The 53,544-nt window shown below is 39.2% G+C and overlaps 1 protein-coding gene across 1 annotated transcript; it reads left to right on the forward strand.

Moving 5' to 3' along the window:
* The first annotated feature begins 5,666 nt into the window (after positions 1-5,666).
* LOC139743017 (RNA polymerase-associated protein CTR9 homolog) lies at positions 5,667-43,422 on the forward strand. The gene is made up of 22 exons (XM_071653523.1): positions 5,667-5,738; positions 7,498-7,596; positions 11,776-12,015; positions 12,611-12,728; positions 13,068-13,157; positions 14,684-14,940; positions 15,830-15,937; positions 17,750-17,869; positions 19,160-19,366; positions 19,911-20,039; positions 20,684-20,867; positions 22,776-22,864; positions 29,051-29,236; positions 29,928-30,071; positions 31,684-31,776; positions 31,973-32,089; positions 34,197-34,414; positions 34,920-35,055; positions 37,072-37,215; positions 40,259-40,407; positions 41,628-41,861; positions 42,971-43,422. Exons 1-22 carry the CDS (start codon positions 5,682-5,684, stop codon positions 43,281-43,283), a joined length of 3,432 nt encoding a protein of 1,143 aa, XP_071509624.1. The 5' UTR covers positions 5,667-5,681; the 3' UTR covers positions 43,284-43,422.
* Positions 43,423-53,544: the final 10,122 nt, after the last annotated feature.

Below are 53,544 nucleotides of genomic sequence, written 5' to 3' on the forward strand. Positions count from 1 at the left end.
GGTCTGTCGTTGGATCCATGGCGTATTTGAGACTCTTTCTTCTTATAATTATATATATACATATATATGTATATATATTGTAATTGTTGTGCTTCGTATTTATATATGTTAAAATCCCTCACTAAATTTCCTATAATGTTTTTTTTTTTTTATTATTGAACGATTAAAATGGATTGAATTGAATTGAAGTGAATTGATTATATCATCCAGAAACAGTTGGGATTTGTGATTAGCACAACGGAATTTGCATGAAGTTCCTTGCGAAATATTCAAGTGCTTCAGGTATTTCTTAAAATGAAGCTCCTGTTTTAAAATTCGGTAGTGCAAACATTGGGGATTAACATTTTTTCTAACATCAATGCGTCACTCTTCCTTATACTAGTAAATGTAACTTAATCTGCCGCTAACTAAACTTTTGCGTCTGCTAGAGTGAGATTTGAGGCTTGATTTTCCCAACTTTCCGTGAGACCTAGGTTATCAATAATCTATACCAGTATTTGTTTTGTATTTTTGGGTGTTCATTTTCCGATATTTGTAATCGATTTAGGTCAGTTTCACATAGGATAACGTTGGGTCTTGGAGTTTGCATTAATTTTCGACGTGTCATTTTCCGAAATTTAGAATCGATTTATGTGGTTTTCTCATAGGATAGCGTTGTGCCTTGCAGTTCGCGTAAAGTTTGCTTTAATTAGTATTTCGGGTGTCATTTTCCGATATTTGTAATCGATATTACTTGGTTTTCGCATAGGATAGACCCTAGGACAGCGTTGTGTCTTGGAGCAGGGAGCTATGGGTGAGACCTTCCTGCTTGGAGTTTGCGTTGAGTTTGCATTAATTAGTAGTTCGGCCATCAATGATCGATCATTACAGTCCGTATTTCTATACGATTATAAAATCTATACGATTATAAAATCTCTTTTCAATTTCTGGAAGCAGAGAGATTTAACTTTGATGGGAAAGATTCAATTACTTAAAGTACATATTTATTCAAAAGTTATATATCGAGCTTCTCTCACTCCAGTCCCCAGGTGGGTTTTTGATTCATTAGATAAAGTAGTTTTTGATTTTATATGGAAAGGAAAAAGAGATAAAATTAGAAAAAAATGTAATGTTTTTAGATTATAAACACGACGGGTTAAAAATGATGAATTTTGTTGATATAGTTAAATCACAGCGAGTTATGTGGATTAAGAAACTTCTTAATAAAGATGAAAATATGAAATGGAAGCAATATCTTAATTTTGTTACGAGAGACATAGGAGGAGAATTTATATTTTTGTGTGATTATTTACCAGTGTTGTTGAAAGTGAAAACTCAACAATTTTATAGGGATTTATTAGAAGTGTGGGTAAATACGAGACAAATAAGAAGAAATGTAAGTAATAGTTTGTATATTGGTAATGTTATAATATTTAATAATAAATATATACGATTAAATAGAAACTGTATATATGAAAATATGCATAAAAGGGAGTTTCGATTAAAACATATATTAGCAAATAATGGTGAATTGAAATTTTTAGAGATTTAGGTTTAAGAGTAAAAGATGTTTTTTGTTAAGATGTATTTATGAAAATATACCGATGGTTTGGAGGAGAAATATGAGAGAAAAAGAAAAAGATATTTTGGAAACTGATTTTATTATAGGAGGGAAAACAATTGACATTAGCAATTTAAAATGTATTTGCAATTTCTTAAGGAAAAAGAAAGTGCAGAACCGATTTTTGATAGAATTAAACGAAATTATGGGTTTTCTGTTAAGGAGATCAAAAATATATTTTTAAGGCCAAGACAATGTACATTAAATAGCCGATTACGAGAGTTTCTATTTAAACTAGTGCATGGTATGCATTGTTTATAAAAATCATCATCTTTTCAGGTTCGGTTTTGCTGCGAGTAACTTATGCTCTTTTTGTGAAAAAGAAGAAGAAGAAACATACAAACATTTATTTTACACTTGTGAGCCTTTGAAATTAATCTGGGAATTGAATATGTAAGAAAATGATAAAGGATGTTGATTTAAAAATTGTACTTAGGAAGAAATTCTGTTCGGGAGGAAGGAGGGCAATAGGGAAAAACACCAATTGCTAAATCATATCTTAATTTTGGTTAAATATTTGATTTTTAAATGTAGAGAATATGGAAACCACCTACCTATAATGAAATAGAAAATAATATTTTAGAGGATAGATTTGAGGAAAAGAAATTAGCATCAATTTGAAAGTAAGTATGGAAGGACCCGGAGCCAGATGTCCACGGGGAAGGGGGAATGGAGGGGAAGGGTAGTTGGGAGGGGAGGAGGGGGAGGGGTGATTAAAGGGAATATCGATTCCATTTGTGTTCTTGGAAAGATTGATGATGTGTTAAGTATTCTTTTCTTTTCTTTTTATATGAATGTACTGTCATGCTGAAAGTATACAGCTCGATTTGATTTTAACGAAAGTAAGTAAGCAGTGTATGTTGTTTTCTTTTTCTGGTGCATTGTATATTCTTTGCGAATGTACTGTTTCTGCTGAAAGTACAGCTTGGTTTGATTTCATTAGTGTTATGCTAAATCATTGATTTTATAATACATGTGATTTGATTTGTTTTGAAATTGTTTTGAATATGGAATCAATAAAAGATTATGGAAAAACAAAAAGTATTTCTGCGCTTCATTCTGTTCTACATTTTCTGAATTTTGAAAGCAAACTGAAATCTAAACGACATCTGTTTGGTCAAAAAATATGAATTTGATGATTTTTCAATAACATGTTTTTTGGGGCTTTTTTCCAGTTATTGTTTACTGTTGAGGTGAGATGTTTTATAAACTGAAGTAAACGTGACGTTAATCATTCTTCGATAGGATGGATTTACTTGATCGATATCTGTTTCGAGAGGGCTAGAGTGGCCTGGGAAGAGCCAGGTCCAGGTGCTGTAATTCACCCTCATTTTCACCGCTAGAGGTTTGTATTAGTTTGCATTAATTAGTAATTTGCGTTAGTTTGCTTTAATTTTGCATTGAGTTTGCATTGAGTTTGCATTACATGTAGTTTACGTCAGTTTGCATCATTACTTTTGCATTAGTTTGCATTAGTTTTCGTCAATTAGTAGGACAGTTTTGTAGGAGCCAAAGCAAATTGGGCCTAGCGTAAAATAAGGTTGAGAAGCGAAACCTGAACTAGAGATTGTAATTTGTCATCACTGACAAATTAAGGTGATCCGATTTTTTTTTTATCAATGATTCGAGTCCTGATCGCAATAGGCATGACCATACAAGTTTCATCTCTGTTTAGAGACATTGGCCGTGTGATGTTTGCATTCTCATTTAGAAAAGGGAGTCATATCTGCCATCTTTGGTACCAAATTCTGTATACACTGAATAACGAAGATACAGCAATGAATACATATGACCTTTGACCCACCTTTGCACTCCCAAGATTGCATCTGATGAAATAGTGGTTATTTTGTGAAATGATTCTCGCGACATCGTCTATACGTGTGAAAAATATGGGAAAGATAGGACAGGTATTCACTAAGATACAAGATGAAACATTTATGACCTTTGACCCTAATTTACATACCCAAGATGTTGTCCGATCTAGTAGTTGTTATTTTATGAAATAATGTACGAGACATGAACTAAACATGTGCAAAATATGGGGGTGATAGGGCGTGTTTTTCTTGAGTTATTGCAAAGAAAGTTGCAGAAAGAAAGAAATATCTCAATACATAGAAGATAAGCTTTAATTTCAACCAATTTTTTATCGTCATCCCGACATCGTATGAAAAAACAAAGGAAACAAAACGATAGCGCAAAGTCTCAGTTACAACATATTAAAATCTGGGAGAAATTCACCGAAGGGTAAGTGAGCTAGTGCTGGATAAAGACAACCATGTCAATTTTCACATTAAAAAAAATCCCTCCCATAGAGATAACACGTCATAACCAAGACACAAAAAGAAGTACATATGACCTTTGACCAAAATTTGCACAGACAAGATGGCATCTGAGTAAAAAGTAGTTATTTTGTGAAATGATCCTTGTAACATGGTCTTTGCGTGTGCAAAATATGGCAAAGATAGGACATGCATTCACTAAGATACAGGATGAAACACTTATGACCTTTGACCCTCATTTACATACCCAAAATGGTGTCCGATCAAGTAGTCGTTATTTTATGAAATAATTTACGTGACATGAACTAAACATGTGCAAAATATGGAAGTGATAGAGGCCGTTTTTCTTGAGTTATTGCAAAGAAAGTTGCAGAAAGAAAGAAATATCTCAATACATAGAAGATAAGCCTGAATTTCAACCAAAATTGTTGACGTGATCCCGACAACGTATGAAAAAACGAAGGGCACACTTACGGTAGCGTAAAGTCTCAGCTACAACATATTTAAATCTGGGAGAAATTTACCGAAGGGTAAGTGAGCTAGTGCTCGATAAAGATAGTCATGTCAATTTTCATTTCCAAAAAAACTGCACTCCCATAGAGATAACACGTAAACTGGTCAAATTTGACAAGATTACTTTCAACCCATTTTTACGAGGTGATACCGTTATCCAGTCAAAATTTTGTAATTTTATGTTTGAAAGAACATTAAATAAGCTACAACATACTGAAATATGGGTGAAAATTGACAAAGGACTAGTGAGATACGCTCGAATAAACTTGAAATTTGATGACGTCATTTTGAAAATTTACTTTTTTTACTTTATTAAGAAATTTGATATCTTTTAATCATTTTGTCAACATTGCCACCCTATGAAATGACACGTACAACTCATCAGCTTTCAAAATATGTAAAGAAAATGGGGGGTCACCGTCCATCCTGACGAGTAAAATCGGATTTAAAATTGGTGGTTTTTTGGCATAGTTGCACTGTACATCGCCATTGACGTGCGCGCGGAATTTCAACTTTGACGGGCCCGTATGACGTCATATTGAGTTGGATTGAGTTGAAACTTGGTAGAAATATTCCTTGACATTTCAGACATCCGATCAAAGTGAAAAAAACGGGAAATTTCAATTGCATATGAGCTGTGCGTGCGTATATGCGCGCGCGCGTACGCGTCCGTCCGATTTTTTCAATTTTTCAAAAAATGCTCCAAATGGTCTGAAACGTGTGCAAAAAAAATTTGAGCTCGATTGGAGCATACAAATATTTTAACGCGCGCGTACGCGCACGTTTTAAGAGAAAATATGAATTTTGAGAACATGAGTAAAATGCGCATAACTTCAAATATATGTGACGTAAATTTCATTGAAAATTTTTATTCCATTAATGAGATATGATTGAGAATGTGTTTTCATATAATGACGTCATAGTGACGTCACGGTCAACTGATCACATTGATACATTAGATTTGTCGTCTTTGGGACATGATGCATACATGGTATGATTTTGAAATTGATAGGCAGCGGACTTTCTGAGCTAACCTCTGCACAACTTTTGCGGAGAAATAAAGAAAGAAAGAAGAAGAAAGAATCCGTACAGATACAGAAGGTGATCCGAAGGATACTCGGATCACCTAATAATACCAAGTTTGCTTTATTTATTTATTTATCGCGGGAGGGGGGAGTGACAGTCGTGTACACTGTGCAATTGCCATGCTTCATTGCATTGCGCGAAATGATCAGTGCAGTGCAACACAGCGCCATCTACGAAGGTCTGTAAGTCAGCGCGCAAGCAAGATGGTGCTATCAAGCGGCCCGAGGTTTGTGGAAATCCCTCTTCGGGATACTGATGAGGTAAGCTGTTGATAGTATTTATACTTACTTCTATTAAAAGTGTGATCTTGAGAGGAATTTGTGTGGAATTAGTTTGCAGTAGCGTTATTTTGTGACGTTGTGTGACCTGTGTGAATGTGTCATGCCACACAGGCTGTTGCAGTTGCGATTAATATTGTGTAGTCCCACATCATTGGGATTGGACATATAGGTCATACGCTTGTAAGTTGTAGTTGTAATGTAAGGTGTGTGTTTATTGTTGCATGTTTTGTAGGACTGCACTGCACTGTTAAGTGTTATGCACGTAGCCTAGCAAAGTCTAGTCTAACAGTAGATCTAACGTTAGTAGGTAGTGCAGCGACCTTCTTGTAACAGCAGTGTTGATAGCTTGTTAAAGAGTAACTGTTGATTGCACTCCATCACCACATCTGATCTAGTCTCAGTCTTCACTCAGCTCTTGAAAAGTCGTGCCATGCACGATTGGACGATGAGTCTTGGTAGCTAGCTCTAGTAGTAGTACACAAGTGGGCATTCATGCCCAACCAAGTACAGTACATCACTACACAAGTAGGCCTACAGGAACTTCTTATGGGAAAATGGGGGAGTTATGGGATTATGTAATGTTTGTGTTATAAATATAACATTTCTGTAAAAAAAAAAAAAATATATATGCCTAAGAACGTTAGGGATAAATTTTTGAATAAGAATACTAACGTTAGGTACCTACTTGGTGAAATTTGTATTATCATTGTGATTAGATTACACGAGTTGATATGGAAGGAAAATTGGCATTTGGAACATTATCGCCGTGCCAATTTATGCTGGCTCTGATGATGAGAAAATAGTCACCATGACAACACTGCACAACTGTATGATAATGGACATGAGATGGCGCTACACAACGCTGTACCCCAGGGTTACTACGGTACCCTGGGGTGTGGTGTGCTGAATCATTTACATATTTCACTACCTCTGCCTCTTCAAGCAAAGGGAAAAAAAATTGGGGGCCCCTTCTTGTTCTTGACAACTTTATTTTCTTATAATGGTTTTCACTCCATTCTTTATACCATCTTTTGATAAGATGAATTGAAACCTGTTGCAAAGTTATGATTGACTGAGAGAATTGCAGTTAATTCCAGTCATCTGCAATGCTAAGACAGAGTCTGAAATTTTCGGACTGCAACATGCAGCTACTGTAAAAGTCGAAATTTTCGCGGTGTTGAAATTTTCCGCAATCAAAGGCGAGCGCGAAAATAAAAGCATGCCAATATTTTTGTGTGCCGTATACTCCAGTAGTCGGCGTCTTGATTCCACAGAATTAAAAACAATCGAAACTCTTCTTACCCGGCCAAGCGCAAAAAATTAGTCTTGCGAAAATATCCACTTTTACAGTACTTTAGACTTCAGAATCTCATAGCTAAATATGAACATGTGCATATTGAAATGTATGCTTATTCTCTGAAAAATAAACTAGCTGTGTACAGTAGGTTCAATTGCGCTGGCTTGCACTGTACACATACTTACAGCGGACAGGGTAAGCCAGGGTTGCACACTTACCCATTTTTTCCACTGGTCCAACATGTCTGTCGAACCAGTAGGTACCCAGACATTTCATCTTTACTGGTCCGATAGCGATTTTTACTGGTCAGGGACCGTCGGACCAGTGCCAGTGTGCAGCGTTGGGTAGGCCTAAGCATATGCCAGCTGTAGTAGGAATGGCATCTGAAGTAAAGCAGCTGGAGTCAGTCCACATTTTTGCTCTTGTTTTTTCTTTTCCCAGGTGATTGAACTTGACCTTGAACAGCTGCCAGATGGTGAAGAAGTCCTGACCATCCTGAAGTCTGAGAACGCTCCCTTGAAGACATGGCTAGAATTAGGGGTATGGACAATTCTGACATTCTGTGACCAGCACATTTCTAGTACAGTGCACTCCTGGTTATAACAGACACGGTTACAACAAAATTATAATTTCTACAAAGTAAAATGTCAGGTCCCTTTAATTAACATCTATATCTCATTAGGCCAAGTAAAAAAAGAAAGTAGTTTCTCGTCCGGGTTTTTTGAGCAAGGCGATGAGGGAGGTCCTTACTATTTGATATCTTACTATTTTTTCGAGGATTGTCAAAATGAAAGTAATATGTGTTTATATGTGTGATATAAACCACTTATCATTTGAGTGATGCACAATCTAATACCAAATCTGCGTTTTTTAAACATAAAATATACACATTTATGCATCACTTGTTGAACCTATGAATCCAACCATTATCTCTGGAAATGCATCTACATAGCATTATTTTTGCCTTTCAACAGAACACAAACTTACTGAGTTAGATCTTTTCTGATATGAAAACTTACAGCTGTATTCGCTCAAGAATTTAAAATGCCGCAGACAGTACTGCCAATTGTCAACCCTGTGAAACAACCACCTGATTTCCTTTTTACTGAAAGACAGAATACGAATCAGTTGAATATTCTATTCACTATTTAAAGCCATTCGCTGTGCACACGTGCGCTTGAGATCGGTTCTCTCCATCACTCCACGATTTTTTTTTTCCAGCTCCAGAACGCATGCTATGCTGGCTGGCTGGTCTTCTCTCCTACAGGGAAACCCGTTATAACGAGTTCGGTTATAACGAGGAACCGCTTATAACGAGGTGATCGCGTCAGTCCCGTTTTCCTTTGCGTGTAATGGCAGAACGAATCAGTTATAACGTGTTCGGTTATAACGAGATTCCGGTTATAACGAGGACAATTTTGGTAAATCATGATAAAGAAAAACATAGGCAATTTGATCGGATATAACGAGGTTCCATTTCTTGACCAAATTGCCGCTTTCAAACACGCGACAAATGAAACATTGGAAACCGAAATCTCGCTATCCACGTCTTTTCCCGTTTTGCAGAGAACCGTTCCTTCCATGTTTTCTTCTTAATCACGCGATAAGACACAGGAACACCTTCCGATGTTCCTACTAATTATTAAACATAATCATTCGGTTTTCTTTTTCGCGAGAAACGCGTGCGTGATATGAGGTCAGACCACAGCGCAACGAGAAAAAAATAGATAACGCATTCAAAAACTTTTCATGTAGCGACAATAAAATTTGACCAAAAATGGACAATTGGAATGCGTGTGCAACTCATCATTATATCCTTTCCAATTTTAGTTCCGACTTCCAGTTCTTTTGCTGGTTTTGAGCAAATATGAGTTTGGATGATTAAAGCCGAAATAATAAAATCATCGCCCCGATCCCGCCGAGTGACAGTAGCGTTAAAATAGTTGAGTAACGCATGTTAACCTATACTTTATCGGTGTTCAGAAAAAGAAGCAAACGCATTTATTAGTTTGAACAGATCTGGATTTGTTCATTATCATTTAACAAATGATAATTTAGATATGAGTGTGTACGATCAAAGCAGAAATAGTTAGTGAAATCATCGCGATCCTGCCAGGTGACAGTAGAGTAAAAATAGTTGAATAACGCATGTTAACCTACTTAATCGGTGCTCGGAAAAAGAAACAAACGCATGTATTAGTTTGAATAGATCTGGATGTGTTCATTATCATTTAACGAATGATGATTTAAATATGAGTGTGTATGATTAAAGCCGAAATGATGAATGAAATCATCGCGATCTCGCCGGGTGACAGTAGCGTAAAAATTGTTGAATAACGCATGTTAACCTACTTAATCGGTGCTCGGAAATAGAAACAAACGCATCCAACAGTTCAAGAACGAATGTACAAAACGCGAAGAGATTTTCGGAAGAAAATAAAGAACGCATTTTTAATCCCTTCGAGCGCAACGATCATACATTGTATAAAATTACAGCCAAATGATTCGTGAAATTATCGAATACCCGCTGGGCACCAACAGCGTAAAATACCTCGCAAGTTAGCGGTAAACAATGCACATAGTTACTCTGAAATCATCGCGATCTCGCCAGGTGACAGTAGCGTAAAAAAAAGTTGAATGACGCATGTTAACCTAAATCAGAAAAAGAAACAAACACATTTATTAGTTTGAATAGATCTGGTACAGATTTGCGTGAACAGGATAACAACCTCCCACATTCAATCCTGTCACATATTTTCAAGAATGGTCATACAAAATGCGAAGAGATTTTCGGAAGAAAATAAAGAACGCATGTTTAATCCATTTGGGCGCAACGATCATACATTGTACATGTGTACAAGATTACAGCCTAAATGATTCATGAAATCATCGCATTCCCGGTGGGCACCAACAGCGTAAAAATACCTAGCAAGTTACGGTAAACAAGGCCTGTATGTTACTCTACAGTTTATATTTGCCCCATATTTGCGCTGGTGTTTAGAAAAAGCTTAACAAACAAGAATTACAATAAAGAATTAACTTATCGTTTCAGCCTCTATTTCTTCGTCTAATTCACAAAAAATCTCCCTTTACTCTCTCAATAATAATGCTCAATAATTGTGTAATAACAACGCAAAGGATATGTTTAAGTTTCATTGATGGGTATATGACGTCATGCTTATGTTTTTCTTTGTTTTTAATGAGTATGGTTATAACGAGGTACCGGTTATAACGAGGTAATATCGCCGGTCCCACGGATCTCGTTATAACGGGGTTTGTGGTTACATTGCGCAATCAATCTAGCAGCACATGAAGCGGGCAACAGCACGAGAGAAATGTACAGAAGGTGCTCAACGTCCTGTCTACATCACGACGTACCGAGTGCGCTGTACATCACAACAGCCCAGGCCCGCCCATCCAACTACAGTTCAACTGCTTTGTGGGTCATTCCTTCTTGCCAAGCTCGCAGTGTGAAATGCATGCGTTATTACATACGCACTACAGAAGCTACAGCTCTAACAGCTAAGTAGAGGACGCAAGGCGTAATTAGAAATCAGACATTACGATTGGTAGGTGAATTGTTGATTTTTTTTTCGGCGGCTGAAAAAATAGTAAATATCAAAAAAGTCGATGCGGCAACTGAAAATCGATGCGGGCGGGGAGCGGGCTGGGACGAAAATTATGAATTTCTTGGTATTTTCAGTGCCATTTTGAAAATAGTAAATAGTAAAAAAAAAAAAAAAAAGATGCGGCGGCCAAAATCGATGCGCGCGATGACGAGAAACTGGTTTCTTTTTTTACTTGGCCTTACATACTTTTACTGTTCAGCTGTAATGAAATTTCAATATACAAGTAAAGAAAGAAAACTGCTGGTCCCGATAACTTTGTTATAATGGGAGTGACATGTATATGCAGACCTCCCAACCATTCTTGATACTTTCCTTCGATAGTGAGTTTTATGTTTTCCTGGAAAGTGGGCAAGTTCATTTGCAGCACCCCTGTACAACATTTTACTGAGGCAAACTGCCTGATTTGTTATTAAGTTAGTAGCGAGCTTAAGGATCTGTTCATTTCGCAGAGATTTAGATGTTCTGTATTCAGTTGCATCAATTGTGCAATATATATTTGAATGGGATCTACTTTCAAAGTTCAGTGACTCAAAGGTGGTTATGAAAGGGCAAAAAAAAAAATGGAGATGTCGGCCTCTCCTAAGTGATGTATACCTCAAGTACCTTGGCATCCAATTCCTGGTTATTTGATTTTACATAGAAAAATTGCCTTTTTGTTTGTTTGTTTGCTTGATTGTTTTTTGTTTCTTTGAAGCAGTTCCAGGGCTGCCAACATTGGAAACTAGTTGAGAGTGAGACTCCCATAGGCCAATGCTATAATGTAGGAGTCAAAATGAGTGAGATCAATAGAAATGCATGCAAATGAAATAAAGTTTTAGAGTGAGAAGGGACCAAAATGAGTGAGTCTCACTCTCAATGAGTGAGAGTTGGCAGCCCTGCAGTTCAAGTTGACATTACTTTAGAAATGAAGTAAACGTTAAGAGGACATTAGTGATTAACTTGCACAAGTATAGGAGAAAACAGTGTATGCTAGTTTAATATCGATATTTTCCGTCTAACTTCTTACTGTGGTATCTCATGACTCATGTTTTTCATTCCTTGCCCTTACTTGCTCCTTCCTTCCCCCTCCCCCTCCCTCACTACTTACCAGCTGGAGTACTACAAACGAGGCAATGTCGAGGACTTTGTGAAGATCTTCGCCTCTTGGCAGGCCGACGCCAACCTGGACTACATCGGCAACGAGAAGGACCAGATGACCGCGCTGGACACTCTGGCCGCCTACTACGTCCAGCAGGCTAGGAAGGAGAAGAACAAGGACTCCAAGAAGGACTTGTTCACCCAGGCCACCCTCCTCTACACCATGGCCGACAGAATCGTGATGTATGACCAGGTGAGTGGGATTGCACTGAGGGCGAAAGAGATGCTACTGTAAAACCAAAAGCATTCGCAGTATATGAAACTTGTGAATTGGAGCCGACTGTCTTTTTTTTTTTTCTGGCGAGAAAACTTTTGTGAATCACCACTGGCATTCAATGCATTGTGTAGAAAAAAAAAAGTTTCACATGTATTTTACTTATGCAAATCTTGAGTCCTCGCGAAATTCGTGAAAGTTTCATGCACACAAAAATTTCTGGTCTAACAGTGTCTGAGGAAAACAAACAAACAAACAAAATTCTTCTGAAAGCACTTCTCGTAAAACTCATGTACTGTACACAGAATAGTCATTGGAAACCACCATTTTGTTTGATGTTGGTCACAAGTATGTGCTATATCTCCACAACCGTATCCCTGATTTTGGCAGATAGGGTCATAAAATGTGGGCAAGATGCAAAAGAAAAAAAAAGTCATGAAATATCAGCTTGAAGTCTTTTTGTGATGAAAAATTATCGTGGAGAATGTCGGGGATGCTGTTCTATGTTTTGTCCCTGTCTCTACATGTCTGTCTCCGTGGTTTACTCTCCTCAATGCTCTCTTTTGAACCTTAGAATCATCTGCTAGGGAGAGCCTGCTTCTTCCTGCTAGAAGGAGACAAGATGGACCAGGCCGACGCCCAGTTCAACTTTGTCCTTAACCAGTCCCCCAACAACATTCCAGCCCTCCTGGGTGAGTATGCCTTGGGTCATACATTTTAGGTCATTTTGAGTTCATTTTAGGTCAGAATTAGCTGTAGACATCTGAATATTTTCCTATTTTATTTTCAGTAACTGACTTCAACCAATGGATGGAAATGAGACTTGACGGGAGACTCGAAAGAAAACAGTCATGAAACGTCGCGGCGATAGCTTTTCACGATAGAGATACACTGTACATCGCGCGGAACGTCGAGGGGGGGGGGGGGCCTCGGAGGCCCCCTCCCCCCGGCCTAGTATGGGTTAAGCAGCGTTGCTGTAATATGAGAAGAATAAACTCCTGTTCTCTGTCTGTCTACTTGTTTTCACTCAGGTAAAGCCTGCATCTCCTTCAACAAGAAAGACTGGAGGGGAGCTCTGGCCTACTACAAGAAGGCCCTTCGCACAAACCCAAATTGCCCAGGTGAATTTACAATCTTAGACATCTGTACTTAAATCAGGGAAAGCAGATAAAGTACATCATGGCATCCAGTTTAAGACGTCTTTGTTTCATTTGATGCTTGTTTGTCCTGCTGAAATGCTGATAAACATTACACTTTTCCAGAGACAGCTAAATGATATATCAGTTACCTTTAAATATGTAGACTGAACTGTCAGAAATAGATTATTTTACCCCTTTTTGTGTGTTTTGTTGAAGGTATTGTAATCCTTCAACAACATTGCTGCTGTGCATTGTGCTTTTAAAACCCAGACTAGGAGAGAAACTTAAGACTACTGAAGCAAAATTCACCAAACAGGAATAGCCTCCACCCTCCCCCCCCCCCCCCACATTACCACAAAGTGACTTATAGCACACATATCCATAGAGGTACAGTTGTATATCAACAAACTGAAAAGATGTGCAGTAAATATGCCTTTTTATGCCTCCGCAACGAAGTGGCCGGAGGCATTATGTTTTCGGTTCGTCGTCGACCGTACGTCCGTCCGTTCCGTCCGTCGTCCGTCCGTACCCGTCTGTCCGTACGTCCGTCCGTCCGTCCGTCCCGTTTTGTTTTTGTCAATATCTCAAGAACCGTGTGGTGGTTTTACATCAAACTTGGTATGAGGGTATATCCTTGGGGGATGATACTTTGTGTGGATTTTAGGGTCACAGGGTCAAAGGTCAAAGGTCACAGGTTATTTTGTGAAAAAAAAATTGAAATTTCATGTTTTTCTCCATATCTCGCAAATGGTTCAAGGTATCTTCATGGAACTTAGTATATATGCTTGTACCGATGGGCAGTGATTATCTAGGGAAGTTGGGGGTCATGGGTCAAAGGTCAGGGGGTCAAAGGTCAAGGTCAACTCCTCAAAATATCACTACTTTCCTTAAAATGCAATATGCCTGAAGGTTTAAAAAAAAAAAAAAACTTGATGTACATTTGTATGGCATGTATTACCCAATGTATATTTTTGGGGAAGTTTCTTGCCAAAAGGTCAAAAGGTCAAAGGTCAAGTGAAAGTGCTAAATTGCACTTTTTCCTCCATATCTCGAAAGTAACTCGAGGTATCATCATGAAACTTACATATTCATGCATGTTCAACCTAACAGTGATTCTCTTGGGAACTGTGAGGTCAATGATGAAAGGCCAGGTTTAGATAATGCTATTTTCCCATTTGATACTGAAATTATACTTTTTCTCAATACCTTGAAAATTACTCAATGCATAAACTTATAAAAGGGTCAAAAGTCAAGTAAAAATCATCAGTTCCCCAAATACCTGCACTCTGACATTTTAATCATTCATCCAATTGAACCTAGTTCTAGGAAAGTGATCATTCAGCACATTTGTGTCAAACCTGTCATTTTAATATTTTGCCAATTGTGTGAAACTGTCATCACACATTGTCAAGACATTGTACTATAGACCAGAACCATGCACTATGGCGGAGGCATATCAGTAGCCGTAGCGATATATCTAGTTCTATCTTTTCCTCATGTTGTAACAGCTGCTGTTCGCCTGGGCATGGGCCACTGTTTCGTACGGCTGGGCAAGCCAGACAAGGCTCGGCTGGCATTCGAGAGGGCGCTGCAGCTTGACCCACGATGCGTGGGGGCCATCGTGGGACTGGCCATCTTGGAGGCCAATGGCAAGGCTCCAGACTCCATCCGCAAAGGGGTCCAGCTCCTTAGCCGGGCCTACACCATCGACTCCTCCAACCCCATGGTCCTCAACCACCTCGCCAACCATTTCTTCTTCAAGAAGGTGAGCTGAAGTTCCTCTCTTTAAGCTCGTCAAGTGTTTGTAGGCTTCCATATGATCTCTTCCACCATACAGAGCTGCCAAATCTTCCAGTTCTGCAGGATGCTCCCTGACAACTTAAATAGATGTATCTCTTCCCGTCCTGATGAGAGCATATGAAGAGTTTGTTCGCAAAAACCGATAAGTCCGTTTTTGAAGAATTTAAAGTACAGTCCCTGTCATAAAGTACAAAATAATACCTTTTAAATGATATATTGGTCACTACATATAAAGGTACATTTTTGTGTAAGTTATGGTCAAAAGAAGCAAAAAATTTCTTATTATTCTCTTTATTTTTCTTGACCTTTAATCGCAAATATCTCCATTTGGCAAATATGGACTTAACGGTTTTTGCGAACAAACTCTTCATACAAACCCTTCCCTGATTTTGGAATTATCCTTTCGGATTATGATGCATGTCAGTCACACACAAAAGTATCTCCTGGGTTGCTTTTTGGACCTTTCCTAATACTGATATGTCAGTATTGGCTGCCCACTATCTTATGTCAACTAAGATGAACTTTCATTGAATTTTTTAGAATTATGTCAACTATTTTCTTCCGTATTCAGCACTTTGCATCAATTATCGTAAAACTGAAGTTGTTCTTTTATGTTTTGAGTATGAACAACAAGCCTGTTTTTAAGACTTCCCTGCAGCGTATTGCATTTACTGATATCTCTCTCTCCACATTTATATCAATCTCTTGTCTTCTTGTCTCCTTTTGTTTTTGCCTTTCATCTTTTCCCTTGCCATCCTGATTCATGACTGCCCACCATCTGTTCTGTTTTGTGATATCCCTCTGTCCCCTCCTGCTCACTGTCTATCTCACTCTCTTACCGTCAAACCTTGCAGGACTACACTAAGGTACAGCACTTGGCCCTCCACGCCCTCCATGGCACAGAGAATGAAGCAATTCAGGCTGAAAGCTGCTACCAGCTGGCCAGGTCCTTCCATGTCCAGGCAAGTAAAGAAGTTACTGTAAAGCAAGGAATGTTCACGTGCATTTTAATTTCGCAAATTTCGCGAGCGCCAAAATTCACGGAATTAAAATGCACGCGAAAGTTCTTGTTTACACTATATGCATTGAATGCCAGTGGCAGTTCGCGAAAATTTCATGCCGCAAAAAAGGCCTTCGGCTCCAATTCGCGAAAAATTCATACCGAGAATATAACATGTTTTACAGTACATGTTAATGCATGTATGTATGTATGCATGCATATGGGTAATTCCATGAAGTTGGGGCAGTGTCCATGTAGCATTGTGATATTTAAAAAATACATTTCAGCATAACTCAATAGTAATTATGCTATACATTTATTGTTTGTAGGCTTTACATTTGCATTGAGGCCACACATTTTCCTGGAAATTTTGTGCCATTCAGACTCAATTTTGATGAAGTTATTAAACAATATGTAACAGTGTCCTGTAGCATCGTGACGTGTCCATGTAGCATCGTGATATTTTAAAATGTGGTCCTAAGAGACAAATTTGGCAATTAGCTTGACCAAAATTTGATGCAATATGCACATTTACAAGATATGAATGAGATAGTTAGATATCTCAAATTTCCTGTACACAGTTTTAATTTTAAAAGAAAATTACAAAATGTATCATGATGCTATGCGGTGTCCTTTTTTGTGACATTTGGTAGACACCGTGTAGCATAGTGACACATTGTGTAATTTTCTTGTAAAAGTAAAACTGTGGAAAGGAGAGTTAAGATATTTAGCTATCTGACTAATCTAGTAATTATGCATATTATATCAAATTTTGGTCAAGCTAATTGCATTAATTTGTCTTTTAGGACCAGATTATAACTTTCACGATGCTACATGGACACGTCACGATGCTACATGGACACGTTACGATGCTACAGGACACCGTTACATATCGTTTTAATAACTTCATCAAAATTAGTCTGAATGGCACAACATTTCCAGGAAAATGTATGGTCTCAATACAAATGTAAAGCCTATAAACAATATATGTTTAGCATAATTAGTATTGAGTTATGCTAAAATGTCACACTTTGTGCCCCAACTTCACGGAATTACCCATATATGTATGTATGTTTGTACATGATGTATTTTGCAGTTTTCTTAGTTTTTGCAACTTTTGCGAGTTGAGTGATATTGGTGAATTTTATAACAACTCCTTAAAATATTTACTGCCTGTTTGTGCAACAGATGAAACAAAATCTGGTGTATTATTGCACGGCTGCTTTACTGCAGTAGCCTATGGGGAGTCAATACATTAGCCTGTGGGCTGCATGGAATAAGCTCCGATATTGCACATGCAAATCCAGCGGACAGAAATATGTTTTTTCATGTCCAGTTGATATGCCATATATAGGTAATAATATCAAATATTGCACTCTGATAAGCATATTGTTTCATGAAATGAGTCAGTTGAAAACCTGGATGGCTGAAACCTTGAATTTGCAAATATGTCTTTTGGTTATGCAGTTAAAGCACAATTAGATCATAGCTTCACTTAGGGATGTGGTTGAGATACATCTGTTAACAAAAGTAGCATTTTGTGATTTCATATTATGGCAGAATGCTAAAAGTGTCTGGCAATATAGTTTTGAAGAGATAAGATAGCAACGTTATAGCTATGCAACAACATTTCTTGAAGATATCATTAATTCAGTGTAGATATTCTTGTGCAAGTTTGTTTTTACCAACATCTGTCTCATAAACCATCTATAGTTTACAAGTTGAGCTCTATCAATTAAGCCCCAAGGTCTTCCCATTTCTCCTCCTGTCACAGGGTGACTACGACCAAGCCTTCCAGTACTACTACCAGGCAACAACGTATGCCACGCCCAACTTTGTCCTACCCCACTTTGGTCTGGGCCAGATGTACATCCACAGGAGGGACAGTGAGAATGTGAGTCACAAGAAATAGACTGACTGATATCAGTGCATTCAGTTTTAGTGGTTGCACATTGTTACAACTCTGCAAATGCTATCTTTGAGGACTATGAATTATCAATCATAATGTACAGTCTAGTTTAAGTCCCCTAGCTGCAGTGGTTGTGCCCCAAGGCAAAGCTTTTGTCCTCATTGCTAGTCCTTTGGAGGGGACTCCAAGCTGTCAGTCAGGTGGTTTCTTGCTAATAAGTATTTCTAATCAATTCTAATTAGTTCTAGTCATGCTGATGGGTTGATCTAACACCGAGGACACTGTGTCACCCAGGTCAAATAATAAGTCACTGATTACCCAAACATAATCACATGATATCATACTTACCGATGTCTTGGCTCAGTGAGTAGAGCGGCTGCCCTCACAATCGGGAGGTCGTGGGTTCAAACCCCGGCCGCGTCATACCAAAAGATGTTAAAAGATGGGAGTTGCTGCTGCCTTGTTTGCCGTTCAACAGTTGAAAAGGTTAGAGCAACGTCGATCTGGCGCTGCTCAGTGGCTGCCGGGCCCACGATCAATTGGGCAAAATGAATTTCCATTCTTGGACAATAAAATTTGGAGTTTTTGGAGTTTACTACAATGTTCTCACACTTATGTATCATTTTTTGGGATGTTCTCGTACGGAAGAACATCAAATGGCGAATGAAGGAAGCTGTGCTTAGTAAAGTAGGGGCACACACTGTTAGTTTAGACTGCGTACTAGATGAGTTGCAGGGACACTGAGGCTGTGTCTTTCGGCTTTTTGGTGATGCTGCATACATGGATACCATGGAAAATTCAAGTTGGAAGTAGGCCTTACTCTCAAATGACTTCAAGTACTGTGAAACTAGAAATATTCGCAGCATGAAACTTTTGTGAATCGAAGCCGACAGTCTTTTTTTGCGTGCATTTTACTTCTGCAAATCTTGGCTTCTCGCAAAATTAACCAGTTTTATGCACATGAAAATAGGTAGTTTTACATTAAATCATAGTATGTAGCACACTTTAAAGTCTTGTGCTGTCTGGAGTGTAAAGAATATTCTGAACTCAGGGTTTGATAATGATTCTTTCATGATGTGTAAGTCCTCTAACGTTGTCTTTGGTATCATGACCTCACTCAAAATGCATTTCACATCCTTCAGTAAGATCCTCCTGTATGTTCTCTCCCATAACAGTCATCATCTACACAATGACATCATGTTGTAGCTTCCATGAAGTCCATGAAGGTTACCCATATTCTAACATCAAACTCTTGTGGGTCTGTCTTATCTCTAGGCTGCCCAGTGCTTTGAGAAAGTCCTGAAAGCCCAGCCAGGAAACTACGAGACCATGAAGATCCTTGGGTCACTCTATGCCAGCTCCAAGGAGGAGGAGAAGCGGGAGATTGCCAAGGGTCACCTCCAGAAGGTCGTGGAGCAGTTCCCCGACGACGTGGAGGCGTGGATCGAGCTGGCGCAGATTCTTGAGATCACCGACGTCCAGGTCAGTAATGTCGGGTGGCGACAAAATTATCAATGTGATCATGCTCTTGCAGTTTTTTATCTTGCAAATTGACTTGTATGAACTGAATTGACTTTTGTTTTAAATCACCGCATGTACACTTTTTCTGGAAGCAGCTTGTTGTTTTTGTACACATGAGCTTAGAATTATTTCTGGGATATGGCATGTAATGTGTACATCTGTTGCATTAGTTTGAGAGACTTTGTTTCAATAAGATAGCAATGAGCAACAGATGATTATATAGCATATATACATGTTACTCCATATGGTGTGCAACATTCATATGAAAGTCCAGATTATTTAACTGTCAAGCAAAGAAAAATACCGTAGGAGACAATATTATTTTTTGCTTTTGTAAAGCGGTGGTTGCACTGTGTACATAGATTGCTGTGCTTTCCCATATTATGAAGTACTAATCCTAAGGAATCTTGGGAGACATCATCGCCCTGTTCTTGACTTTTTTATTTGGAGAAGTAGTCATACTTATTCACTGGTGTACCTTGTTGCTCCTCTCTCTCCCAACCAGGCGGCACTGTCAGCCTACGGCACAGCCACCAGGATCCTGAAGGACAAAGTGCAGGCTGATGTCCCGCCAGAGATCCTCAACAATGTGGGCGCCCTTCACTATCGCCTTGGCAACATACAGGAAGCTAAGGTGTGTCCAGTGGTCAAAGGTTAACTGATGATGCCCTCCGACATTCCTCACATTTTCTGTGAATCAAAAGTCAGAAGCGGCTTGAGAGCAAAGTATTGTGGTGGAATAAGGAATGGGGCTCTGATGGGGGGATGAGATGTTGTGAAAGAAAGCTGCCTCCTTCTGGTCCAAAATGACCCCACTGATTTCAACATGCAACGTGACCAGCATGCTATTCATTTTGTGACCTCAAGGTGACAATCTTTCTAATCTATTTGTGGGTTGTAATAGCCCACTTTGCAAATGTATTGACTGGTAAGACCAGTTTTCTAATACAAAGCTTCCAGCCAGCTGTCCAGTGCATGTTCATGCTTAATTAATGTCAACTGTTTGAATCCAGTTTGCGTGTATTTGATGTTGCTATTTCAGCCATGCAGTAGGCAAGCTTTTTGATTATTAGAAACGCCCTTTGTTATGATTGTCTGCACAAACTTAAAAAAAAAAAAAACCTTTCTGTTGAGGCAGAGTGGTGTGACATGCTTATATAGTATCATGTTTAACTGTAGCACCTTTAGATTGATGTTAAAGTTCTCATTCATTCCTCGTGTTCAAATAATGTGCTTCTGCACCACTGACACAAGATGCATGTTTGCTTCACATCATAGCGTTACTATGAGGCATCCCTGGAACACTCGCGGAGAGAGTCGCAGCATGACGAAATGTACTACAACGCCATCTCCGTGACTACGACCTACAACCTGGCCAGACTACATGAGATGATGTTTAACATGGAGCATGCCGCCAAGCTCTACAAGGATATTCTGAGGGAGCATCCCAATTATGTAGACTGTGAGTAGAGATACCAATTTGGGGACTCAGCCAGATTTGTGTCTTCTGCATCTAGGCTACATATTTTGAACTCATAATGAAAGTGATTTGGACGGAACCTGATTTTGTGTTTAATAATGTCTGCCTACTATGTTATAGTGCTCACGTGAGTGTCTTATCTAATACATTGTACTCTTTATATACCTGACGACTCAAGTTTCAATTTTTACACTAATATCAAAATTGTTAGTCAAGAAATAGACATGGTGGAGGAGGTCAGGTTTAGATATTTAGCTGTGAAAATGATAGGTAGAGTTCAAATGCAAAGTGAGTTTAGGGAACAGTTTGGTTGAGGTATTTGATGATAGAAACCAGCATTGGCCGTGTTCAGTGTGAGTGGAAGGTACAAAATAAACTCCTTTCCTAAGCCTGAACTCAGCCAAGCTGTTTCACTGGCATCAGAATATCTGCCAACCCGAAACTTAGCTTTAAAGTACTTCGAGTCAAAATCAGTGGGATCTAAGACAGGGGCAATTACATGAGGACAATATTTATGAAGCAAAATTAAAGGCACATGGTCCCAGTGGTTTAGTCCAATGTGTACGCGAGCGCACGTGGCAAGTTTCCTTTAGAGACCTACACTATCGACTCTTCTTTAGGGATTACGCTTTGGCCCATTTCCCCGAGTCCGAAGAAGTCCGATCCACTGTAGTCAGTGGTCCGATTACAGTTTGGCTCATGATTCGGCTGAGGGGGATGGCAACTTTAGCAAACTTCTTTTGTGATTTCATACTTAGAAGCACATAAGTATGCTTCCTGGCATCACTACAGACTGCATGACGCGCAGAGAAGACAATGAAGGCAATGTTACCTAGCAACACCTACACGCTTTACTCTTGATGATAGCTCAACTTTGGCAATCTTCGTATCATGCTAACAGTGATCGGCAGTATCATCCAACAGCGCCCTCTAACCCACCAGGACTATGCGCCTTTAACCCTAACCAGGCCGGGCTTTTTGGGGTGTTCTGTGGCCGAGGGGGGGTTGATTCAAACCCCCCCCCCCCCGAGATCTCGGCCGTTGATCGCGCAATCGCCATGAAAATTGGCGCATGCATTACCTGTGGCATAATGTACCACATTATACAAAACGAAATGGAAATTTTCATTATACTAATTAATTATGCTAATATATGCATAAAATCATACATTTTGCTCTAAATCAGAAAGTAAAGCTCCTAGAATCCTAATTTTTGGTGATAACATTCTTTGTAGCATTCCTAACAATGTACTTGAAAAAAAAATCCAGTATCAAACTTAATTTCTTCTGTATTTTATTGTTTTATGAATTTCTTATGTATTTTTTGTTTTTCGACCTTTTGTTTTATCATTTTTTTTCGCAAAATTTATGACAGAAACTTTTCCTTATGCTAAAATTAATTGATTTCAGCCTATGAAAGTGAAAATAATCATATCTTCATGACTAAGGTGAGAAAACTCCATTTGCGTAGACTTTACACACAAAATCACGTTTTTGAGCCATTTTCGGTCTGACAGGCATGTATTAAAGGTCGTGCAGCGTTGTATCGGTATGCGCGATTTTCGCGAAAATGGTGTCAAAAGATGCATGAGACTTGAAAGTGAAAAGTCAGCGAACGGCGCGGTCAAAAAATTTCGCTTGGCGGAATAGTCGCGAAAAATGTTGAGGGGGGGTTGATTCAAACCCCCCCCCCCCCCCCCCCCCCCCCCCCCCCCCGGCCTTTTTAGGATTAAAGGAGTGGGTAACTGCTCAACTCCCATCCCCTATTTGTTGACTGTGAGGGGCAAGCTCAAAAGTTCACTGCTGTTGTACATTCCATATAATTATTGCAGATACTGGCCTTCAAATGTTATCAAACCTGAGATTTTTCACTCCTTTCTCCTCATGCAGGCTACCTTCGACTTGGCTGCATGGCCAGAGAACGTGGTCAAATTTACGAAGCTTCTGATTGGTTCAAAGAGGCCCTGCAGATCAATCAGGTAAGAAATTAAAAGAATGAATGAGTGAATGAATGAACAGTTTATTGATCCTCAAACTTTGCAGCCGAATGGCTGAATTGCATCTGATTTACATAGATAAATATACAGTGAGACAAAATAAATTAATCAATGGACTGTACACAGCTTCGCATGTGATTAGTCAAGTTACCCTTTTTTGCTATAATTATTACCCACGCCGATGAAAATCGGCAGGGGGTTATGTAAAGGGTTCCGTATGTTTGTTTGTTTGTTTGTTTGTTTGTTTGTTTGTTTTTTTGTTTGTTTGTTTGTTTGTTTGTTTGTTTGTGTACAAGATAACAAGAGAACGGGTAAACGGATTTGCACGAAATGTTCAGGGAATGTTTGGATAATGACAGGAAAGAATCGATTAGATTTTGGTGATAATCGGTTGACCCTTGCAAATTCTGTGTGACCTTGAAGTTTTGACCCCATGGTATAGTGACCATTCCGAAAATTTCCCGTTTCTCACTTTGCGATTTTCCGCTACCATACGAACACATAAACGATCCGACTTCGCTGCTCAAATGTTCGTAAGAATTCCGAAATTTACGTTTAGGCCTATTTGAGGGACTATGTCCTTCTAGATTTATGAAAGTTCGTTCTCCGTCATCACAAACTGGCCCGTATTTTGATGATTTTTCAAATTAACATTGATTGTTTTTTTCGTTGGAGGAGCATTTTGCTCGGTCGCAGTCACACTGCACGATATGCGTGCTCAATGTCAATGCGTGTGCAAGGCCGCTGAAAATGCATCGCGCTCTACACTGTTGGTGCAAAATTGCACCGGGGACGTTGCGGCGCTCGTTGGTGGCCGAATACTGGTGCAGTAGACATTTGCATTCAACCCTTGCATTGAATAATTCCCGTAGACACTAATCATAGGGGTAATTGCCTAGGGGGTACGTAAATTTTGTTTTTCTTTTTTGCTTTTGTGGATACCATCAAAGATCGTACACTCATACGACCTTTGATATTTGATGATTTTTCAAATTAACATTGATTGTTTTTTTCGTTGGAGGAGCATTTTGCTCGGTCGCAGTCACACTGCACGATATGCGTGCTCAATGTCAATGCGTGTGCAAGGCCGCTGAAAATGCATCGCGCTCTACACTGTTGGTGCAAAATTGCACCGGGGACGTTGCGGCGCTCGTTGGTGGCCGAATACTGGTGCAGTAGACATTTGCATTCAACCCTTGCATTGAATAATTCCCGTAGACACTAATCATAGGGGTAATTGCCTAGGGGGTACGTAAATTTTGTTTTTCTTTTTTGCTTTTGTGGATACCATCAAAGATCGTACACTCATACGACCTTTGATATTTGATGATTTTTCAAATTAACATTGATTGTTTTTTTCGTTGGAGGAGCATTTTGCTCGGTCGCAGTCACACTGCACGATATGCGTGCTCAATGTCAATGCGTGTGCAAGGCCGCTGAAAATGCATCGCGCTCTACACTGTTGGTGCAAAATTGCACCGGGGACGTTGCGGCGCTCGTTGGTGGCCGAATACTGGTGCAGTAGACATTTGCATTCAACCCTTGCATTGAATAATTCCCGTAGACACTAATCATAGGGGTAATTGCCTAGGGGGTACGTAAATTTTGTTTTTCTTTTTTGCTTTTGTGGATACCATCAAAGATCGTACACTCATACGACCTTTGATATTTGATGATTTTTCAAATTAACATTGATTGTTTTTTTCGTTGGAGGAGCATTTTGCTCGGTCGCAGTCACACTGCACGATATGCGTGCTCAATGTCAATGCGTGTGCAAGGCCGCTGAAAATGCATCGCGCTCTACACTGTTGGTGCAAAATTGCACCGGGGACGTTGCGGCGCTCGTTGGTGGCCGAATACTGGTGCAGTAGACATTTGCATTCAACCCTTGCATTGAATAATTCCCGTAGACACTAATCATAGGGGTAATTGCCTAGGGGGTACGTAAATTTTGTTTTTCTTTTTTGCTTTTGTGGATACCATCAAAGATCGTACACTCATACGACCTTTGATATTTGATGATTTTTCAAATTAACATTGATTGTTTTTTTCGTTGGAGGAGCATTTTGCTCGGTCGCAGTCACACTGCACGATATGCGTGCTCAATGTCAATGCGTGTGCAAGGCCGCTGAAAATGCATCGCGCTCTACACTGTTGGTGCAAAATTGCACCGGGGACGTTGCGGCGCTCGTTGGTGGCCGAATACTGGTGCAGTAGACATTTGCATTCAACCCTTGCATTGAATAATTCCCGTAGACACTAATCATAGGGGTAATTGCCTAGGGGGTACGTAAATTTTGTTTTTCTTTTTTGCTTTTGTGGATACCATCAAAGATCGTACACTCATACGACCTTTGATATTTGATGATTTTTCAAATTAACATTGATTGTTTTTTTCGTTGGAGGAGCATTTTGCTCGGTCGCAGTCACACTGCACGATATGCGTGCTCAATGTCAATGCGTGTGCAAGGCCGCTGAAAATGCATCGCGCTCTACACTGTTGGTGCAAAATTGCACCGGGGACGTTGCGGCGCTCGTTGGTGGCCGAATACTGGTGCAGTAGACATTTGCATTCAACCCTTGCATTGAATAATTCCCGTAGACACTAATCATAGGGGTAATTGCCTAGGGGGTACGTAAATTTTGTTTTTCTTTTTTGCTTTTGTGGATACCATCAAAGATCGTACACTCATACGACCTTTGATATTTGATGATTTTTCAAATTAACATTGATTGTTTTTTTCGTTGGAGGAGCATTTTGCTCGGTCGCAGTCACACTGCACGATATGCGTGCTCAATGTCAATGCGTGTGCAAGGCCGCTGAAAATGCATCGCGCTCTACACTGTTGGTGCAAAATTGCACCGGGGACGTTGCGGCGCTCGTTGGTGGCCGAATACTGGTGCAGTAGACATTTGCATTCAACCCTTGCATTGAATAATTCCCGTAGACACTAATCATAGGGGTAATTGCCTAGGGGGTACGTAAATTTTGTTTTTCTTTTTTGCTTTTGTGGATACCATCAAAGATCGTACACTCATACGACCTTTGATATTTGATGATTTTTCAAATTAACATTGATTGTTTTTTTCGTTGGAGGAGCATTTTGCTCGGTCGCAGTCACACTGCACGATATGCGTGCTCAATGTCAATGCGTGTGCAAGGCCGCTGAAAATGCATCGCGCTCTACACTGTTGGTGCAAAATTGCACCGGGGACGTTGCGGCGCTCGTTGGTGGCCGAATACTGGTGCAGTAGACATTTGCATTCAACCCTTGCATTGAATAATTCCCGTAGACACTAATCATAGGGGTAATTGCCTAGGGGGTACGTAAATTTTGTTTTTCTTTTTTGCTTTTGTGGATACCATCAAAGATCGTACACTCATACGACCTTTGATATTTGATGATTTTTCAAATTAACATTGATTGTTTTTTTCGTTGGAGGAGCATTTTGCTCGGTCGCAGTCACACTGCACGATATGCGTGCTCAATGTCAATGCGTGTGCAAGGCCGCTGAAAATGCATCGCGCTCTACACTGTTGGTGCAAAATTGCACCGGGGACGTTGCGGCGCTCGTTGGTGGCCGAATACTGGTGCAGTAGACATTTGCATTCAACCCTTGCATTGAATAATTCCCGTAGACACTAATCATAGGGGTAATTGCCTAGGGGGTACGTAAATTTTGTTTTTCTTTTTTGCTTTTGTGGATACCATCAAAGATCGTACACTCATACGACCTTTGATATCATCACACTCTCGGCTTGCTATAATCAAAATATCCCGCAAGAAAACGGCGTATTTCTCGATTTTTAGCGCTTTTTCCGCGACCCGTCGCGTAGACAATACTCTTAAAACTGGACTTAATTCGCGCGCGCTTGGAAAAGTTCCGATTCTGCACTTTTGACGGTGGAATTTGGGATTTTCGATGGATTTTTGGAGGAGACTTAAGGACTTTCCTGTACGTGAATGAGTGTTAATACCGTATGTGTAATGATGTGATTTGCGTGTGATGTGACTGTAGAACCAAAGATCGTACACTTCAGTGTACGATCTTTGGTAGAACTCACTGGCTGGTGATAAAGCACACTGGCAATTAAGTGGCGGAATTCTGGTAGATGACCGAATGCACATTATGTTTACCCCGACTTTGTACTTAGGCGTGGGTCTGCCGCCTTTGACGGCCCCTCTCTAGTTTCCTACATAAATTTGAATTGCAGGTAGCGGTATTAGATACACAGGGCCACTGTTCAATGCAGGATGGGAATTTTTTTGTCCCCGCCGAACGAGTTCGAGCAGGGGACTATGAAACGGGCTCCGTACGTGTGTGTGTCCGTCCGTGTGTCCGTGTGTCCGTCCGTGTGTGCGTCCGTGTGTGATCAAAATGTTCAAAATGCTACTCCTTCGCCATTTCTAACCCGATTTTGATTCTGTTTGCTTTATATGATAGCACTACATGGGAGCTTTGAAACTTCTATACAGAATTTCAATTGTGACCTTTGACCTTGACCTTTGACCTATATTGTACATTTTGCTTCAAAATGCTACTCCTTCGCCATTTCTAACCCGATTTTGATTCCGTTTGCTTTATATGATGGCACTAGGTGAGGGCTTCAAAACTTCTACACAGAATTTTGACCTTTGACTTCTTTGACCTTTGACCTTGATTTTTGACCTATATTGTACATTTTGCTACAAAATGCTACTCCTTCGCCATTTGTAACCCGATTTCAATTCCGTTTGCTTTAAGTGATGGCACTAGGTGAGGGCTTCAAAACTTCTACACAGAATTTTGACCTTTGACTTCTTTGACCTTTGACCTTGATTTTTGACCTATATTGTACATTGGCTACAAAATGCTACTCCTTCGCCATTTCTAACCCGATTTTGATTCCGTTTGCTTTATGTGATGGCACTAGGTGAGGGCTTCAAAACTTCTACACAGAATTTTGACCTTTGACTTCTTTGACCTTTGACCTTGATTTTTGACCTATATTGTACATTTTGCTACAAAATGCTTCTCCTTTGCCATTTGTAACCCGATTTCAATTCCGTTTGCTTTAAGTGATGGCACTAGGTGAGGGCTTCAAAACTTCTACACAGAATTTTGACCTTTGACTTCTTTGACCTTTGACCTTGATTTTTTTACCTATATTGTACATTGGCTACAAAATGCTACTCCTTCGCCATTTGTAACCCGATTTCAATTCCGTTTGCTTTATGTGATGGCACTAGGTGAGGGCTTCAAAACTTCTACATAGAATTTTGACCTTTGACTTCTTTGACCTTTGACCTTCATCTTTTTACCTATATTGTACATTTTGCTACTAAATGCTACTTCCGGCGGGGACATATATTACGCACCGCGTAATTTCTACTTTTCCTTGTTTTTTAATTGAGTTGGAATTACACATGATTTGTTTGTTTTGTTTTCCGGAAATATATCTAATTGAATGTATTTTTAGACATTCTTTTGGAAGGATCAAAATCTACTGGGTGAATCTGCTGTAAACTATTGTTAAGTTCCTCAACCCACTTTTCAGAAAACCATTTTTCTCCCAAGTGATTTTTAATTTCTTTTCCTCTTTATTCCCTTTTTTGAAGAAAGTACCATAGCAGTAATTATTTGCTATTCCTCTAACATTTGGAATTCACTTTTTTCCTTCATTTTCTTGTCATTTTGCTCTCTTGTAAATGTAACTGTGAAATAAAATATGAGATGATGATGCCTGTATTGTGGAAGATGTAATCTCCAAAAATGTGTAGTTTATCGTACAGAATACAGAGTGATTTCACATCTCTTACTATATTCTGCACCATTTCAATATCATCAAAGCAACAATTTATAAGTAGTGGTAATGTCAAATGAAAGGAATTTTTCATTTTCTCCCTCATATTGGTGTATTTTTCAATTGTTTTGGAATTTTCTGTGCTATGTAAGTATATTTATGTCAAACTTTTTTTTTTTTTTTCAGGTATGTCAATAAATAGATAACATATATTTTTTTTTTTTTTTTCATAATCAATATTGTTTGTTCAACTTTGAATTACTGGTAATCCACTTATTAATGTTTTCTTCTCTTTCTCCTCTCCCTCTCTCTCACATGCACACACATGCACATTGTCTGTCTGTCTGTCTGTCCATCATTGTTTGACCCTTGACCCTTCCCAGGACCATCCGGATGCCTGGTCCCTCATTGGCAACCTCCATTTGGGCAAGCAGGAGTGGGGGCCGGGCCAGAAGAAGTTTGAGCGCATCCTGAAGCAGCCGGCCACCCAGAACGATACCTACTCACTGCTGGCCCTGGGCAACGTCTGGCTGCAGACCCTCTACCAGCCCACCAGGGACAAGGAGAAGGTGCACATTATTTCTCATCTCCCCAACCCCTCTTCTGTAATGTTTTGGTGTGTCAGTGTGAGACGCAGCTTTTGGAGACAATGTAACTGACAAGTGCGCACATTGGTTGTTGGGAGGATAAGTGTCTTTGATTTGTGAAACCTTTTGATATTTGTACACATGGTTACAACATAATGATTTGATTGTGTTAGGATGAGGAGGCAAGGTGTTGTGGCTAGTTCTACTTGGAAGATGGTCAGTGATGTTAACCCGTTCCATACAGGAACCTGGTGGTCTGTGTATTAAGTCTGTGGGGATTTCAGAATTCAGTATGTAATGAGTTAATGTGAGTTCGTTGGGCAAGGTAGAGGTTAGACACTGGAGTGCATGCTGGCGTGGGAATGATGAAGAGTGAGAGGGAAGATGAGATATATTACAATGTAGGTGGTGTTGATGATGGTAAGAATCATTTCATGCAGCAGTTTGTGGATACTACACCTTCCATGTTTCATGTCCTCCCTCTCTTAGAGATAGACAAGTGACTGCGTTTGCAAACTGACAAAAAAAGACTGATAAAGTTTCCAAAAGAAACTGCCACTTAGAGGTGGGTTTCAGCTGAATTTCTGGATTTTTCCATGTATCCTTCTATTTCATAATTTGTATTTGTTTCTATAATTCTGAAGGATCGGCCTGATTTGGTTTCTTCTCACAGGAAAAACGTCACCAGGATCGTGCCATGGCCCGATACAAGCAGGTCCTGAGGAACGACAGCCGCAACATCTACGCCGCCAACGGGATAGGGTGCATCCTGGCCATGAAGGGGTACATCAGAGAGGCTAGGGATGTCTTCTCACAGGTCAGAATTCTTTCTGCATTATGCTAAAAAAAAAAAACACTTGTGATAACTGATTGTGATGTATTAAATGGGTTAGTCAAATACCGGTTAGTGATTGGCTAAACATGGGCGAACATTCTTGGTAATGTTCTCCCATGGGAAAACATTTTCACATAACAAATGACAGAAGGCCTATATAGGACCGCGCACGCACAGTGAATTTGGCTCTGCGCTATGCGCGAGTGAGTGATCAAGTGCGTTGTGCTGCATGCTGGTGGTTGCAAAGATCGTACAGTGAATCTCTACAATCTTTGGTGGTTGACGTTGACGTATTTGACTAACCCTTATAATATAACAGATGATGACTTTTGTTGTCGGGAACATGTACCAAATGTTCCACCCTCAGGGTTTGAAATGCTATTTCGGGAGACTATAAGTCCCTCGACTTTGTCTCCGGACTTATAACCTCCCTTAATAGCATTTCAAACCCTTCGGGTGGAACATTCGGTATGTTCCATCCCCCGCCAGTCATCATCTATATAATGACTGATTACTGTATGACTTTTGCCAAGGGTCAGACTGCAGACTGTTAGGACTACTTCCAGTGCTGTACAACAGCTGCTGCCACTACTACTACTTCTCTCACTATGACTACCACTACCACCTTCACCACCACCACCACCACCACGACTAGTAATTCGCCTATGGTATAGCTACCACAACCACCATCATTTCTTTTATCACCACTTCTACCAGTACTACCCCTACTGCTGTTGACTTAAGACTTAACTACTACTACTGTTACTACTACTACTACTACTACTACCACTACTACTTCTACCACTACCACTACCACTTCTACTACGACTACTAACTACTACTACTGCTACTACTACTACTATTACTTCTACCACTATCACCACTTCCACTACCACTACCGCTACCACTACCACTACCGCTACCGCTACCACTACCACTACCACTACCGCTACCACTACCGCTACCGTTACCACTACCACTACTGTTACCGCTACCACTACCACTACCGCTACCGCTACCACTACCACTACCACTACCACTACCACTACCACTGCCGCTACCACTACCGCTACCGCTACCACTACCGCTACCGCTACCACTACCGCTACCGTTACCACTACCACTACTGTTACCGCTACCACTACCACTACCGCTACCGCTACCACTACCACTACCACTACCACTACCGCTACCACTACCACTACCACTACCACTACCGCTACCACCACCACTACCGCTACCACTACCGCTACCACTGCCAATACCCCTACTATTACCACTTCTGGTTCTGAGCCTTAACCCTATTTTAACTGGGGGGGGGGGGGATCAAATTGAACCCCCCCTCGACATTTCACCCCACGATTCTGCAACGCGCAAAGATTTTGACGCGTGGTTTCATGATTTTTTTCATTGAAGTCTCCCGCATATTTTGAGACCAAATTTGCGACGTCCGGGTACACCGTTCTGAAGTTATGCAATATTTTGCATATGCATGTCGACCCGAAATCAGCTCAAATTCATGATTTCGTGTGCAAATCCAATGCTAATTGTGTTTTTTTGTTTAATGCTACTGTCGATTTCTCTTTTATTTCAGGTGAGAGAGGCAACCGCTGATGTCTCGGACGTCTGGCTGAACCTGGCACACATTTACGTTGAGCAGAGGCAGTACATCAGTGCCATCCAGATGGTGAGTTCAGAGGTCAAAGTACATGGGTAGACGGGTACATGGATAAATCTGATTGAACATCTGGAGTATGTCTGTTCAACACTTCCTACTTTGTTGTCTTTATGATGTATTTTTATAGTCTCTCTGCATTCTATTGCTCTATGTGAATCATTTTAGATTTTTTTTTTTGATTAACCATTTCTTCTTTTCTCTTAAGTATGAAAACTGCATTAAGAAATTCTTCAAGTATCACAACACAGAGGTGCTGAGCTACCTAGCGAGGGCATACTTCAAAACAGGCAAACTGAAGGAATGCAAGATGACCCTCCTGAAGGTGAGTCCACTCAGTGCTGACCAACAGAACTTTTGCATACCAGGTGTTGATTTGGAATAGTCACCTTTTAGAATCCAAACAATATGAGGTCAGTATCTTCTTTCAGAGAGCACTGCATAACCCTTCTGCTGCTTTAGTCACTGATAGGCAAGTTCTTTTCCCAAGAGGGCTCTCTTTATCGATTGGCACAGATGTTTGGAAACTGGCTGCCAGTGAATAGAGATCAATTTGAATTTTATTGCCCCTTACGTGTATTTGTTTTGCCATGACCTTCCTCTTGGATGTAGATACGGCGTTACCATCTAAATGAGCTGGCTAACTTAGAACTAGTTCATGTTTTTGAGGAATTAACGGACCGACGATGAAAAGGCATACAGCTGAGGTCGCAGAGTTATTTACAGCAAAATGCCTTGGTACACGAAGGGTTAAATAGTGGCATAGTTTTCAGATTGCAGTTTCCATTGCAGCATCCGAAATCAACAAATAGGTTGTGAGGTTTGACCTGTTGCTATAGTGACTCCAGTCATTTTGATTCAAAATGACAGCATGTCCAGCTATGGAATACGCATAATAGATAATGAAAATGCCTTCCCAGAGTCATTGTCTTAAATTTATCGTACAGATGTAGAAAATCCTTTTGATAATACTCACCAGGGTGTCTTAGTTTGCAAACTTAAAGTGCAGTTGAAAAAGACCAAATGCTCCAGAAGGTAATTACATTGTAGCTTGAAATTGCATCTCTGAAAGACCCTGTAGTGTGGAGATTCATGGAGTGGGAAGACTAGCTCAGTTCAGATGTATTTGATATTTTATCGCTAATTGTCCCCGCCGAACGAGTTCGAGCAGGGGACTATGAAACGGGCTCCGTACGTGTGTGTGTCCGTGCGTGCGTCCGTCCGTCCGTCCGTGCGTCCGTACGTCCGTGCGTACGTCCGTGCGTACGTCCGTGCGTCTGTGTGTGCGTCCGTGTGTGATCAAAATGTTCAATTTGCTACTTCTCTGTCATTTATGAGCCAATTTTGATTCTGTTTGCTTTATATGATAGCACTACATGGAAGCTTTAAAACTTGTACACAGAATTTCAGTTGTGACCTTTGACCTTGACCTTTGACCTATATTGTACATTTTGCTACAAAATGCTACTCCTTCGCCATTTCTAACCCGATTTCGATTCCGTTTACTTTATGTGATGGCACTAGGTGAGGGCTTCAAAACTTCTACACAGAATTTTGACCTTTGACTTCTTTGACCTTTGACCTGGATTTTTGACCTATATTGTACATTTTGCTACAAAATGCTACTCCTTCGCCATTTCTAACCCGATTTCGATTCCGTTTGCTTTATATGATGGCACTAGTTGAGGGCTTCAAAACTTCTACACAGAATTTTGACCTTTGACTTCTTTGACCTTTGACCTTGATTTTTGACCTATATCGTGCATTTTGCTACAAAATGCTACTCCTTCGCCATTTCTAACCCGATTTCGATTCCGTTTGCTTTATATGATAGCACTAGGTGAGGGCTTCAAAACTTCTTCACAGAATTTTGACCTTTGTCTTCTTTGACCTTTGACCTTGATTTTTTACCTATATTGCACATTTTGTTACAAAATGCTACTTCCGGCGGGGACATATATTACGCACCGCGTAATTTCTACTTTTCCTTGTTTCTATGTAAGAACACACACAGCCAGAGAATCTCAACTGGTGTCGACCGTTACCAATGAGCATACACTTCAATGCATGTGTTCCCTGACCGGTGCTTTTTGTGGTTTTCGTATGTACCCTGGTGGGCAGCAAATGAATTGGACTACCCATGAATCCCAATGCTCACTGGGTTTTTAAAGTGAATACCTTACATTGAATTTAAGTGAAAGCATAACGTTCATGGAAAAAAATTAAATGAAAGTTTAATTTGGGAGGAAGATGTGTTTTAGGAATTGATTTGGCTTGCATTACAGAGCACCCATTTCTATTCCTTATCCTCTGTGCTGCAATAAAGATGATAATCATAGTTAATATTTTAAGAGCACCTTATCCACTGGATACAAAGCACTATGAGATGTCATTCCTGGTCACCCTTATGCTATGTCCCATTTTCCGTGCAGGCCAAGCGAGTGTCGCCCCATGACACGCTGATCCAGTACAACCTGTCGCTGGTCCTGCAGCGCATTGCAATGTACGTTCTGCGCGACGAAAAGTCCAACCTCAAGACAGTTCTGGGTGCTGTGTCTGAGCTGAAGACGGCCCAGCGAAACTTCCAGTACCTCAGCAAGTCAGGGGACCGTATGAAGTTTGACTTGGCACAGGCTGGAGCAGAGGCTAAGTAAGGAGCTTGTGGCAGATACAAATAGATAAACTTTCGTGTTGCAGCAGTAAAGATAAAAAATGTACCATGCAATTTTTAGTTGCCCATGGGACATGAGACACCTCAAGAATATGTAGTTATTGTTGCACAATATTAACCGCACTTCTTCTCTGTAGACTCTTTCATTTCATTCATTCTGTATAACCCTTTCATTCCCAGCTACCTCCAGTTGACTAGATTTACTGATATAGTTCATGATCTACTTTACCTGGATAACTGAGAACATTCACAGACATAACATGGAAAGATATCTCTAGTTTCTGGCATTCTGTGTAGTACATCATCATCATCCCTTTTATCTCTACAATCACTTATGTGTGCCTTCCTTGATGGTGTGTGTGTGTGTGTGTGTGTGTGTGTGTGTGCACAGACATGTGTGTATATGCATGTGTATTTTATAATATCATATTAATCAGTTATGTCACTAATCACCATTGTTTGTATCTTCTTTGTGCGTGTGCAGGCAATGTGCCGACTTGCTGAGTCAGGCCCAGTACCACGTACAGAGGGCAAGGCGTCAGGACGAGGAGGAGAGAGCCCTGAGGGAGAAACAGGAGAAAGAGAGAGAGGCGCTACGCCTCAAGCAGGAGGAAGAGATGGTAAGATGTCAGGACCACATCCTTGGGTCACTTCTTCTTTTTTTTTTATGTGCATTTCCACGTCATGTTCAAGTTGGTTTGGGTAGTAAAGTAAGTACAGTAGAGCCAGGGGAAGAGAATTTTTGGTAATACAACCCAGGGCACTGCAAAAAAAGAATAAATAATTAAATAGATAAATAAATACAAAATAAAAATAAAAAATAATAATTCATCTTAGTGGTGGATTTCTATTTGGTACCCTAGGGTACCAAAACCCACACCCACATCATTATGGAAAGAGAACTTCACCAGATTTCATGAACACTACTAATGCATAGATGATGACAGGGGGAAAATCTGTCCTGTCAATGTGTATTTGCTCTTCACCTCATTGGCCCAAATTCACGAAGGTGGTACAAATGAAACCATGGTTTAAACCATGGACAAAAACTATGGAGCACCAAGTGTCGCATGGAATATTTCGTTACGAAATTGGTCATTTCGTCGACAAAATGACCATTTCGTGGACGAAATGTTCATTTAATTACAAAATGTTGTTATTTCGTTACAAAATTATCTTTTCATTGACGAAATGACTGATTTCGTAACGAAATATTCCATGCGACACTTGGCACTCCATGATTTAAACCATGGTTTCATTTGTACCACCTTCGTGAATTCAGGCCATTACGTCAGACTTAACAAATTACCAACCTATTTTTGTCATTGGGTCTGAGTTACTGATAACTCTCTTACCACCCATGTTGACCTTTAACATTACATAATTGTCTAATTTACAGCTTGTTAAGTTTACATTTCAGTGGCTAGCCTTGAAAACAAACAAACAAACAAACAAATAAAACACACAAACAAACTTCTGCCATGCAACACAACATCTCCACAAATATGCTGCAGATTATTAGTCTAGTTATCTGAGAGTACCGGGAAGATTCACATGTGGGGTCTGTTTCATGAAAGTCTTTTAACCCTAAAAAGACTGGGGGGGGGGGGGGCCTAAAAGGCCCCCCCCCCTCGACATTTCGCGCGATTACTCTGCAACACCCAATGCTCTCACCGCGATGCTCTATGACTTTTTTCTTTCAAGTTTCCCGCACATTTTGACACCAAATTTGTGACGCCCGGGGGTACGGTTCTGAAGTTACATAACTTTTTGTACATGCTCGCGAGACCAAAAATGGCTCAAAAATGTGATTTTGTGTACAAAGTCAATACAAATTGAGTTTTTTCACATGGTTTATATAAATATGCTTATTTTTACTCTCAATGGCTAAAATTAATTTGTTTTAGTAGAATTATGCTTCAAAAAGGGTCTGCCACAAATTTTGCTGAAAAAATCAACAAAAACAAAAGGTCGAAAAAACAATGAAATACATAAGAAATTCATAAAACAATAAAATAAATAAGAAATTAATTTTGATACCGAATTTTTTTCAAGTACATTTGCTAAGAATGCCACAAAGAATATTTAGACCAAAAATGAGCACTTTTGGAGCTTTATTTACTGATTTAGATCAAAAAGTCTGATTTCTCGCATAAATTAGCTTAATTAATCAAAATAAAATAAAAGAAGACTTTTTTGGAAAATTTAAATATACGATCTTGTAGATTACATCGCACACTACCATTGTGCAAATTTCCACGGTGATCGCGCAATCCATGGCCGAGATCTTAAGGGGGGGCCCTTTAGGCCCCCCCCGTCTTTCGAGCTACCAAAATAGCCCAGTCTTTTTAGGGTTAAGAGGCTTTTTTACTCATAAGACACACTTATGAAAGACCTCATAAAATGGATTCTACTTCTCATTGAAAGTCTCGCATAGCTACATATGAGTGACTTGATCTTGATATTTAAATGTAAAGGCTCTTATGTGATGACTTCAGGAAATGGACCCCCAGGTCATGAAATACCTGTAATTGCAAGTAACTAAGAATAACTGCAGTTGTTTAATGGGAACAACATTGCATGTTTCTGTCAGACTTCGTGATTGTGATTTTTCCTTTTTCTCCATCCACATGCAGATGGCCAGGAAGCAGGAGGAAGAGAACAGGCTGAAGGCGCTGATGGAGAAACGGGCGGAGTTCATCGAGAAGACCAAAAACATCCTCACTCTGCCCGACATCGTGGAGACTGAGAGGAAACCCAAGGGGGGCCGCAAGGGAAAGGTACGAGAGATTGGGATATCCTAATGTCCACGCCTTGTAGCAGCCTCGAGTTCTAGGAATGGTCGTGTGGTTGGTTGGGCAGGCGGTTGGGCAGTAAAGTGGTTTGGTCTGTTGCAAACTTTTGGAATCAAACCAGTTCTCCGGTTTTCAGGCAGTTCAAACAAATTTAGCCAACATATTAAGCTCAATGTTATTAAAGTTGTGCAATACACATTTTTAAAAGAGTAGTGGAAAATGCATTAACATGGCCCAAAACAGTAGAAAAGCCTTTTGAATTGAAACTTTTCTCTAGTTTGTAGGCAATTCAGAAGATATTTGGCACATGTGGTGATTGTGATGTAAAAGTTTAACAGGACATTTTTCAAAAGTAGCAGAAAATATGTTGACATGGTAAAAGCAAATTAGTTACCGTTTATTATTCTCGGCAGTGTACCAGTACAGAAGTTTTCATGTCGGTGAATCTAGTTTCAAGTTCAAGTTTCAAGTTTCAAGTTTATTTAACCAATTCATTAAACATTTGACATTTTACAAAGGGATACAGCATTAAGAATAATGAATGGTTTGGGACCCCGAAAGAAGCAGAGCTTGTAAAAAAGGGGTCCCGGATAAACATATAAAACAAGGCAAAACATACTAAAGTTTTAAACATATTAACAAGAAGTATAATAGTAACATATTTACATAGGACAGATGCAACACAAGCACACACACACACACACACGCACACACACACATTTAATCACACAAACACGTGTCACAAAAACGCTCATGCACATACTTATAATGCACATGAAATTGCAGAAAGATACTTTCTATTTTACTATACTTTTAAATTCAGCTTCCCTGATCAATTCTTGTTTTACAAATTTCCCTCAAGATAGATGCGACATGTACGTTAACAGTTGGATAGTGATGAGGCTGACCTAATTCTCAATGGCAAATTATTCCATTCTCTAATACAAACATATACAAATGAATTTTGGGCAGTTTGAGTTCTTGCAAAGGGTTGATGAATGAGATTACTTTTACGCGTATTATAAGCATGAAGGGTAGAATTTAACACAAACGCATCCTTCATGAAAGATTTCGGGTCACCTTGTGTCTTAAACATAAAAATCAAGCAACTCAAGATAACTAATTTTTCAAATGGCAAAATATGAAGTTGAATAAACAATGGCAAACTTGGACTTCTATAGTTTGAATTTGTAATATACCTTACAGCTTTTTTCTGAAGAACAATCAACTTATCTATATGAGTCTTATAAGTATTTCCCCAAGCTACATTACAGTACATTAAATGAGGCATAACTATGGCATTATACAGAGTAATTAAGGTTTCTTTTGGTAAATAGAGACGTAACTTGGATATGATACCAACACTACGAGAAACTTTAGTACAGACGTAACTGACGTGGTCTTTCCACGATAAATATTCATCGACTATAACGCCTAGGAATCGTACATTTTGGCTTCGATCAATCTGGTTACCGCCTATAACCAGTGGAACAATGTCATTTTGGATTCTTTTCCCTCTTAATCTAAATACAACATATTGAGATTTGCTAGTATTCAATAATAGTTTATTACAACAAAACCATTCAAATATATTACCAATTTCATCATTTACAGAGTTTATTAAGGGTAACAAATAGTTGTGGTGGGCAAGTAAGCAAGTGTCATCTGCAAAAAGCGAATAAGTAAACAAGCTAGATGAATTGATAATGTCATTAATATAAATAAGGAACAATAAAGGGCCTAGGACTGAGCCCTGTGGAACACCACATGTTACTTGCCTCGACTGTGATTTAACTCCATTTACCGTTACACATTGCTGTCTATTTTGCAAGTAATCTTTAAACCAAGCTAGAGCTACCCCACGAATACCATAATGCTCAAGCTTACACAGGAGTATCGAATGGTCAATAGTATCAAAAGCCTTCGACAAATCTAAAAATATACCAATACAATACCTGCCACTATCAATAGCATTAACGACAGTATTCACTAAATTCAAGACACCCATGCTCGTGGAACATTTTTTCTGAAAACCAAATTGCTGTGGAATCAAAACACTATATGATTGAAGATAATCATCCAATCTTTTATACACAATTTTTTCAAGGATCTTTGAGAAAATGGGCAACAAAGCAATTGGTCTATAATTTTCTATACATTTGCTATCATTCTTTTTAAATACAGGGATTACATTTGCTAATTTCAATTTTTGTGGAACAATTCCTTGTGAAAGAGACTTGTTGAAAATATCACACAAGGGATCAGCAATATACTGTATACAACTCTTTACAACCATTGGAGATACATCATCTGACCCACATGATTTTGATGGGTTTAGGGCAGTAGCAAATTTTATAATTTCATGAACAGATGTTGGAGTAAAATACAATGATGAGGAGTGACTTTGCACAGATAAATATTCTAGAAATGAACTTTTGGCAGCGGGTATATCATTGGTTATCTTTGAGGGCAAATCAATAAAATATTTATTGAAATATTCAGCTTTATGTAAATCTGACTGAAGTGTAATGCCATTATGGTACATTTCACTCGGAATTAATGGTTTCTTCCCTCTCCCTAATAATTCATTTATGTGATACCATGTCTTCTTAATATCATATTGAGTAGACCGAAAAACATTATCATAATACCTCTTTTTGCTCTGTCGGACAGCAGAAGTCAACAAATTTTTATATACCACATACTTTTTAAAGTTTGCATCACTTCGATCTTTAATAAACCTAGAGTACAACTTATGCTTCTGATTAATAGATTTCAGGAGGCCTGGGGTAATCCATGGTTTTCTACATTTTTTCTTTGACTTCTTCTCAACTAAAGAAAAAACTGAATCATATAATATTAAAAAAGTATCAATAGACTGTTCATAAGAGTCATTAGCATCATACAAATCATACAAACAAGACCAATTAACATCAGATAACTTTTGCTCAAAAACAATAATCTTCTCTTCATCAAAAGAAATTTGAATGGAATTAAAATGTGATTCTTGGATGTTCTGCTTCACCAGCGAGGAAAGAACACAGGGGAGATCTTCAGCGAGGGTAGCGGCAGTGAAGGGGATGACGAGGAGCCCCGCCCGAAGAAGAAGAGGAAGAAGCAGAAGGGTGGGAGTGATGATGAGGGAGAAGGATCCGAGAGACCCAGGAAGAAGAGAAGGTAGGATGTTGTGACTGTCTCACATGCTGGGGTTTCCATGGCAACCATCCTTCACTTTGTGCAGTAGCAAAGATGGCAAATTGTGTAAATGGAGTCAGTTTGACTCCATTTTACTCCATTGGCTTGCCACTATGGGATAAGCAGTTTTCAGCAGCTTGTTTTTTTTTTTTGCTAGAAATTCTGTAAATGTGGAAATCTTCACAAATTTAATGCAACATGAAATTAGCGTGAAAATAAAAGCGTGTGAATCCTTTTTGCTTGGAATATGAAATTATATTTTATGTCTTTATTTGTGCATGATTAAAAACACCTGAAATTCATTTTAGCTGACTGAATGTGAAACATTCTTACTCATTTTTAGAGTACAGTAATTGCATTGTGCATTATTGTAGCCTGAATGACAATTTCCACTTTTACAGTAGAGTGACTACATTATGTGAGTGTTATTAGCCTGAATGAAGAGTGTGACGATGTGGGTTTGTTGTAGCATCCTGTCAGAGAAACATGAGTTTAAGCACAAAATGTTGGCTGAAATAAATTTTAGCCACAGTACCATACTGTTTCACTGAGACCAGCTGTTTTATACGAACTTTCAACAAAGAAAGAAACAAAGAATAGATAAGAGTGTCAGGAAACAAAAGTTACCAGATTACCAGAATAATGAAACACTGTATTTGTAGATTGCATGAGTCTTCTAATATTCATGAAATTAACAACTCGTAAAAATGTTGCTTATAGTAACACAAATGGACTGTTTATCATCTCTGAGGTTTGAAATTGCTAACATTTCTCATACAAAGGGAAAAAGAAAGACTTTTTATTTCATTGCTGTGGTTCTTGCTCGCAAATTGAACCACTCATCACTTGTGTTACAAGTTCCAATTTTGCAAAATTTTCATCTCACAATATACATTGGGTAAACAGTATAGATTTAGACAAATAAATTTTGATCACTGTTGAAGAGTATGGCACACAAAAAAGTAATTCCCCATTTTTCTATTGTAAATACATTTCAGTGTACATCAGTATTTAAATATCTGAATGGAATTCATATTGAGAATATCCCACACTTGCATCTGGTATTTAAAAAAAAAGCAACCAAAACAACCAAAATGATCCCCAGAGTAAAAATGATGGAAGAAATGCCGAAAGCATGAAATATCAAGACCTTTTGTCTGCTGTAATCTTCATTCTCAATTTGTTTTGTTTTCCTTTTGCAGGCCTCGCAAGAAGGAGCGCATGGCCGGATCGGATGACGAGGATGGGGACGAAGACCGGCCCCGGAAGCGGAAGCGGGAGAGGAAAGAGAAGAGCGGGAAGATGAAGCGGATGAAGGAACTGAGGATGATGGAGAAGGAGGTGCCAGGGAAGTTCAAGTCCAAAGCCATCCTCTCCTCCACAGACTCAGACTCAGACAGGGAGAGGCTGCAGATATCAGAGACTCAGATGGACAGGTGTGTCTGCTGCCCTCTTTGTCAGGGACTGTTAAGATGGCCATGTGCATCTTTTCATTCCATGTCATGTCATTTCATTTCCATTTCATTTCCATTTCATTTCATTTCATTTTATTGCATTTCACTTCATTTCATTATTTCATTTCATTTTATTGCATTTCACTTCATTTCATTTCATTTTATTTCATTTCATTTCATTTTATTTCATTTCATTTCATTTCATTTGATTGCATTTGATTGCATTTCATTTCATTTCATTGCACTGCATTTCAATGCATTTCATTTTATTTCATTTCACTTCATTTCATTTCATTTCATTTCATTTCATTCCATTCCATTTCATTTCTTCACAAAATAACATTAAAGACTATGGTCTGTTAGCAGAAATATCTTGTGTGCTGATTAGCTGGGACTTACAGAATTGTAACCAATTGAAATTTATTTCACAGCAGGTTGTTACTGCAAGACAGCTCCAGATTTTGAAAGATAGATATTGAAAGAAAAATGTAATTTATGTATACTTTACCAAGTTTACATGTAAGTGCCTTGGATTATACTTAATATCTAGTATTAAGGGTTACATAAGTTTAATGTTTTCTACTAAGATTAAAGATAACCAGATATTTGTATACACACAATGCATGGTGTATTGGCAGTGATTTTTTTTTTTTCGTATGTCATCCATTTTTATGTATACATATGCATATTTTAATAGCTTGCTTCTGCTTTAGTGTGCTTCAGTTTCCATAACAGAATAATTCAGAGATGGCAAGAATTACTTTTTTGCATTTTGCCCTTGCTTTTTTCCCCCAATACCACAGGTTTCCTGGAAAATTGTATTTTTTTCACCAAATTGTATTGCTGCATGTCTGTTGCAGGAAAGGTAAAGAAAATTCCCCCCCCCCCAGAAATATACCTTTTTACCCCTCAAAATACTGCAGTACATTTTACAAGATTAGCATCCCCATACCATGGTAATTTTTTTTTAGTTTTACATTGGTGCATGTTTAAAGGGTCTTTATTCAGTCCCATATATTGTCATACATGTATGTTTCTTCTACTCATTCTCTCCTTGCTTCAATCGCTTTGTCTCTCTCACTGCAACACAGTGGCAGTGGCAGCGGCAGTGGGGGCAGCGAGGAGGAGGAGGAGGAGCGAGAGGAGAGGAAGCCAAAGTCAGGCCGCATCAAGCGCAGAATGGTCTCCGACTCTGAGAGCGAGCAGTCCGGCTCCGACGAGGGCGGAGCCCCGCAGTCTCCGGCCAAGCAGGATGCAGATGAGGAGGAGGAGGAGGAGCAGGAGGTGGAGGGAGAGGAGATGGAGGAGGAGGAAGAGGTCGCGAGGTCAGAATCTGATGGGGGTCAGAGGTCACCAGCCGAGTCTGATGGAGGTCAAAGGTCGGAGCAAGAGGAGAGTGATTAGGTTGTCCCATGGACAAGCCAGGGTGGGGGTCAAACTTCCGCAAAATTTCCACTCACATTCAGCCAGTAGCAGTCCTTCCTGGCGTGGCAACATGAGGATATGTCTAAAAACCACAAACAGAACTGTCTAGAAAGATTCAGTTAAGGGCAAGTAAACTCACAGCCATATGGAGATGTATGTGTGCATTGCATATCCCTCACGTCATAGCAACCTGATTCATCTGTGAGGAACCTGAATGGGTAGACACAGTATAACGCCTGTCAAACTTCATTATGCCATTGTGCCCTTTAAATTACTGCATGTCTCTTGTTTAGCAGTACATACAGTTGACTAAAGTAGGGCACAAGAGGATATGGTATTAGATATCTGCTGCATAACCAACCTTTTTGCATATGAATGTGACCATGTCATCGTGTGGAAAAGCATGTACAGCAGTTTTCAATCAGTTGTTTTGTGGTCTGTTGCACATTTGTCTGTAATTCCTGTATTGTTTGTATGCTGATGAAAGACTGCTCTTCTTTTCCCTTTTTTTTTTTTTTTTAAGTTGCCTGCATTGTTACACATAGAATATTTTGTGATTATTGGTTTGTCAAGGCAGTGAATGTCTGATCATTGTAGCTTCTTTCTTCTTCAAATTTCAAGATTTGGATTAAATGAATTAAAACATGGATACATTAAGATACATCAAGACATGCAAAATGTACTCTCATACACATGTAGACCTGCATTTGCAAAAAAATACTGTATTTTTAAGGATGAAAATATAGAAAGGTCTCATTACACTTTGGAAAGTTTGGTATATGCGCACTATTAAATGTGACATATGAAGCTGTGACAGGTTATTCCCTTTTCTAAACATTTTTATTAGCCTGTAATGATTAGTTTGATCGGAGTAGCTCAGACTCCCTATATCATTAGTACAGGAACCTGGTGACCTGTGTATTAAAGTCTATGGGCATTTCAGAATTCAGTATGGAATGGGTTAAGTCCAACTTGTGTTTTCATGTGTTCTTCAGTGGCAAAGGGAAGTAAGTGACAAATCATCCAATCAGAGGGTTTTAGATTGGATGTAGGCCTGTTTGTCTGGGATATCGAGTTTTGAGCCAAAAACACCCATTCTTCAGAGAGATATTTAAGTCTAGACACAGTGACATTACAGCAATGTCAGTGTAATTGACAACTATATTTTGCTCTTTGATGAGGCATATCACTTTTAGTCACTGAATTTCTTATTTGCCAAAGTAAGGCACTATTGTATGATTATGAGTTGCAGTACATTCTATTCTAAGGCTAACTGTAATTGCTTTCCCAGCAGTAAGTGGCTGTGAGCAGTCAGGTGATGTGAATTTCTCTTGTCGTCTTCCCCCCTGGGACCATTAGACCCAAACTGGACAGGTATCATATTCTTGTTCCAGGGAAATTGGCTCGTTTTTTCAAGTGGCTGAGTATGCCACCAATATTGCATTTTGTACCTCACTGTAACCAACAAATGTGGCAGACAGTGTTGTGGAGTTCAGAGTTGAAAGAAGAGATTCTCAGCCTCCAATGATATAAAATATATTAAAAACTGGATGTTCCTAACCAAGTGTATGCCTCCTTCACCCCTTCCCCCCCCCCCAAAAAAAAAAAAAATCTCCCAAAACTAAGGTTTTCCCATCCACATATCAGTACATACAGGGGAAACTCGGTATAACGAACACTGATATAACGAGATATCGGTTATTACGAGGAAATTTTCCCGGTCCCAAATTTCCTTCCACACAAGTCTATGTAAAATGCTACTCTTATAGCGAGATCGGCTATAACGAAATAACTGCTATAACGAGATAAATTTTGTGATTTCCAAACAAAGAAAAACATAGCCAATCAAACCTGATATAGCGAGGTAAAGCAAAATGTCTTCGGGTAAAGCTTTACTTCGCCTGTGCTATCACGTTCCGAGATTGTAAAGCTCGATGCGCCAAAAACTGTCTTGTACACACATATTTTCTTCAGATCACTCTACAGCTAGCACCGCATGTTGAACGTGTATATGTGTGTGTGTGGGCGCACTGATACATGCAGAAAATGTGGTGGGATGGCCGTATACATGACATCATCATGACGTTTAGGAAGTGTGAGGCAATCTGATGCTGTGATTGGCTTTCTACGTAGGGAATTCCCCGTCTTCACACACACGCAGTCATAATGTATATACAGAATGTGTCACACACACACACAGCATTGTGCAGACCATATTCAAGCTTTCCACACACAACACACACCCATACCGTAACCACACACCAATCCACAGACGATCTTCACACAATCGCAAGCTATATAGATTTACAAATTCAAACACCTACAATTGATAAGAAAAGCATTCTTGACTAATCGGATTTCATTGGCGAAAAAACATCTTCTTACCCATAAAGGTGAGTAATTACCTCACACACATTACCAAGTTACAATGTATCAGTATTGATTGAAAGATGATGGGTAGTCCCACATGTGCAAATTAATGTCTTTATGTTATGCTTTCTTTTATGCCTACTGATATAACGAGATATCGGCTATAACGAGGAAAACGACTCGGTCCCGACCATCTCGTTATATCGAGTTTCCACTGTATTAACTCTTTAGTATGTCTATGTATTGTGTTGTGAAGAATGCTAATGTTATGTATTCTTCTCAAATGCTCTCCAAGACTTTGGGGCCCTTTTCTCTATCGGACATCATCTGATTAACTCTAGGTACATAACACTCTTGTATACCACATTAAGGCAAAGAAATCATGAACTGCATAAGATTTCTCAAGATTTTGCTGCTTGGCACTCGCTCACGGTGGCATTACACAATTTGTTATTACCCAGTACTGTTAGCACAGCCTATAGGGATTAGCGTAGCCCCAACACTGCCTGTAAGGAATGCATCATGCCCTCAGTGGCTTGTCTTCTGTTATTATATGGGCTAGACCAATACCTGGTAACAGTTGGACAAACATGATCACTGAATGAATTTGGAATCTTTGTTCTGTCCCTTCATGGGTAAGCTCATTGTAGGAATGTTTGACTTTAGGAAAACTTTTTCTGCTTCAGCAAAATGGCAAATGATAGAAAACAATGGTAAGATGATATACAGTCAACCTTGCTGAAGTCAAATCCAAAGGGACTGGACAAAATCCTTTGGCTGAAGCAATAGAATTAGCACATGTTAATATCCATGTGGGGTAGAATTTTTCTTTGCTTAGCCAATTATTAGACTTGTGCGACATCAGCGTAGTCGAGGTTGTCTGTATTTAGCACAATCAATGGTATAAATTGGATTTTGTGCGATCATAAGAATCCAAGTGACTGATGCAGATAATTCATGATGCACATGAAAATGTATTATTTTAGGAAACACCCCAAAATAACTGTGAGGATGCACTTTGAGTGAGAGCTGCAAAAACTAGATGGGGTGAGGGCATGCTTTTGGACTTGGTGATACTGGTATGTCAAAAAAGGCTCCCATAGATAATTCAAGTCAAATGTATTTATTCCTCTCAAAGTACTCCGACTAGCCATGTGGTATGGCAGGTGATGACTTTTTGTTTTGGGGAATGTACAGAATATTCCAACCTCAACATACCAAATGTTCTAGCCTCCTTCCATGGCATTTTAAACCCTTGGATGGCTTATTCTGTATGATCCCTCCCATACCAGCCATCCTCTACATTCCCCAATGAGTTTGAATAAGTAAGTTTGAACTTTCACACCATCTAATGGCTCTAGCACCCAAACATACAATGTATCTCACAGAGTAACCGTGCCTTGTGCAGAGAACTATAAATTTCAGAATTTCCGTGACCGAGCCATACAACTGCACTCACTTGTAGGTCTGTACAAACAACCAACCCTGATTGTGTTGTACGCCTTCTTTGTTTGTTTCATTTATAGTTTATCGCAGGGTGTATAATTTGTGTAATATGCATTGTTGTCATATGAGATTTTTATTGCGTGTGGTCTCATTGCTGTTTGCCCTTTTCAGCTATGTATGAAAATGACACAGAAACCAATACATCCAGTCAAGTCAAAATTAATCAAATCAAATCAAATCATGTAGCTGTGAAGGCATACTTACTTCTATTTCCCTCTTCTGCATTAGTGTCATTTTGTTTCCCACTGGCAGGATACAATCGCAAGTGGTCAGTGAAGGATAACACGATGCCTTGTTATTGCTGATTGTAGTGATGAACATCCAGTGTTTACCCCACCCATCTATACCCACTCCGCTCATACCATTTCAACTATTGCCCCCTGTATGCAATATAATTTAATACTGTGCATGAGGGAAGTAATTGATATGTACAGTCTCGAAGTATTTCTTGTTGGAATGAAAGTCGTGACCTCAAAAGTTGGGGTGGGTTGTAAATTGTGTACATAGGTATTTTGCGAGAGATAATTTCCCGTGGATTTGAATTTCAGATACAAATCAGCTTTTGTCATTGATCACTTTTGAAGTAAACCCTTACGATATCCCCCATAAAGAATCCACATGGAAAAGTTGCGCAAAATAAATGACCACCGATGGTGACAATATTGACTATAGTGGTGTCTAAGATTGTCTCGTGTTCATAGCAGTGGTATTCAGGTGATTGGTTGTGTTTGAGAGGAATTGCATGTTGTGATTGGGATATTTTGTGTTGACAAAGATGGACTATGTCTATGGGGAAGATGATGTGTGCCTGAGACTGCTTTCAGCATAGATTTTGAATTGCAGAATCAATATAAAAGCTAGGGCCTCATTCTCCATGAGATATTACACTCAGATTTTAGCAAAATTTTGTTTAGGGCAGATATCCCATCGCATCCAAAAGTGAAACATTTCACTATAAAAACATGCTGTCAACCTCGGCCAAGGGATGGTTGTGCAACATACTTTTTGCACTACCATCAGAGAAAGTATTGGGATGATATAACCAGGCAAAGAAAATACACACTAATTCACACTCAAGTCACTCTCTCACATACATACATACATACATGTACATACACACATACACACCTACATACATATGCACACACACACATACATACATACATACATACATACACACAGATAGACACACACACAAGGCTGTGGGAAGTTAAGTGAGTTTCTATGCCTTCGCCACGAAGTGGTGCTGGAGGCATTATGTTTTCGGGTTGTCCGTCCGTCCGTCCGTAATGAATTTTGTGGTCAGCGTAACCTAAAAACCTTTTGAGGTATCCTGATGAAACTTGGCATATATGTTTATTAGGGTGTGAAGTTGTGCCTATCAACTTTTGGGTGCACATGCTCAAGGTCAAAGGTCAAGGTCAAATATGTAGAATTTTACTATTTCCACCATATCTATGCAATGCCTAAGTCTAGTAGGAGAAAGGGGTTCCCATGCACCCCAAACATATATTTTTTTAATCTACATCATCTAGACCAGTTTTTTGCGTAGATTTCAAAAATGCAATGTTAACAGGTCAAAGCGTGTCCCATAGTGGTCAAAAATCCGTTTCCATGGTAACGCATGGTGAAAATGTCAGTATCTCATAAAAATACATGTAACCTTTGATAAAATTGTTCAATTATCATGGCTTTGGTATCAAATTAAAGAAAATTAAATTATTTATATGATGATACCAATTGTGTAGGGGGTTATACCAACCTTCATCTTAATTTTGAGGCCAGAATACAATTTTTTCACATTTTTTAGCAAAAATGCAATTTTACCATAAAACTTATCTATCTCTAAATCATACCAAAACATGTTCAATTTATTTGAATACTGTATACGCTATTTATTTCGCGGGGGTTTTATTTTCGCGAATTTCGCGAGTCGGGAGCTATTCGCGAAATTAACAACACGCGAAAATATTACCTTCCAAAATGAATCCCTTGCCTTGATGATACGAACATTTCAGTACTAGTATACCATGTCACGGCTTACCTAACAGACCATACTGGCTAAGCTTGTTTACGCACGTCCACGTCTACTTACGAATACTGTAGAGAGCCAATCCATTATCGCAAGGGGACCACTCATCAGAAATCTAGGGGACCACTCGTCAGAAATCTAGCGCGATGGACTTAACCACTTCAAAAATGTTGAATTCTAACTTACTAGTTCGCAGAGTTTGGCAAGTCTTTTCCATGCAGTGTATAACTAGTATCATTCTTATTTGCTAGTAAGTTGAAAATTCACACTTTCTTTGCCACTTCATATTTTCTCTGGTCCCCCAATCGCGAATTTAACCACTCGCGAAAATGTGTGACAGCGGCAATTCGCGAAAATTTATGTACGCGAAAATTATAGCGTATACAGTATTCTTCAAAATTATACTAAATATGTATGCAATACAAAGTGAAAATTTCATAGATATAGCTCAAATAATAAGAAAGTTACGGCCATCCAAAGTTGACATTCAAGCATGTCAAGAATGTGCAGGTGGGAGTGTGATGTACGCCCTCTATTGTTGAATAATCTCATTTAAACATTTCAGTCATCATAATTTGGTTCCAAAAGCATGAGAATGAAGTTGGATGTGATAAAGTGGGTCATCTAGACCAGTTTTGTGGGTAGAATTAAAAGAAATGCATTAACAGGTCAAAGAGTGTCCCATGGTGGCAAAAAAAAAATCTGTTACCAAGGCAACGCATGATGGAAATGTCAGAATCTCCTTAAAATGTATGTAATATTTGATACAATTGTTCACTTATCATGATTTAAATGTCAAATTTAAATGAAGAGTATTAAATTCTTTGAATGATTATATACCAATCATCACACGGAATTTATACTAATCTTCATATCAATTTTGAGGTCAGGGTAGTAGTTTTTGCAGCGCGCTGCTGGGAGGGGGGGGGGGTTGAGTAGAAAAAAAAAATCATTGGTTCACATAGGAGTACAGTACAGTACTAGTACTAGTATACTATTCGGGTATACGGTGCACATTTTCGATCGAGGGCATGCGAATAGCTTGAATCGAGCAATAGGATTTCGTAATACCGGGGCCCTGTTTAAAATTGATTATATACAGTGATTTCAACTGTAAGTCTATAGGCCAGGGAATTGAGGCTGAATTTTGGGGTCAACTGGCAACTATCGCATAACGAACAAATTTTGTATTTGAAAGTATTTTGTATATGTCTTAACAAACTTACCAGTAAAATTTACCCAGAAGTTCTGCTTCGGAACATGCCGAAATGACATCGTCAACATGGCCACCCCACAAACCAGATAAATGAATGGGAATTTTAGGATACCTCAAGTGTTCATTATACAACTGACATTAAAGGGTGTGTACAGTTCTGGTCGAGGTGAAGATTTAGCTTTTAACGTTTTGCGAGATATTCAGAAACCATTCTATAAGATGTCAAAGAGCATGCAGTTCTACGGGTTATCAAAAGTTTATTCGATGAAAATCGGTTTTGAAATGGCTGAGATATCCAAGGACAAGGTGAAACAAAGAGATCCTAATAAAGTTGTGGCATGTCGCCTTTTATTATTAGCACTTTTTTGGATATCTCAGCCATTTGAAAACCAATTTTCATCAAATAAACGTTGAATCCTTCTTAAAATTACATGCTCTTTTATATTTCATAAGAGGCTTTTCATTACCTCTAATAGGAATGTTCAAAACATGAATCCCTACCTCAACCAGTACTGTACAGTTCCTTTAATCATGAGATAAGTTTCTAGTGTATGTATTTCTTATTTCCTGCCTTTCTTTAAACAAAATTGGGCACATTTGTGACCTCTTTTTCATAAAATCTGAGCCCAAATTAGGTCATTTCTATGGCAACTTTATGCTAAACACAATGTTTTTCTCAAACAAAAAAAAAAATGCAACACCTTCTCAACGTTAAACACCATTTTAGATTTACATACGTATGCAAATTCATAGCTATTTAATTGACTGGAGTTGAGACCTAACCTGTTAGAGACCATAGCTACCATGGTTACACTCAAACTTGCCTGTAGCCATTATAACACAGCTGTCCAGAAATCACAATTGTCATTATTAGTGGTGTATTCATTCCATCCCAGTAGCTGGATTTTTTTGTTTTTTGTTTTGCATTTGGCACAAGCTGACATTTCGTTCAAGTCAATTTAGCACAGAACATAGATTAAGTCAATTTCTCATAAAATGAGACCCTCCTCTACCTCCGCCCCCAATCCCAATAAAAATGGTTAGTTCATGCCTTTTCCTTTCTTGCAGTCCTGTAGGGTGTTTCAACAAACTTTTTGTTGGTTTCAGTTTCACTTCACTGGTTTCAGTCTCGCTATCTCACTTTTCTGATTGGTATGTTTCAGTCACGAAAACACTAAGTGGCACTGATCTCACTGAAATCAATGTTGGTGAAACGGGTCCTGCATGAACTTCTGTACGATACCAGAGCAAGCTCATTATACTCGATGGACTACTACAACAAATACTGTACTTCTGAAAGAAATGAAGCACTGTTAACAGACACTGGATACACATTTTGTCATAGATCACATTAGTCCAGTCAAAATAGGGTTTCACCTAACACTAATTGCAACAGTAGGAATTCCACTGCAGTGCTATACTTGTTATGGGCTCCCAAACACCATACTAAAAGTCCCAAGAAATCCAGTGGGGCAAAGTGCCTAAATTTCCATAATATGCAAATTAGCTCCCATTATGATAAAAAAAACAGTGTTTCCATGAAAACTGGGCTTCTAGTTTTCAGATTGGAACACCGAAAGTGTTGAAACCTATGTTTACAATGTCACTAGTGCGATGCAAACATTTCACCATGTACATATAGTCTGGGCCTCATTTGCATAATATGCAAAGGGTTCCGAGCCAAGGGAATATTCTGATGCATCAAAGTGCCCGATATGAGCATATCAAGTGTATTCAAATATGATATTTCAGTTTCTCTTCACCAAAAACAAACTTTACAGCATTAGTAAACTAGCATGAATTATTATTATTATTATTATAAGATTAGAGTTTGTTATCAGACAGATAATGATAGCTTATCCATTAATATTACGTAGAATCAAAGTACGAAATTAAACAAGTGTCAACATCTATAATTTGTCTACGGTAATTTTGTAATGAATGAACTCTATTTGGAGGGTGGTTTGTTTGAATCTCGATGACTAAGCTCTTGCATCCTTGAGGGTTTTGAGATATTGAAGATGGCACAGTCAAAGGAAACCCTGTGGGTAGTGTCCAAAGTTACCCCAGTCGAGCATACTATTATCCCCACGACCATTAATTTACAAAACATGCATCAACCAACACGATTTCCGTTGTTCTAAGCGTACAAGATTTTATTCTAAAGTCGTTTCGCCATCTAGCAAAGACTTTGTTATTTCCATGAAATACAATTGGCATTGACAGCAGAGACATTTTTCTAGAATGTGTACATCTTTAAAAAGTGGTGCACAGTCAAAGTGGCTCGCATGCAGGGAGGTACCCGAATTTATCTCTATACCCTCACGGCCCGGTACAAAACATATGCACACGTGAATACAGCTGTTTGAAGCGAAAAAAAAAAAACCCTCTGTACATAACATCCTATTCATTTAATTTCCATTAAAATTCAGTGGAAGTTCTCGAAGAATTGTTGTTCTACAACATCTTAATATAAGGTGAAAATGGTTCACATACGAAGACAACCACGTGGAGGGTGCCCAAAATTACCCCACCCAAAGACAGTCTAAGACATGCAATAATCATGTACCAGCGCAAATACATGAATATGTTCTATGAATACATGCCTTTAAACAGTCCTTCTGGTCCTCTAGCAAAGAAACTTGTATTTAATGAAATTCAATGGAGTCAACAGACGATGTATTGCTCTGTAATTTTTACTTACACTGACATAGTTAAAGTGGTTATCATTCGAAGGGAGCATACTATATGGGAAGTGCACACATCAATTGCCTCTATACATGACCTTTGTAACGCAAATATCAACGCAGTTACAGTATATACAGTCGTTCCAAAAGTGCATGTCTAAAAAAAAAGGTCGTTCCTTGAGTTTTAGGACTATCACTTGAGTTTTGTGATTATGTATAATCATCGTATGGTGCAATCATTGTACATTCTTCTCATTCGACATACATGCCGTCAATCCCTCGTTTGAGGCGAGACCCCACTTCCACGAAGCTGATGGGGTGCTTTACCTCGCTAAAGATTTTTCGTTTGGGAGTTGGGAGTTGAAGTATTTGTCCATTGCAAATTAACTTTCTGCTCAGGCGTGACAAACCTGGAGGCCAAGCCAGGGT

This window comes from Diadema antillarum, unplaced genomic scaffold (genome assembly GCF_040938485.1).
Source record: "Diadema antillarum isolate AM-2024a unplaced genomic scaffold, OU_Dant_1.0 seq00001042_RagTag, whole genome shotgun sequence".
Lineage (NCBI taxonomy): Eukaryota > Metazoa > Echinodermata > Echinoidea > Diadematoida > Diadematidae > Diadema > Diadema antillarum.

What these genes read in the sequence shown, in the direction of transcription:
- LOC139743017 (XM_071653523.1), top strand. Translation starts at nt 5,682, where the DNA reads ATGGTGCTATCAAGCGGCCCGAGGTTTGTGGAAATCCCTCTTCGGGAT. An exon ending in GCAACATACAGGAAGCTAAG is followed by an intron (nt 20,040 to 20,683) that starts GTGTGTCCAGTG and finishes TTCACATCATAG; the next exon opens with CGTTACTATGAGGCATCCCT. An exon ending in AGACCCAGGAAGAAGAGAAG is followed by an intron (nt 40,408 to 41,627) that starts GTAGGATGTTGT and finishes TTCCTTTTGCAG; the next exon opens with GCCTCGCAAGAAGGAGCGCA.